We start from the raw sequence: 72,089 nt of genomic DNA on the forward strand, positions 1-72,089 counted from the left end.
TGGAAATGACCAATAGTTCAACATTTGCTTAAGATTATTTCCATCAAATGAATAGTGGAAATGCCCTTATGTAGCCATGCCAGGTTCTAGTTTTCTAGGACCTGTAGTTGCTTATGAACCAGGAGTACTTTTAATATCTACTTTTCCCTTTCTTGGTTTATTTGCTTTTTGTCTAGGATTTTTCATGGTTTTCTTGTTATGATTATATGCTCACCATTCATCTTTTGTATACTCTTGTTATGAGATCAGACAGGAGCACACAACTATGGATTTGAATTTGATGCCGGAAGAGGAGGACGAAGCTCAAGAAGAAGAACAAGCTCAGCAGGGTGACGCTATTGATTTGAACTTGATGCCGGAAGAGGAGAACGAAGCTCAGGAAGAAGAACAAGCTCAACAAGGTGACGCTATTGATTTGAACTTGATGCCGGAAGATGAGGATGGAGACATTGAATTGAATTGGTTTCCTGAAGAGGAAGAAGCTCAAGAGGCACAAGAAGATGCAGAATTGGAAGAAGCTCAAGAGGCACAAGAAGATGCAGAATTGGAAGAAGCTCAAGATGCACAAGAAGATGCAGAAGTGAAAGAAGCTGATTCACATGGCAATCAAAGAGGGAAGGACTTGACAGACAAGGAGAGACATGGTGTTTACTTTGCTCTGCGAGTAATCGAGCTTAGAGATGGACAGGTTCACGTGTATGACAAGGTGCTCATTTCGACTATGCTGAATGTTCACCTGCGAACAGTTACAAGAATATGGAATCTAGCCAAACGACAACTTGCAGCAAGCCAAGAAGTTGATGTTTCAAGCAAGAAGAACAAAAGTGGTAGGAAGAGAAAAGAACTAGATCTGTCGAGAACAGCCACAATCCCCTTGAACAAAAGAAGAACAATCCGGTCTCTAGCAAGGTGTTTAGGTGTGCCCCGATCAACCTACATGACAGATTTCAATTGCAAGAGCTGAAACGCATCACAAGCACCATCAAACCCACCCTCAAGCCAAAGAACAGGATAGCGAGACTAAAGTTTTGCCTATCCATGATGGATGAAAGATGGATATCAAGTCCTTGGCCCAGTTTCAAGCCAATGACAAATATGGTCCACATCGACGAGAAATGGTATGACATGACCCGAGTGAAGAGTAGCTACTACGTGCTGCCTGGAGAAGAAGAACCAAACCGAACTGTGCACAATACTCATAGCATTGGGAAGGTAATGTTTCTAATAGCTGTAGCCAAACCTCGCTACAATGAAGATGGGGAGATGATATTTGATGGGAAACTTGGCATTTGGCCGTTCGTGGTACAGACCGAGGCACAACGAACAAGCCAGAACAGAGATAGGGGGACAATAGAGTTGAAGCCGGTCAAAGTTACTAGACCTGTGTGCAGAGATTACTTGATCAATAAAGTAATCCCTGCCATTCAAGACAAATGGCCGGACGGTGACGAGGACACAACGATCTTTATTCAACAAGATAATGCAACACCGCATGTCCTCCCTAATGATGCTGGTTTTCTAGAAGCCGTGGCACAGACAGATCTGGATATTCGATTATTGCAACAACCACCAAACAGCCCTGAGCTCAATGTTCTGGATCTTTGTTTCCACTGCTCCCTCCAATCCCTAACCGACTACAGAGCGCCTATGAATATACAGGAACTGGTACAGGGTGTAGAGGAGGAGTTTGAGAACTATGATCCCCATAAGCTGTTCAAAAGCTTTATGACATTGCAAGCAGTCATGGTGGAAGTGATGAAAGATCAAGGAGGAAACAACTATAAGCTGCCGCATCTACACAAGGACCGTCTACAAAATGGGGGAGAAGAAATAATCAGTGTATACTGCAGTCCTGAGCTAATTACTGATACGATGGCCATTATAGAACAAGGAAATGAGTAGATAGAGAAAGCTCAAAAAGAAAGGGAAAGGGAAAAAGAAAAGAAAGGATAGGAGTATTTGATGTGTCATGTGTATGGCTTGTATCATGTGTATGTATTGTGTCATGTGTTCAATGAGAAAGGATAGGGAAAGAAAGGATAGACGTATTTGGATTTATTTGGATTTATTTGAATTATTTGAATTTATTTGGATTTACCAAAAAATTGAGCATGACATCTACAGGTTACAAACAAATGAGCAAGATTCAGTTAGATAACAACTGATAGAAGCATGTGAGTGCAAAAAAATTGACAACTGAAATTCAGTTAGATAACAACAATCTGAATGGAGTACAACATTGATGTTATTTCAGGATTAATAAAGATGGAGCAGCAGCAATGTGAATGGAGTACTTGATGGACAACTGAAATTGACACAAAGCAAGACTCTCATATTTCATCTCACACAATCTATCCATCCATCCATCTCAGCCTTGTTTTGTTCAGTACAGGTTCAACCTCGAACGCCACCATGCAACTCTGTTATGTTTTCAGTAAAGATTGCTTTGTTTACCTCTGTTCTGTTTCCAGTAGACCAATCGAAGAAGATGAAGAAGCACTAGCTAAGATCTAATCCTTATGTCCAGTTAACCACTAATTTAGGAGCACATCAGAGACAAATGTTCAGAGACAAACTTGATGTTAATTTAGCCAATGTTCATAGACAAATTAGACTTGACAGTAAAGATCAAAATTTCAGACTTGACACATAAATCAGACTTAGCCAATGTTCAGTCTTAAGCAAATCTCAGAAGCAGCAAATTTCAGTAAAAAAAATCAGGTTTTACACATAAATAATGGACGGGAATTGAAGGAGGGAGGCTTAACCTGCCAACAAGACGCCACCGCCGTCGTCGAGCTCGCAGTACAGTATGTGCAGGGATGGTGGAGCTCGCAGTACAGAAGACGTCTCTGCCGCCGTCGAGCTCGCCATCGAGCTTGCTGTCGTCGGGCTCGTCGGCTACGTCTCCCGCCGTCTGGCCTCGCAGCCACCATATCAGCCTCGCCGACGCCGGATCTGAAGCAGCCGGAGCAGAGTGCGGAGGTCACTAGGAAGGGGGGAAGCTAGGGGAGGAAGGCAAGCTGGAGCTGCGCGAGCAGGAGAGAGCGGTGGAGGAGGCGGCGAGCTTTGGCGGTGGTGGAGCTGCATCGTAGCGCCGAGGAGGACCTGGAAATGGCCGCCGCCGAGCAGATCGAAAGAAAAAATCAGTCTTCTCCTCGTCGGGGATCACCATGGGGAACGAGGAGGGGAACAAGGAGAGGGAAGCTGGGTCGGAGGCGTGGGGTGGGGGAGGCGTGGTGCGGGAGAGCTCCGGCGATGCGGGGAGCCGCTGCGGGCAAGCTGCGGAGGAGCTGAGCTGCGGGGGAGCGGACCTCCGGCGCGACAGAGGAGGGGGGGAGACGGCGGGAGCTGTGGGTTTGTCGGGAATCTGCTGGGGGGGTTTTCAGAAAAACACCTTGGGGACAACTATTCCCGGACGGAGGGAGTACAAGCTATCCTGACAAAAGGTGGTCTTCGCCTGCCAAAGGTTCTGGTTGTGACGCCGTCCTGGGCTCCATGGTGACCTCCGTCTCGCCGTCCTTCTGGTCTTGGTCTCGTTGCACCAATATGGAAACCTTTGCTTGATGCCTCGGTACTCCGCGCATGCGCTTGCCCGCTTAGCACTAAAGAGGAAACAAGGACATTGCACGCGCTGGCGCCCGCCTGGTCTCGATCATCATGGGTCACGTCACGAGGACCTCGCGAGGTTTTCCTTGCCTTGATCTCTCCGCCCCTCGCGAGCCTGCCTGGAGACCAAGAAAGAAAGTGAAGCTGAACCCGGAAGACCCCAGCTACAGCAAGTATGTTATAGTAGGCACCCACCTCGACATCAACTTCCTCCGTGAGAATCGGGATATTTTCGCATGGACCCCAATGGACATGCCGGTTATCCCGAGGAAGTACGCCGAGCACAAACTCCACATGCGCAAGGATGCCAAACCTGTCTGCCAACCCCTGCGACGTTTCTCTAAGGAGAAGAGAAGAACCATCGGTGAAGAGGTTGCCAAGATTTTGGCGGCCGGCTTCATCATGGAAGTGTTTCACCCCGAGTGGCTGGCCAACCCGGTCCTCGTCCTGAAGAAGAAGAACACCTGGCGCATGTGTATTGACTACACCAGCCTAAACAAGGCCTGCCCCAAGGATCCATTCACCCTCCCGCGGATCGACCAAGTCATCGACTCGACTGCCGGCTATGAGCTCTTGTCCTTGCTGGATGCTTACTCGGGCTATCATTAGATAAAGCTGGACCCGGCCGACGTCTTGAAGACGTCCTTCATCACACCCTTTGGGGCGTATTGCTACATCACCATTTTCATTTGGCCTGAAGAACCCCGGCGCCACTTTCCAGCGCTACATGCAGAAATGCTTGCTACCACAACTCGACCACAACATCCACGTCTAAGTGGATGACATCGTGGTGAAGACCAAGCAGCTGTCGGCGTTCTGGGAACGGGGGTCCCAGACTTGCATGCATGCGGCCCATGGCGTGGCTGGGCTGGCAGGTCTGTATGGCCCATCTTCATCGACAAGGCATTCAAGACCCTCGTGAGGGGCCAAGCCTCGCAAGGCGGACGATGCAAGACCTCCTCAGGAGCGGCCTCGCCAGGCAGGCTCGCGAGGGGCGGAGAGATCAAGGCAAGGCAAACCTTGCGAGGTCCTCGTGACGTGAGCCATGACAATCGAGACCAGGCGAGCGCCAGCGTGCGCAGTGTCCTTGCTTCCCCTTTGGTGCCAAGGGGGCAAGCGCAGGCGCAGAGTACCGAGGCATCAAGAAAAGGTTTCCATATTGGTGCAATGAGACCAAGACCAAAAGGACAGCAAGACGGAGGTCACCATGGAGCCCAGGACAGCGTCACCACCAGAGCCTTTGGCAGGCGAACACCGCTTTTGTCAGGATAAGATGTACTAGCTGTTCCCTTTGAAATTGGCCGTTGTTGGATCCCTTCACGCTCAATATTTGGGGAGAGGACCAGGGCCTATATAAGTAGAACTAGCCACCACAGTAGAGGGGACGGTCCTCATCTCACCCACACAAGTTCACCAAGCACAAGAACATCTCAACCTCAGGAGGCTATTCTTCCCCATGTACTGTTCATCATCAGCCCAAGAGGCAATGCACCACCACCACACTGGAGTAGGGTATTACACCACAACGGTGGCCCGAACCAGTATAAATTTTGTGTCTTAGAGAGCTAGGGCGTGGAATGATAGGGAGAAAACCTTTGCACGCACCAAGTGTTCGAACCTTGAGGGTTTTGCCGGGTAGGGGTGAGCCGTAGCTTCTCTTTCGTCGATCGGCGCTCCGTCGCCGCCACGCTTAGCCCACATGGCAGGTGCCCTACCACCGACTCCGAGGCCAGCGTTGACAACGGGGCCAGGGGCTCCGAGACCTGGCCCCTGCCCTGCGGCGGGTGCAGTGGTCGCCCAAGTTCAAGCTGGAGATGCCACCGCGCAACGACGGTGCGGCGGACCCGTCAGCTTTCCTGCTGGCATACGAGGAGGCCGTCCTTGAAGCCGGGGGTGATGACAAGGTCATGGCCAACTGGCTTCCCATGGCCCTCGCCGGTGAGTCGTGCGCCTGGCTGCTCAACCTTCCCGGATCCATGGTGGCGTCTTGGGAGAAGCACCGCGACCTCTTCACTGCGTGCTACGCGGCACTGGCGCACCACGCGGTCGCGGCCCTGCTAGGCGGCTCACAGGCGACGCCTTCAGAGCGCCACATCAAGCCGTTCCTCTGCCAGATTGGTGCCGGTTCCACGCGCTCGGGGGCTCCGTCGGGCTGGGCCGCGCCTGAGGCTGACCTCACCTTTAGCTCAGAAGACCACCCCGTCACCACCACCAGCTCGGGCATGCTTCCGATGCTCTGCACGCCCACCATCTGCAACGTGGCCGTCACCAAGACTCTCATCGACGGAGTCGCTGGCCTCAACTAGCTCTCCATGGAGGCCTTCAGCCTTCTTCACGTGTCGCTTAAGTGACTCAGCCTTAGCAAGCCTTTCTCAGGAGTTGGTGGCGGCGCTGCCCGCTCCCTGGGACAGATCCGCCTTCCCGTCACCTTCGGCACACGCGACAACACTACAAAAAAAACACATCCGTGACATTTTGGGCCGAACAATTTTTTTTCTGTCATACATATGACACTTCTATGACGATAATTGTCACAAAACCCGGTATCATCATAGATGTGGTGGGATCCTACATCTATGACAAAAAATCATGACATAAAATGGGCTTTTCGTCCTGGGCGGGCCCGAGATGCAGCTGCATGACATTCTTTGGGCCGTCCATCACGGAAAAAAACCGTGGTAGAAGCGAGGGCGAGGAAAATTTCGGGGAGTTCCCTGTTACGGTTGGAGGTCGGGGGCCGAGCGATGCGTGTTTCTCTCGTACACGTACGCGCGTGTGTGCGAGGCGTTGGCTCTAACTGAACCTGAGTGAGGCGTTGGGCTCTAACTGAACCCGAGTGATTGCACTGCAGGCTACGTGTTACTGAACCCGAGCGATTGATCGATGGTTGTTAACTGAACCCGATCGAGCGATTCCTTCGCTACTGCTGCTAACTGAAGCCGATCGATTGGATGAACAGTGAGCATTGCGGGGGGGGGGGGGGGGGGGGGGGTTGGATGAACAGTGAGCGGTGGCGTTGCCTCTGGATGAACAGGACCTAGTGGTGTGGAGGGCTGAATGAACAGTAGACGGTGGAGGGGTGGTTGAACAGTAGCCGGTGGAGTAGCACGCGGTGGAGGCGGGATGAACAGGAGCCCGTGGAGGCTGGAGGAGGTCGACGGTGGATATGAAAAGTATCCCGTGGAGTCCCGTTTTGCGGTACGCCATACCCCCTCCCAATGAACAGGATCCCGTGGACCCCCGTTGCCTTGCCATGAACACGACGCATTCCGTTGCCTTCCCATGAACACGACGATGGCGCTGTTTCTCCATTCCGACCCAGCCATGTACACGAGCCCTCGCCGTACAGATGCGCGAGTAGGCGTTCGAGACCCTGCATGTATGTACGTACGTGTCCGTATTTTCTTTCTTGCACCCTGGCCGCGGTACGTATGTGTACATGTTATGTGCGCGCCTCTACTACGACACATACGCGCCTCTACTACGACACATGCGCGCCTCTACATCGACCACTATATATGTACGTACACGTTCGCGACCAAAATGACAACGCTACGTACGCTTCGACCAGGTGGGTCCCGACTGTCAGGCACTTCCTTGCCTGCAAAGATGTAGCTGGTGGGTGCCAGCAGTCAGGGGGCGAATCGGTTTTTTTTTGCCCGGATGCACTTCCTTGCGTGCGAAGATGTAGCTGGTGGGTCCCAGCAGTCAGGGGCAAATCGTTTTTTTCCTGGACGCACTTCCTTGCGTGCGAAGTTGTAGCTAGTGGGTCCCAGCTGTCAGGGGGGAAACATTTTTTCACGAAATACGGTGGCCCGTCCGGTGGGTCCCTGCTGTCAGGTGGAGGAATAATTATTTTCTGCGTAATAAGGAGGCACTTCCTTGCTGCCGCCGTGGACCCAGCTGTCAGCCTCTCCACGTATAGTCCACGTCCGATGGAAGTCGTTCCTTGACCACGTTGACCACGCCGCGCCTAGAGCACCAGGGCGGTGGACGACGGTGAGGCCTAGGAAGGGGACGACGCGGAGCTGGTGAATACGCGACAATGGATGCCCATGCATGAGGGTTCACTCGTTCAGCTGCGGTGTGAGGCTGCCATCGCCGCAGGGCATGGCCGGCGGTGGGAATAGTAGGGGGCTGTGAGGCCTCCACGGCAGCACAGCCGGCCACGAGAGGCAAGAGCAGGCGGCACGACTGGCGCTACTTTGGGTGGCTGGAGCAAGAAGACCAGAGGTTGAAGAAGCACTATGGCCGTTGGATGGACATCGTACGGTCACTGGAGCTAGAATCGTTCATATTGACTAAGTTGACAAAGCCCTCCGTCCCCGTCAACTTAGTAGGTCCACAAGTCAGCCTCCCACCAAGGTGGGTCCCAGCTAGCTGGGGGAGTATTCATTTTTTGTGCGTAATAAGGAGGCACTTCTGGTGGGTCCGAGATGACAGCAGGGGGAACGTTTTTTCACAAAATACGGTGGCCCGTCCGATGGGTCCCAACAGTCAGGGGGGAAACATTTTTTTTCGCGAAATAAGGTGGCCCGTCTGGTGGGTCCCCGCTGCCAGGTGGAGGAATAAATATTTTGCGTGAATTAAGGAGGCACTTCCTTGTGGCCGCCGTGGACCCAGCTGTCAGCCTCTCCACGTACAGTACTCTTACGATGGAAGTCGGTCGTTGACCACGTTGACCATGCCGCGCCGAGAGCACCAGGGTGGTGGACGACAGCGAGGCCTAGGAAGGGGACGACGCGGAGCTGGGGAAGACGCAGCAGTGGAAGCCCGCGCGGAGAGGAGAACGAGGGTTCACTGGTTCGGCTACGGTGTGAGGCTGCCGTCGCCACAGAATAACAGGGGGTGTGGGTGAGTGGAGCGATGGACTGGCCAGCGGTGGGAGTAGTATGGGGGCCGTGAGGCCTCCGCGGCAGCAGAGCCGGCCACGGGAGGCAAGAGGAGGTGGCATGACCGGCGCTGCTTTGGGCGGCTGGACCAAGAATACCAGAGGTTGAAGAAGCACTACGGCCGTTGGATGGACATCGTACGGTCACTGAAGCTAGAATTGTTTATATTGACTAAGTTGACAAAGCCCTTGGTACGCTCCAACTTAGTAGGCCCACAGGTCAGTCTCCGAAACGGTGCACCCCAGATGTCAGGGGGAGGAATCATTTTTTGGGCGGCCGAAGCTAAGAATATCCAAGATTGAAGAAGAAGCACGACATCCGTTGGATAGACATCCAACGGCAACTGCTGCTAGAACAGTGTGTTGACTATAATAAGTTGACAAAGCCTTGCATATGCGTCAACTTAGTTTTTTAGGGGATGCGTCACTTAGTAGGCCCACAAGTGTGTGGCAGAGAACTTATAGCCCATTTGCGTTTTGTAAGAATGTACAGCCCATTTTTGAATTCTAATGGAATTTACAACAGCCCATTTACAGTTTTTTAAAAGTACTACCCATTTTCTAGCTAGGACAACGATTAATAATTTGAACCAACCGTTGAAGACAGAATTCAATAAAATTTCCACATTTTGATGGGATCCGAAATATTTTTATCCCGAAATTTCTAGTCAGATTAAATATAAATTTGTATTACGTAAAAATCCAACGAAACATTGCGCGTGCAACAATGAAAATTTAAGATTTTCAAAATCCATAAATAATATTTTATAAACTAATTTCGTGTTTGGTGCATTTTTTATAGTTACTGTCCATTTTTTAGAATTACATCACATTTATTATTTTTAAAGCCCATTTTCCTGTTAAGCCTAATGCATCCCTCCTAGGAAAGATTTGTAGCCTAGCGGGGCGGAGAATAACAAGTTGACCTTGCCTGGGTATTCCTCAAAAACACGTATAGCTGGGCTAGCCATTTTCATCTTGAAAAAATTAGAATCTGGGCTGGATATCTAGCCTGGGCTAGACGGGCCACAGCCCGTCCAGTTAATACCCTACTCTCCTGTGAACAACAATGAAATCATAGCCAAGAAAAACTCTACAGTGCTCACGCCTCAAAAACACAAATACTGCTCGAGCTGCTTGGTCCCAGCTGTAGGCCGCACCTTGTGCAATTCTCTCACTTATATTGACTACATATGTTGACAATAGTGTGGGACCGTGATGTCAGGAAACCAGGAGAAAGCAAAAAAAATATAGTTGTACATAATAAGGAGGCACTTGCGTACGTACGGCTATGGCCCTAGTGGGTCCCTAGTGTCATCCAGTCAAAATAAAGTCATCTCCTAAATCCTCATGTTCGCTGACAATGTTAACCATGCTCGGCGCCATAGCGAGCGCAACAACTCGAAGGACAATGGAGAGGGCCTCGCGGGCCCTACGGATGGTCTGATACAGCGCCTGCTGCTCATTCAGGAAGCCAGGATCATCGGACACCTCTGAGCACCTTCGAGAAACTGAGATGGCATGAAACGGTAAGGCTGCGCTTGGGAGCTCTGGTTTATTTCGAACTTGTATTAACATACAAGTGTAATTTACTCGTCATCGGAAACAACGCGTAAAATAGAGGCGTAATGAAACCGAGGGCCCGAGGTCTGTAAGTAAAACTGGCGGGTTACGCGTGTAATTTGAAAGACCAGTGTATATTTTACGAGCACTGCTATATGGACGACATTACGAGACGATACATGCACGACGTGCGTATCATGCCATCCATGGGCAAGGCTGAAAAAACAGCTAACGGCTGGATTAGCAATCGTCCGAGTGTCGTTCAACGTTTTTATCGTGTGTGTGAAGTACTTCCGATATTTTACTAGTCGAAATCGACCAACCAAGCGCCTTCGCCCGAGACCATCTACTTTAATTTACAAGCGTCAGTTTTACAAGTGGTTTTGGTTGGAAAACGACGATCCAATCATGGCCTAATATCATGAGTTGGTCGGAAGATCATATGGTTTCACGTCTTACCTACCTGACTTGTCGTATAGGCTATGAATGAAACATCAAACGATGAACTTCTTACGCACGGAAACAACAAAAGAGGATGATCTTCTTAACAAGCAAATCACTGGCATTATATCGACATGCATGCAAAACAATACGAAGCATTATTCTCAGGAGGCTCGGTGAACAGCTCGTGATGCCGCATGCCACAACATTCCAAGCTCAACTTTTCAATCAAACACAAGGCCTGGCATTACATAGACAATATTCAGAACAAACTCTTAATACATGAATATCTCAACAGAGTAACTATTTACTTCTAAACTGAACACAGGAATAGGAAAAAACACTCGACGCTGCTCACAGCAAGGGCGTCCCACTCAAAAATATCAAATTCATGTCTTCCGGCTAACATCAATGAGCAAATTTTGACAAGGTTTTCCAATTCCAATATATTAAACTAACGTCTTCTTGCTAACATCAATGATTAAACTTTGACAAGCTTTTCCCATTCAAAATATGTAATGCCTATGATCGTGGAGTCCTGTCGTAGCTTCTTGTACTTGTTTGGGCACTTTTTGCCCAGGGCACTCCACGTGTTATTAAATTGCCAATGGTCTCTGCAGACTAGTCATGTCACCGGTGTCTAATAATACTCTGTAAAGCTTCTCGGTCTTTCCTTTTGTAATGTAGCGCAAACAGTGACTGCTTCTTTCTGCAAAGTGGAACGACCAACTGGACCCAGTAATGCGGCAGTTTGCCTTGGACACATTGGCTCCTTTTTTGCAGTTCAACTAAAAGCGGAAGTCGGAATAAAACCGAGCTTTAATTTTGATATCCCTGTAAGCAACAATAGGTATAAGGGAAACAATTAATGAGAAATAATGGTTGATGACTTGTACTCCCAGAAGAAAAGCATCTACTGATCTACTTTATCTTAATGGAAAACAAAGCAGGAGAGTAGCAATTCTCCATCAGTGTGATTCATTCATATTGACTGAGACATTATCTTAACAATGCCTTGTTTCAACATGTATAAAGAACAACAAAGCAGAAAAGTACCATTCCTAAAACAATGCAACAGATTCATTTTAACAGAGACATTATCTTAACAATACCTTGGTTAAACTTGTAGAAAGAACTACAAAGCAGTATAGTACCATTCCTAACAAGTGTTGCAATTTTGAACTAAGATTCAGTAGTTAATTAATTCTGAGAGTGGCATTGCTTAATTTTACCAGCGGCATTAGATTAACTTAAAGCATAAACAGTTCCAGGGGAGAGTGGGCGCAACAACAGTATGTGCTTCCATCTACTTATAAAGGTGGTGATGCAGAGTTTGTTGTACCAAAGCAACAAGCATCATGTCTGGGTTGGACCCATTTTTGTTCACTACTTAATGGGAAAAGATAGCAATACAATAGCTTAAATTCAACATTTATGTAAAATAGTACCAATACAAGTAGCACAACATCACAAAGCACACTGCACAATCATGTGGATGAAGGCATGTACTGACCTTTCATGAGACGGACAAGATAAAATACGAATCTGCCAATACGAATAGGAAATCCAATCTCGTTTTGTGCAGTTGCACTGAAATCAAGCAAAGTGTTTCGCGTAGCGAAGCAAAATGTCGCAACAGCAACAAGTTGAATAGATATCCCTGTTTAAATAGAGGCAAAAAAGGAATCAATTACTGGCTAATAAAGGAGGATGAAACATGCGGCCACAAAAATGGTAATCCCGCCAATCCCTAACAAGTGTTGCAATTTTGAAATAAGATTCAGTCGTTAATTCTGAGAGTGGCATCAATTACTGGCTTATAAAGGGGGTGATGCTGAATTTGTTGTAACAAAGCAACAAGCATCATGTCTGGGTTGGTCCCATTTTTGTTCACTACTTATTGGGAAAAGACAGCAATACAATAGCTTCAATTCAACATTTATTTAAAACAGTACCAAAACAAGTAGCACAACATCTCAAAGCACACTGCACATCATGTGGTTGAGATCAAGATTTGAAACAACTCGCCACGAAGATTGGAAACAAATCTCGATCTCCTTTTGTGCAGTTCCACCAAAATTAAGCAAAGTCACCGGTGTGACATTCAAGTTGAACTGCACAAAACACTCTTAAAACATAAGTGTTTCGAGTAGTGAAGCAAAATGTCGCAATAGCAACAAGTTGAATCGATACCCCTGTTTTATCAGAGGCAAAAAAGGAAACAATTACTTGCCGATAAAGGATGATGAAATAAACGGTGCCAGAAAGAAGCCTCTAACTTATCTTGGATGGAAAACAAAGTAGGATAGTAGCATTTCGAAAAGGGTTGCATTGATTCATATTAACAGAGACATTCTCTTGACACAACATTTGTTAAAAAATGTAATTTACTTTTAACAGTGGCATTGCTTCAATTTTCCGGCGGCATTCTTAGATTAACAACAACAAAATAGCTGTATGGGACATGCCAGCACCTTGTGCGTCCACACGTATAAATGGGTGATGCAGAGTATGTAGCCAAGCAGCATATATGCGCTGGTCCCATATTTGTTCTCTTTGAACCTTCTTCCTATGTGAGGGTAGCAAATCTAGTCCTGCACAAACTACCCAACCCCCCAGTTTCTTTCCCTTTTCAACAAAGAGATCGGTTCCTTACAGATGTGTGTACTGGGTTACCCCCTTTTTCCCTTTTCGACCTACAAAGCGGTTGGATAGCCAGTCTATACTACTTTCCGCCCCTCCTTTCCTCATTGAACCACGTCCTAGATTCTTGCTCCAGCCCACCGCACCCTTCTTTCCTCTTTGAACCAAGACCTAGATTCGACTACAGATCGAAAAAGATCCACAAGCAGCTAGAGCAATGACGGTTTCAAAGAAACTTATACCTTAGTGTCGTCGGGATGTGGCAAGGCGTGCGGCGGGAGGCCGGATTTGCCCAGACTACGTACGACAGCGTGGAAGAAGGGGTCGGTGGCCCTCCCGCACAGGCGCTGGGTGAAAGAGAACAGTACAGCCGGCAGTGGATTGCCTCCCTCGCCGAAGGCGACAGAGTGAACGTTGCACCTCCTCCCCTTCCTGGTGTGACGGGATAAGGACGCCTCCTTCACCAGCTGTGAGGGGGGAGAGAGACACGAGAGGCCAGCACAGTCTTGTTTAGATCTGGTGAAGAGAGGGTGAGAGACTGTGAATATAGCAAACCCTAGCAAATGAACGCTGAGCCTCCAGCGTGTAATATATATGTAGTGTGGCGAGCGTGTGGAGAGTCCAAACCCTATCGAACAAGCGCTGAGGCTCCCGCTTATATATATATATATATATATATACGGACTGAGCTCCGGTGCCTTCACTGCACCTGCTTTTGCCAGTATGACAGGTGAGCCAACCACATTTTGGGCCCACCTATCATGAATCCAAAGGCAGGTGCACTAAGTCAATGAAGCTGCGTCCATATAGTACTCTTGTGTATACGACTAATATATAGTGGAGTGGTTTTCTTATTCTCTCCATAACAGTCGTTTTAAATTGTGTAAGTACAAAATGAAACTCTTTATTTAATGTACAAACTGATTTTCTAACGTACCAAGAAAGAAAACTCGATCAAAAACACGCCCCCGCTTCCAGGTCATGAGAGTCGTCGTGCACACACACATAAACATAGAGATGCATATCTGTGTTAACGTAAAATTCCATTTCCGTCTCCATCTCCAATCATATTTGTCCAACTGGCACATTATTTATGTTGTTAATTATATATGCAGCAATATTAACGTACAACATCTCTTGTTTGCGCACGTCCGGACCGCTGCCACGGCTGGTCCTCACCAACCCGAACCATCTTCATCACCCGCGCATGCTTCCCGCCCGAAATGGTCAGTGCCGCATTCATGCCCGGCCAAAGCGGACGCGACCTCTCACTGGCGCCGGCATTGAAGCGGCGCACCGGCCGAGAGAGCATCGCCCGCGCCGCTTCCAAGTGCACGCGGCTGCTCTACATTCAAAGGTCGCAATAGCCGGCTACAACATGCATGTAAAAAGTTCTTGGGAGTCCATGCTACAGCTAGCTGTCCTTCCCCAACTCGTCAATCTCTTCCAGTAGTGCTAGTACTCCATGGCGTGATCCATCGACAAGCAGGCAGGAAAGTTACTGTATACTCGGTTTGCGGCGATTGGCATGCCGAGCGACCATGTGGGGTCGAGCCATGGAGGAGGGTGAGACACGAACACGACAGACGTGATTTAAACATTGGTTTTGCTCGATGGCGCGATCCAACGAAACAAAACGTTGGTTTCTCTCCGTTTCCATTTTTTCTTCGGAAAAACGGAAACTTTCCACTCCATTTTCATTCCTATTCCATGGTTGCCCCATTAAAAAATTCCATCAAATACAAAGGAAAACAAACACGCATGCTGATGCATCTCAATGATTCACAGATCATAGCCAATATTTACTTCACAACTAAAGAAAAAAGTTGTGAGAGCGTGTACGAAAGAAAAACTACTGATGGGGTCACTACGACTTAAACCCTAAACCCTAAACATGATTTAATTTCCTGGCCAGGTAGAACCTGTCAAAGGAAAGACGGCTGGCACCCTGATGGCAATGATATTGAAGAAGTGTGATTAGAATAATAGTACTAGCACTAGTTCATGAGACATAAACTCATCACAAGTAGAAGCCGGTAGCAGTAGAGAAAGATCGACTTGGAGATGGAGCTACGGCAGTGGAGCAAGCCGGCTCCAAAAGGAAGATGGACTACCTGGGACGTCGGGCTGTAGCTAGAAGGGCGGTTGGGACGCGGCATCGGCCCATACCGCGGTGACCCCCGATTGGGACGCACAGACTGTGGGTTTTCTCCCTCGCCGATGTCGACCGCGTCTACGCAGAACATTGTTCCCTTTCCCCCAGCTGCGGGATCAGGCCCGTCGTTCTATGCTTGTGAAGTGAGCAACCTAAGCAAGCAGGCTTGTATCTTAGGCTCCTCCTAGTGTATATATAGTGGTTTTGTTTTTCTCTCCATATCAACCATTTTATATTGCATACGTGCCATTCAAGAGTGAAATGGTGGTTGCTTCTTCCGACCAACTTACTGTGAGATTTGACTGCTCCTTAGTGGCCCCTACACGTACTCCCCCTACGTGTATGCAATAGTCACATGTACACATGGACGCAAAAACGCGCGTGACTCCCTAATGCATGCATGTACGAGCACACGACGGAACACACACGGGCACGCTCAAGTGCTTAACCTACACGTGCATGCACACACATACACAGTCAGGGTGAGCTAGTGACCGTATAAACACCGGAAAATAACTATATTGAGCGCAATGAGCGTATTATGAAGTCCACTGACCGTATTTTTACAAATATACAGTGACAGACAGTGTATTTATCTCGTTTGAAATTAAGCTATATTAACCCAAGAGGAGGCAGTATGGACTAGCATTACTTTGTTGTGTCCCGTCAACTTGCCGAATGAGGAGAAGGTTGTAGGACGGGAGAAGCTTGCGCGCAGTAGCCCGCAGGACAAGGAGAAACTTTTGACTAATGCAAGCTCTCCCTCGCTCAGGCGGTGCACGTGCAACAGTTAATTCGGTGTCAGATTGCTAGAAGCATACACTATACTACTAGTGCTATTATTGTTCGACTTCCCGAATAGGCGAACAGCCAAGCGCAAAATTTACTAGTACTACTACTATAGTCTATAAAGGTACGTACTATACTAGTACTAGGAATAGGATGGAGGAGCGTCTGCACTCTTATTATAATTTTAAAATGTGATAAAGCAATCTTCAACACATTTGGTTCTCTTCGAGGGTTCTCGCATGTGATAATGGAAGTTGATTGCATGGAACACTCGCCACAATTCTCGCTTAATTCTGGCTCATATCCTGTTACAAATAGTTGCGCTCGGTAATATTTCCTCTTTTTTGTTATTCAGCATGTAAACAGGTCAGCAAACATTGCGGCGCATCTTCGTGCGAACCGTGCTTGCTTCACTTTAAATGTGGCCGAGAGCTGGCTTGATGAAACACCTCGCTTCCTACTTCTTTTTTTGCGGGGTACCTCGCTTCCTAGTGACCAGTGTCTTTGTTGATCGTCCTAAGAATGCTTATATATCAATAAAGCTCTCTCATTTACCCGCAAAAAAGATTAAGCCATATTAATCAGAAAGGAGGGAGTATGGACTAGCACTACTTTTTGGTGTGTCCCGTCAACTCGCAGAACGAGGAGATGCTTGCAGGACAAGGTGAAGCTCGCTTACGCCTTTTGACTAATGCAACTGAGGGAGTCCTGGATTAGGGGGTGTCCGGATAGCCGGACAATACCTTCGGCCGGACTCTTGGACTATGAAGATACAAGATTGAAGACTTCGTCCCGTGTCCGAAAGGGACTTTCCTTGGCGTGGAAGGCAAGCTTAGCGATACGGATATGTAGATCTCCTCCCATTGTAACCAACTCTGTGTAACCCTAGCCCTCTCCGGTGTCTATATAAACCGGAGGGTTTTAGTCCATAAGACGAACAACCATCATACCATAGGCTAGCTTCTAGGGTTTAGCCTCTCTGATCTCGTGGTAGATCTACTCTTGTACTACCCATATCATAAATATCAATCAAGCAGGACATAGGGTTTTACCTCCATCAAGAGGGCCCGAACCTGGGTAAAACATCGTGTCCCCTGCCTCCTGTTACCATCTGGCCTAGACGCACAGTTCGGGACCCCCTACCCGAGATCCGTCGGTTTTGACACCGACATTGGTGCTTTCATTGAGAGTTCCTCCGTGCCGTCACCATCAGGAAGGATGCCTCATCCCGTCTTTAAAGACGACACCGTTGCTAAGGGAGCTTTGGCTGTCGGCCAAACTCTCTGGCTAGGCAATTTCCTTATGACGGCCTGTTCGGCTGCTACACCGACGATGACCTCTCCGGTCATCGAAAGCAATCTTCAGGTCAGCTCGGAATTCGCCGACCAGCTACATCCAATGGAGCTCTCTTCCCTAAACGAGCTCTTGGACCGCATCGCCACCCTGGGAGTCGCTACGGATTACGACCAGATTGGGCCTAAACCCGATCTAAGAGAGATTAACTCTCCCCAGGTCACCCATCATGTTGCCGTGGTAGAGGGACAGTGCGGCGATCCTTCATCTATCTTAACGACTAGCTATGTCTGGATTCCCGATCCCTCCAAGCAGGATACCTGCGGAGGGGAGGAAATCACTCAAGACCTGAACTTAAAGTCAGGCGACGGGCTAGATTCATTGGGCAGCATCCAAGAATCCAAACATCCGAGTTCGGAAACTCCTTGGCCCCTGGGTCTCAGATTGGGTGAGGTTTCGGATTTGATTCCACCCACCCACCCGTACATAAGCGATCTATCCGAAATTTGGCAAGAGCCCGAAGAAACAGTACATCATTACTGGGCCAGATTCCTCCTGGTTATGAACAGGATAAAGGACTATCGCGAGGAAGACGCAATTTCATTCTTCTGCAATAACTGCATGGACAAGGGAATCCTCAACGGCATAAGTCGCCGTGATATTACATGCTTCACTGACTTGGCATCCATAGTACGAAAGTACTGTGCGATGGAAAGTGCCTGGAAAATCGAAACAAAATTTTGGGACAATCCTGCCTTGAATACAAACCCGTCCGAAATAAAAGGGTGCATCATCGTCAAACACCCGGGTTCAATACCATACTGGAAGGATGGCTTGATGGACCCTGTAAAATTCAGTGCAGAGGGCGCCACACCAACTCATAGCCTTAGAGCATGTTGGATACTGCGGTAGGTGGCAAAAATTGGCGAAGATCTTCTAATTCCAGAAGCCACAGAAAGCCACCCCAGAGAAACCAGTACAGTATTAACAGTCTTCGAGACTTTCGCATCAAATAATATGCGAAAAAGAACACTCCGCGGCCTTGCCAAAGTCTACCAAGTAGCAACAATAAACCCATGGAGTGACACGGCTATTACTTTTAACGCCAGTGATGAACCTAAATTCCGAACAGCCCGAGCACCAGCCGGATTGGTCCTCAGTCCAATAGTGGACGCCTTTCGTCTTACCAAGGTACTCATGGATGGCGGCGGCGGATTGAACCTCATTTATGTGGAATCCTTCAAAAAATGGAAATAGACTGGAACCGCATTGAGCGAAGCAGCACAACCTTTAGAGGAATAATCCCCAGTCGGGAAGCGCGCTGTACAGGAAAAATCACACTAGATGTGGTGTTCGGCACGCGGGATAATTACAGGTCCGAAGAGGTCACGTTCCAGGTGGCCCCGTTCAGTAGCGGATATCATGCTCTGCTAGGGCGGGAAGCATTTACAGTCTTCCAAGCAATACCCCATTACGAGTACATGAAGCTCAAGATGCTCGGGCCTAACGGAATCATCACTATCGTTAGTGATCCGGACATAGCACTCCGCGCCGAAAACAAGACAGCCGCACTAGCCCTCGAGGCGCTATCCAAAGCCCTAGCGGCTGAGGAACTGACTGCGCTACGCTCCACGGTGAATAGGGACGATGTGATACTTGATAAAAGATCCAAGTCCACCTCCTTTAAACCGGTGGATGAAATAGTCAAATTCCAGGTCCATCCAACGGACCCCACTAAAATAGCTTCCATCGGGGCACAGTTAAACCCTGATGTAGACGCCGCACTGCGAGAGTTCCTACGAGAGAACTGGGACATTTTCGCCTGGCACCGTTCAGACATGCCAGGAATCGCACGCAGGCTGGCCGAACACAGCTTAAATATCCTAAAAGGATTCAAGCCAGTCAAATAGGCTCTTCGGCGTTTTTCCGAACCTTAGAGACAGGCCATGGGAGAGGAACTAGCCAAGCTATTGGAGGCTGGATTCATCAAAGATATAAAACATCCGGACTGGCTAGCAAACCTGGTGATGGTACCAAAGAAGGACAAATCCTGGCGCCTGTGCGTTGATTTCAAAGACCTTAACAAGGCTTGCCCAAAGGATCCCTTCCCTCTCCCCCGCATCGATCAAATTATCGACGCTACCGCAGGACACGGTTCGTTGTGTTTCCTCGATGCATACTCTGGCTACCATCAAATAAAGATGGCAGAGTCAGACCAAGCCGCAACGGCATTCAACACAATGCCCTTCGGGCTCAAAAATGCCGGCGCAACATATCAGCGCATGATTCAGACATGTCTGGCAAACCAGATCGGTAAAACAGTGGAGGCATACGTAGTTGATGTGGTCGTTAAAACAAGACATGTCGAATCTCTAGTAGACGACTTGAGGCTAACATTCGATAACCTCCGAACATACGACATCAAGCTCAACCTAGAAAAATGCGTTTTCGGCGTTCCAGCCGGAAAGCTCTTGGGCTTCATTGTATCCGGTAGAGGAATTGAAGCAAATCCATCCAAGATCTGAGCTCTGTCACAATTGGATATCTCGAAGGACCTCAAACAAATACAAAAATTAACCGGATGCGTGGCGGCTCTTGTTGGATTTCGGGTTCCGGGAGACCCTTAAGGTTCGAACACTGGGGTGCGCACGGAGATTTCGCCTCCTACCTTCCTGCGCCCCTTCGCCGTGCTAGGATCTAAACTAAGGAAAGAACAACACAAGAGACAAAGGGTTTATACTGGTTCGGGCCACCGTTGTGGTGTAATACCCTACTCCAGGGTGTGGCGTGTGGATTGCCTCTTGGGCTGATGATGATGAACAATACAAGGAAGAACAACCTCGCGAGGGTCTGTTCTTGGCTGAGGCGATGAACTGCTGGGAGGAGTTCAACCACCTTTCTCTCTCTCTCTCTCTGCTCTCCTTTTTCCCCCGACCCCCTTCCTGTGTGGGTGGCTGGTCCTATTTATAGAGGCCCTGGTCCTCTCCCCAAATATTGAGCGGGAAGGGAGCCAACAATGGCGGGCTAATTTGAAGGGCGGCAGCAAGTATCAGCTATCCTAACAAAAGTAGTCTTCGCCTGCGCAAATCTCTGGTGATGACGCCGTCTTGGGCTCCACGGTGACCTCCGTCTCGTAGTCCTCCTAGTCTTGGTCTCGTTGCACCGAAATGGCAACCTTTGCCTGATGCCTCGGTACTCCGTGGCTGCGCTTGCCCCCTTTGCACCAAAGAGGAAAGGAGGACACTGTGTGGGCTGGCACCCGCCTGGCGCCCTGAGTTGTCATGGCTTGCGTCATGGGCACCTCGTGAGGTACCCTGCCTTGATCTCTCCGCCTCCTCGTGAGCCAGCCTGACGAGGCCGTGCCTGAGGAAGCCTCACGTCGTCCGCCCCGCGAGGCTTCGCCCCTCGCGAGGGTCTTGGGTTTGTGTTGGTGAAGATGGGCCGTGCTGGGCCCCCCTTAGAGCCACGCCGCAGGCCGCAGGCAGACAAGTCTGGGGACCCCCGTTCCCGACAGTAGCCCCCGGGCCCAAGGCGCGCCCGAACTTGGCCGTGCAGGGAGGCGGAAGGGAGAGAGCGAAGCGCCGCGGGCCCTAACAGCCTGCGGCCTTGGGCACCGCGTGGCGGTTGATTGGACGTGGGTGGCACTGTTCCCCCACGCCCTCCTTATCTTGCACCGTGCTAGGCATACCCGTAGTCGCACACAGCCGTTCCCCTTTTATCGCTCGAGCGCCCTCTGTCCTTCCTCCGCTCGAACTCCGGCTTCTGTTTTCAACTCAATCTCGAGCCTCCCCCCCTTCCCATCACCATGGCTCCGATGAAGAAGGGGAGAGGGAAGAAACCCGTGTCTCCGCCTTGCCCGCCGCCGCCGGCGGCCCCCGTCGAGGGCTTGGGCAAGGTCAGCTTGGCTCTGGCCACCATCTTCAATGAATGCGGGAGGACGACGGCATGGCCCACGTCCCACTTCTCCATCGACAGGACAGCCACCGAGGTCCCGTATCTTGCCGACGCCCTGTGGGCAGGGCTGGTTCCCCCCTTTTCTGATTTCTTGTACGTCGTGCTTTCCCACTATCAGATCCATATGATGCATCTGGGTCCTGAATCCATCACCCTCCTTTCGGTCTTCGCCTTTGTTTGCGAAGCTATGGTGGGCATCCCTCCTTCGGTTGCCCTGTTGCGCCACTTCTTTCTCGTTGCATCTTGTCGACCCTACACAATGCTGAGCTTGTGTGAGCTTCGTTGCCGCGCCTGAGACGGCGGCCTCTGGGATTGACTTCAAGCTCCCCCTGCCCGCGGTCGGGTTCCGCGAGCGGTGGCTGTATGTGGACGCAGGAGTGCCTAGCCCCCTGCTATTTTAGCCAACCTCGCCTGCCGTCCCCAATTCTGGCTGGGGCCAGGAGACGCTTGAGAGCCCCCGGCTCGTCTTTGTCTGGCGCAGCTTCGCGCTCCTGAGGTCGCTTGGCATGAAAGCGCCCAAGGTGGTGAAGGAGTTCCTGCTATGCCGCGTTGCTCCTCTTCAACGCCACTCTCGCCGGATGTGGGCCTTCCGTGGGCGCGAGGATCGTATGAGGCTCCAGGAAGAGGACCTGACTCCTGAGGTGCTGAGGACGGTGCTCTTGACCCTAGCTGGGGACCTCAACCCCGGCAGCGTCCGGCAGGGAGGGGCCTTGTTGTACCTCTGCCAGAGCAGGGGCGACTTTGTGAAGCAGATGCCTGTCTTAGATGAGTGGGGGCCGCGCCCCGCCGGCCTTCAGGGGCCTCACGAGAACCCAGTGGTGGCGACTGCCCTACCAATCGGCCAAGGCGACTCATCCTCGAGTGTCGGAGCAGGGAGGCACGAGGCGCCAGAGGCCGAGGGGGCTCCCGGCGCGGTGACAGCGCCGGGCGAGGCTCATGAGGAAGCAGCTCTTGGGGCCCGTGCCCCTAAGGCTGAGGGTGGTGAGCAGCTGCTCTCAATGCCTGCGACTGGGGCCCCTGAGGCTCCAGCTGCGTCTCTTGGGGAGGCGATTGGCAGCGAACATTGGGCAGGCGCCTCTGCCGCGGATCGCCTTGCCGCTCCGTCTTCGTCAGAGGTTGATCCATGTGCCCAACTCTTGGGCCGCTTCCGCGTGAACTTCGAGGCTCTCCGGAAGAGAAGGGAGGCCCTGGGCGACGATTACCCTTGTCGCCTGCTGAAGCGTAGGAAGTACTTCGCCACTGATGAGTAAGCCTTTTCCTTTCCCGGCTTCCGATCATTCGTTACTTGTACTGACCCTTGCTCCGCAGGCCCCTTCTAGCCGAGCTTGCGGAGACGGCTGAGGAGCCGTCCCCCTTGGCTTCGCACCCTCCACCGTCCTCGAGCGCCCTAAGCAGTGGAGCCCTTATGGTGGGGGCGATCGAAGAGGCGAACCATCCTGAGGCGCACCGCGGCCACACGCACCTCGCGATCCTCCTTCGCGGGCCTTCTCGTGGCATAGCCAGCCTGCCATGGGCCTCTCGCCTGGTCATGAACTGCGATTGGCTGAGGCGCTTCCTGCGCTCTTCTCCTGAGGACGGGCTGGCCCCAGGCCGGGCTTCTGACGCGGCGTGCCCGGCCGTCGCGAGGGTGCCAGCCCCCAGCCCGGAGGGGGAGTGCTGACTCGTGGCCCCCGGCGCTTGCTTGGGGCGGATGATGGTGTGGAAGACATGCTCGAGCGCGCTCGGGAGCGTTGCACTCTCCGCCAAGGATTCCTTCGAAGGGCGACTGACGCAGTGAGCCTGCTTGGTGAGGAGCTTGCTGATGAAGACGCGCGCATTGAGGCCGAGAGCCTACGCCTGGCTGCAGAGAGGCGCGAGCTGGAGGGCGCCATCACCCTTGCGCGCCGCGAGCGTGGTCTTGATGTAGCAGAGGCCAAGGCGTCATTGGTGGCCTCTCGGGAGGCCCGGTCTCGGGCCGCTGAGGAGGCTCGGGAGGCTGACTGGCGGCAAACAGCTGCAGAGGAGCGGGCTCGGGAGCTTCTGGCCTAGTGCCACTCGCTGGAGGAGCAGGTGGAACTGCGCGAGGCAGCCCTCGCGCCGATGAAGGTGGCCTCTGGCAACTCAGCAGAGCTCCAGAGGCGTGAGGAGGCGCTGACACTGGAAGCCGCCGAACGTACCCACGAGTACGAGCGTCTGGAGACGAGGGAGCGCTTGGTGACGCAGGCGGAGGATGATGTTGCTGCACAGGAAGCCCGCGTCCTGGAGGAGGTCAGACGTCGAGTGGCGATGGCACATTTGAACCTCGAGCACGAGTTCGAAGAGAAGCTGGGATTAATCCGGGCCGAAGCTGAAGGCAGGACTGCCGCTTTGAGGGCCAAGTTGGAGGAGGCGGTGCGGCGGGCTGATGCTTCCCGGGCCGCCCTTGAGGTGGCGTGAGGTGAGTTAACCACCTCCCAGGCTGACGTGCTCCTTCTTCACTAGCGGGTGGAGGAGGCTGAGGCCGCCACGCGTCTGAATGCGGACGAGATACGTCAGCGGCGGATCTTGGAGCATGAGCACGGCCCCATGCTCACCACTCTCCGGGAGAGAGCCAACGCGGCCTTGGGCAACATCTGCGAGGAGGCCGTCGGTGAGCCGCACGCAATCAACTACGCGGGCAATCTCCAGTTCTTCACTAATGTGGTGACGCAGCTGGAGGCGCGGTCGACCAGGGCTGACAGGTTGATGGAGGAGAGGAGCCGCGCCCTGCTCAGGCTTGCCTTTTCCCGCGTCTACAGTCACCTCCGGAACATGGATCCCCATTTTGATTTTGATGCCGCCATCGCCCTAGTCGCCCAGGCTGTCCGAGGCGACCTGGCGCACTGGGTGGAGGACCATGTGGACGCTCTTATCAGGGCCTTTGCCTTAGACAACGATGATGCAATCGTGGCGGCAGACGAGGGTGGTGCGATGGGCGGCCCTGACGCCGCCGGCAGCGATGCGGACAGCGATGGCGAGTTCAGCGGCGCCAGCAACGGCCCAGGTGGTGCTCCTGAGGACGCATTGGGGGATTCGTCCGACTGACTGTACATCGTTCCTACTTCCTTACCCTGCATGAATAGAACTCAGGTTTTGGCCTGATGACTGTGAGAGCATTTTGGAGGGGGGGGCCCTTATGTAAAACTTGTGTTTATCGTATCAGTAGAAGCCACATCGCCCATGCGCCCACGCCAAGTGGCTGGCTCAAGCGACACGCCGGTCGGCTAGTATACCTTTGTTCCGCGCTGGCCCTGAGGCAGCACGCGGGGGTTGTGGTGTCCTGAGTGTCCCTTGATTGAATCCGTAGGATCTGCAATAAAACACCCTCCCGAGAGGACGCGGCGGCGGCAGTCTGGGTGCGCGCAAGCTAGGCCTGACCCGGCTCGCGAGGGGCTCGCGAGGGGAGGCGGCTGAGGCGAAGGGGTAACCAAACGTGAGAAATTGCTCGAACGAGACTAAGCACCCCTCCCCGAACACACGCAAATCTCAAATTCGAATCCAACTTGAATCCAGCGGGGAAAAGCGACAACCAGGGGGAAGAGCAACGAAAGCAAACAAAAGGCCGCGTCCGGCACCTAGTCTAGTCTTGGACGTCTTCTCACCAGCGCGGAGCTAAGTGCTGCCACTGGGCGTGGGAGGGAGCCCCAGGGCCTGAGGCCGGCACCCCTGAGACTCTGGAGCGTGTACAGCCCCACTCATTATTATGTGAGAGTGTCATGGGGCGGCGAGCTTCACAGGCACTGGGCCTTCTTCACAGGTACTGGCCTTGTTTCATATCGCCAGATGAGGGCCCCGCCTTGCGCCACACTCTAGTGCCATCAAGGACGACCGGAAACCAGGACGCCGCCGATGGGGTGGAGCGGTCGCCAGCGGTTCCCCCGACGACCACGGGTCCTCCGCCGGGGGCAGGCCCTGGGGCACCTCCCCAGCGGAGGGCCTACCTCCTGAGAACACCTTGCTCCGAACGCCGCGGTGGTGATGTCGAATCCCTGCCCCTCTCCTGCAGCCCCCTCCATCCTCCTCCCGAGGGGTAGGAGGCTGTGGGAGCGGGGCAGCTGCCCGCTGCGGCAACCTGCACCTCCTGCGATCCATGGTTAGCGTATGCCTGCTGAAGAATTAGCGGTACCCGATAATCGCTGCTTCCAGCGTGCCCCGTGGGACCGTCCCAAGACTCCTGGAAGGGCTAAGCCTCGGGCGCCTCGTCCCCCCGGCTCGGGCTGAGGAGCGAGCCTGTCTCGCCCTCGTGAGAGTGTCCTTGATCCATCATGAGGGGCATGTATTCCTCTGGCGCCGCCACCCCAAAGGCCGCGCCGTAGTGCTCTGCGCACCACGCGGTCCTGCCTGATGCGCCTATCGTGGGGTGGCAGCGCGGTTGTCCACTGGGGCCGCGGGTAGCGTCGATCCCTTCTTCTTCGCGGACCAGGAGCGGGGGCTGCGCCGCCGCCGGTCCGGTGCTGACAGCCTCGCTGGTGTTGGTGTAGCCTTGGAGCCCGCGAGCGCGCGTGGGGCCCCCGCGCGGGCCGCCCTGGGTTGGAGATGGGAGCTGGGTGCAGAAGGGGTGAGCCCCCGAGGCGGCGAAGCCCAGGAGCTCTGCCACCTGCTCCAGCAGCACGTCGCGGTCGCCCTCCAGCAGTCTGCACTGCAGCAGCTCTCGAGCCACCGTGAGCGCGGCCCTCGAGTTCACATGCTCCCGGCGGGTGTACGGTGTCGTGTTCGTGGCGTGATTGGAGGCCCTTGCTGCCGACCGCGCCTGCCGCGGTGTGAGAGCTGTCGAAGCCTGTCCGCGTTGCCCGCAGCCCGCAGCGCCCTGCGGATCGCGAGCTGCCTGGGACACGGGGTCACCTGAGGCGAGCGGCTCTGCGCGGGCAGGCCATGCCGCCCATGGGTCTGGGTTGCCCTCCTGGTCGCCGGGCATGGTGATGACGACGCGACGGGGCACGGAGCGGTGGAAGACGAATTCCTGCGCACCCCTACCTGGCGCGCCAAATGTCAGATTTCTGGTTCCGGCAGACCCTTAAGGTTCGAACACTGGGGTGCGCATGGAGATTTCGCCTCCTACCTTCCTGCGCCCCTCCGCCGCGCTACGATCTAAACTAAGGAAAGAACAACACAAGAGACACAGGGTTTATACTGGTTCGGGCCACCGTTGTGGTGTAATACCCTACTCCAGTGTGTGGCGTGTGGATTGCCTCTTGGGCTGATGATGATGAACAATACAAGGAAGAACAACCTCGCGAGGGTCTGTTCTTGGCTGAGGAGATGAACTGCTGGGAGGAGTTCAGCCACCTTTCTCTCTCTCTCTCTCTCTCTGTACTCTCCTTTTCCCCCCGACCCCCTTGCTGTGTGGGTGGCTGGTCCTATTTATAGAGGCCCTGGTCCTATTTACGAGGTCGTGCCTGAGGAAGCCTCACGTCGTCCGCCCCGCGAGGCTTGGCCCCCCGCGAGGGTCTTGGGTTTGTGTAGGTGAAGATGGGCCGTGCTGGGCCCCCCTTAGAGCCACGCCGCAGGCTGCAGGCAGGCAAGTCTGGGGACCCCCGTTCCCAGAACACCGACAGCTCTAAGCCGCTTTATCTCCCGCTTAGGAGAAAAGGCCCTACCCCTTTACCGCCTCCTTCAGCGCACCGAACACTTCGAGTGGACGGATGCAGCCACGGCCGGACTCGACGTAATAAAAGCCATATTGGCAACAAACCCAGTCCTGGCCGCGCCAAACATTGGTGAACCAATGCTATTATACATTGCAGCAACCCATCTGGTCGTAAGCGCAGTGCTCGTCGTCGAACGAGAATCAGACGGATACAAATTCTCCCTTCAAAAGCCGGTCTATTATGTGTCCACTGTCCTTACTCCGTGCAAGTCACGGTACCCGCATTATCAAAAGATTGCGTACGCGGTATTTATAGCATCCCGGAAGCTGCGACACTACTTTCAAGAGTGTTCAATAACAGTAGCCTCGGAAGTGCCACTTAACGATATTATAAACAAAACCTAGACGGGCCAGATTGCAAAATGGGCCATTGAGCTCCTCCCGTTCGACATAACTTACAAGCCACGGCGAGCTATCAAGTCGCAAGTTTTGGCCGACTTCGTCGCAGAATGGACGGAGGCCGAACTCCCTAAAGAGTACAACACATATTCAAACTGGGTCATGCACTTCGACGGCTCCAAAATGTTGGCCGGTCTAGGGGCTGGCGTCGTTTTGACGTCCCCCACAGGAGACACAGTTCAATACGTACTCCAGATAATGTACACAGACTCCAACAACGCAGCCGAATATGAGGCAATTTTACATGGTCTCCAGATGGCAGTATCCATGGGCATTCAATGCCTAGAGGTGCGCCGGGACTCGAACCTCGCAATATCCCAAATAAATGGAGACTTTGATGCCAAGGATCCAAAAATGGCAGCTTATCGCAACGCCGTCCTAAAAATGTCAGCTCGGTTCAAAGGGCTCGAATTTCACCATATAGCCCGGGAAAATAATCAGGCGGCAGATGTCCTGGCACGCATCGGCGCAAAACACGATCTAGTCCCCCAAACATCTTCTTGGAAAGGCTGTTCAAGCCGTCCATAGTATGGGAAGGGGAACCTGGTAATAACAGCCCGAACCCAACCGCACTGCCCGACACCGAACACTCTGACATAATTGGAGGCTCTGCCAATGAAATAACACCTTCAGCCCACATAATAATGGTCGTTATCACCCCGTGGACAGAACCATTCCTCGCCTACCTTACCAGGTAGGAACTCCCTAAGGACCAAAATGATGCATGCTGCATAGTGCGGCGATCTAAAGCCTATAAAGTCCATCAGGGAGAGCTTTATAAGAAAAGAACTACCGGAGTCCTTCAAAGGTGCATATCCGAAGAGGAAGGGCGGAACCTCCTAGCTGAAATTCATGCCGGACTCGGCGGTCATCACGCTGCAGCTCGGTCCCTTGTAAGAAAGGCCTTCCGTACAGGCTTTTATTGGCCGACGGCCTGGGTAGACGCCCAAGACTTAGTCCAACGATGCGTCGGTTGCGAGCTTTTTGGAAACCAAAGCCATATGCCACCCACCGCCCTCCAAACTATCCCCATCACTTGGCCCTTCGCAGTCTGGGGGCTTGACATGGTTGGACCCCTTAAAGGCGGAACCCACATGAAAAAATACTTACTGGTCATGGTGGATAAGTCCACCAGATGGATAGAAGCCAAGCCTGTTAAGACGACTGAATCCGGACCGGTGATAGACTTTATATTCGGGGTTGTACACCGTTACGTCGTCCCCGACAGCATCATCACTGATAACGGCACAAACTTTATAGCCGATGAGGTAAAAGTCTGGTGCAAAAACATGGGCATCATGCCCGATTATGCTTCCGTCTATCACCCACAAACTAACGGCCAGGTCGAACGTGCAAATGGTCTTATCATGAGCGGCATCAAACCCAGATTAGTGCGGTCCCTTAAGGAATCTAATACGCACTGGGTAGAGGAGCTCAAATCCGTACTCAGGGGCTACTGAGGGAGTCCTGGATTAGGGGGTGTCCGGATAGCCGGACTATACCTTCGGCCGGACTCCTGGACTATGAAGATACAAGATTGAAGACTTCGTCCCGTGTCCGGAAGGGACTTTCCTTGGCGTGGAAGGCAAGCCTAGCGATACGGATATGTAGATCTCCTACCATTGTAACCGACTCTGTGTAACCCTAGCCCTCTCCGTTGTCTATATAAACTGGCAGGTTTTAGTCCATAGGACGAACAACAATCATACCATAGGCTAGCTTCTAGGGTTTAGCCTCTCTGATCTCGTGGTAGATCTACTCTTGTACTAGCCATATCATCAATATCAATCAAGAAGGACGTAGGGTTTTACCTCCATCAAGAGGGCCCGAACCTGGGTAAAACATCGTGTCCCCTGCCTCCTGTTACCATCCGGCCTAGACGCACATTCGGGACCCCCTACCTGAGATCCGCCGGTTTTGACACCGACAGCAACCTACCCTCGGTGGACATGCATCAGTCCATTCGGTGTCAGATTGTCAGAGGCATACACTGTAGTACCCGACATGCGGAGTACCATCATTGTTCGACTTCACGAAGAGGCGAAGAGCCAAGCGCAGTAGTACGAGTTCTACTACTACTAGAACCGCAGGGTGGAGCGTTTGTACTCTTATTTTTTTATCTCTGATAAAGTACACGTTTATTCTGAAGAAGGGCGGAAAACGGCAGCCCAACATGTAATGAATGATATCGATCAACCAACCATGTTCGAATATATCTTGGCCTCCATGCGAGCCTGTCTGTGTGTTCTCGCTCCTCGTCTCTCTCAAGGAACGGCGGGTTGGCACTTTGCCGTCAATTGAGATCGGTTTGCTCACACTCCTGTCCCACATGTCAGTGATATTCCAAGAGGAGGTGCGTTGACTGACTGGCCATACGCGTACTTGGTTTTGCACCTTCATACTACTCCTCCCTCCGTCACAGTTTACAGGGCGCGCTTCATTATGATGCATTTCTCTCAATGCATTTCCACCACTAGAGAGACTTTACACACGTTTGGTTTAATGCTCAATTAATTAGGGCGTGGTAACCGCAATCAAGTCCACAATTTTCTCTCCATGTACTGTACTACTACAGAGTGGAGTAAGTGCATGCATGTGTGTACCCGGGGTGGAAGCACTGCATGCATGTGTGTACGCATTATTCCCTCTAGTAATAGACGCCGTGCTATAACTACCAATGCTATTTTTCAGGCTGATCGCTAGTCACCTTGGTCCCACAATTTTTTTTCTTTTTTCTGAAGCGCGCTGTATAAACAGTGACGGATGGAGTAGTATGAGCGGATTCAAAGAAGAGCGTATTGATGGTTGCTTCTTCAGAGCAACTTACAGTGGGAAAGGTGGGGCTTATGATTTGACTGCTTATTACTCACTCTTAGTGCGGCGCAACGACCGAGCTGAGTCTCCCATGCGGTTGTGCACTACCCCTCGGTTCTTAAATATACTCCGGAGTATTCATCTTTCTAGAGATTTCAACGAGTGACTACTCAAATATTTGTCTTTTTACAGATTTCAAATGGACTGGCACATACGGATGTATATAGACATATTTTAGAGTTTAGATTCACTCATTTTGCTCCATATGTAGTCACTTGTTGAGATCTCTAGAAAGACGAATAGAATATTTAGGAACGGAGCGAGTACACATATGAAGCAAAATGAGTGAATCTACACTCTAAAGTATGCCCATTTGAAATTTGTAAAAAGACAAATATTTAGGAACGAAGGAGTATAATTTTGTGCATGGCACATGGACCCGGATGATGAAGAGGCTTCTGGCAATGCTATCAAGCTTCCATCATTTGTTTACATAATTGACGTACTATACAAATAATTTTCCAGCGACATGAACTTGTACAATGGTGTGAGCTTTCAGCTTTTGTTTTGCGTGTCTTGCCATCGATGCTCTTTCGAAAACAATAAAAAACTAACTTCATTGCTAATGCATGTCAATTATTAGCATATCAGAGCTAATAATTACATCACAACTGAAGACAGAGTTGTGAGAAGGTGTTAAATTAAAATTGATCCATGCTTTCATTGGCAGCAACGTCCCCCCAGCTCTGTCTAAATCAACAAGGCATGTTGGGAAAAGAAGTAGCTGTCTGGAGCATGCAACATTCTGATCATTTTGTGTAGTTCCACTAAAATAGAGCTGAGCGTCCCTATTCCAAAGATATTAAGTGTGATTACGATAATAGTGGACTCCTGATGAAACAATAAACACACAAATAGAAGCCGGTCACCTTTGTAGTCTCTCTTAAGACTAACTAGTTGGAGAAGATTAGGCTCGGAGTTGGATGAGGAGGATAGGGCAAAACCAATATCCCTTTGTGCACTCGCACCGAAATGTAGAGACGTTGCCCGTGTGACATTTTAGTACAACTGCACAAAACACTCTTAAGAAAAAAGTGATTTGTGCAGTTCACCAAAAGGTCGCAATAGCAACAAGGTGAAATGGATAGCCCTGTTTGCAAAAAAGAGGTAGAAAGGAAACAATTACTGGCCAATAACAGTTGATGACACATGTGACGACAAAAAAGAAGCATATTCCTTGTCCTAAGGGAATATAACAACATGGTTGTGTTTGTCTAAAATGGTGTGAGGACGAGAATGCAATATTGAAAGTACGCCAGACGAGCTACGTTTTGGGCAAAGAACTATGGAAGAATCACATGCAGCGACGTGGGAAGACGGGCAGTGGAGCAAGGCCGGAGGGGATACCTGGAGGTCGTCAGGATGTAACTAGGTCAGCGGCAGCGGGCGGAATCTGCGAGTAGGTGGCATAGGCCCTGCCGCGTCGGAGCTTGGTCAGAGAGAATGGCATGTACCACAGATTGGGACGTGCTGCCTCGGCGCCGTCGAACGGAGAAACAATGCACTTCCTCCCTTTCCCCCGGCAGATGGGATGTGGCCGGATCAGTGACCAACGGTGAGAGAGAGAGAGAGGCCACCAACTCCCTTTCCCCCGGCGGACGGGATGCAGCCGGATCATTGACCAGCGGTGAGAGAGAGGCCACCTGTCGGTGCCAAAACCGGCGGATCTCGGGTAGGGGGTCCCGAACTGTGCGTCTAACACGGATGGTAACAGGAGGCAGGGAACACGATGTTTTACCCAGGTTCAGGCCCTCTTGATGGAGGTAAAACCCTACGTCTTGCTTGATTTATTCTTGATGATATGAGTATTACAAGAGTTGATCTACCACAAGATCGGAGAGGCTAAACCCTAGAAGCTAGCCTATGGTATGATTGTATGTTGTCCTACGGACTAAAACCCTCCAGTTTATATAGACACCAGAGGGGGCTAGGGTTACACAAGGTCGGTTACAAAGGAGGAGATATACATATCCGTATTTCCTAGCTTGCCTTCCACACCAAGTAGAGTCCCATTCGGACACGATACGAAGTCTTCAATCTTGTATCTTCATAGTCCAACAGTCCGGCCAAAGGATATAGTCTGGCTGTCCGGAGACCCCCTAATCCAGGACTCCCTCACCACCGCAGCCTTGTGGGAGATACTCTGAAGAGCGACAAACCAGGCAGGCAGGCTCCATTGTACATAGTGAAAGGACTACCTTTTTCTCCATAAGAATCGTTTTATATTCTGTGTACATGCCATTGAGCGCTATAACTTTATTTAAAAATAACGCCGCAACGCGTCAAGTTGAACTTTGTTTCGTGCACGCGTGGTACACGACCTCCCTAGGTAAAAAACCGCTACAGGCGTTCAAATTAGCGCGTGGGCTGGCATTTCGTAAAGAAATGAGCTCCACCATGTACCCGCGCGGGTGTGGCTGGGCACAAATCATGAGTACGTGCATGGTGCAGCTATTCTCTTCTTGTATACGTACACCACCTATGTGGGGTTGTGTGAGAGAGATACAAACCTAGAGAGATATAGTGTGTGGGTTCTAGAGAGTTTGGGGGGGTCAATCAAAAAATGTAACATATGCAATGTGTGTGAAATAGAGTCGTGGATATAACATATATATAGAGGGGGCCATCCACGATAAGAGAGTTGAGGTATCATCGGCTTGAGGTGTCCATAGAATCGAAGAGAGGGATGATGTGTGTGTGTGTGCACGATCAATAAAGAGCGCCATCGAATTTGTGTGTGCCCACGTCAAAGATATAGACTGGCTGGCCTACTGGAACATGAGATGGGACATGTGCAGTTTGTCTCTGTGGCATGGATACCTACCTACAGCGCTCGACTATCGGTGTGTGGTGGGGGAAGAGGGAGGCCCAATTAACTATAGATGTACAATGGCTGGTATATGTGTGGAGGAGGAGAGAGGCCTACCTCATGTATTAAGGAGATCGATCTGACTCATGTATTAAGGGAGATCGATCGGCATGCATATGTGCAGGAGAGGAATAAGATTGGGAGAGAGACAGCGCTAGAGTGTTGGAGGGGGTGGTAGTGGAGTTGCTTCTAACAAATGGTAGGATAGGCTTGCTACACAAACGGAGGGCACGCCCGCAATATCAATAAGAGAGGAGATGGCTGCTTGTTGTCTGTGCACGTGCGTGTGAGAGACGGGTCAAGAGGCATGCACGAATGATGAGGGGGGACGATGTGGCTGTGGTAAGCAGACGTAACTACATAGGAAGATCAATCGCCCTGTGTTAGAGAAAGGAGAGACATAACTTGTGAGGTACGTCGATCGATGGGGGGTAGTTAAAGTCGATCTAGGTATTTGTTGGGAGATCGATCGGTATACATGCATGTGTGTGTTAGAAGCAAATGAGGCACGAGGAGAAGGATAGAGAGAGAGGGATGCATGTAGGAGGTGGTACGAGAGGCATACTATATCGAGGGGGGACGAGTGTGTGAGTACGAGAATGATGAAAAGAGTGGTGGGAGTGAGGCATGGATGGTGACAAGAGAAGAGGGGAGGCTTGTGTTTGTGCTAGGCACACCTGGCTAGAGAGGCATATCGATCGATGTGTGCCGTAAAGAAGGAGATGGCGGGCCTATACACACCGTGGGTGAACTACCTAAAGTGAAAAGACGAATTGGTGCGATGGAGCTAGAGAATGCCGAGGGAGGGTGAGAGGGATGCGGGTGTGTGCATGCACAAGAGAAAGTTAGCGCTAGCTACAAACATAAGAGGGTTATGTGGGTGTAAAAGACGAATAGAAATCATATATACTTCATTATAAAAAGCGAATTCGGATATTTGAAGAATTTATCATAGTGTTTCAAACCGACGCATGTGTGAATATATATAACAGTGATACACATGATGTGGTTATGAACATGTTATACTACATTTAATATATTTTATCTCTACTCTTATAAAAAATGGAGATGTTGATGATGGTGTGCCTGCCATCCTGCATTATAGGACGTTCGATTTATATCTGGCGGATAGCAAGGAAACTATGATGGTTGAAGTTGGCAACAATCATGATTGTAGATTCTTATTGAAATAGAGAAACAAATTCAAATTTAGTTCAAATTGCAGCGGTAGTATAGACATTTGGAATGCACTAAAATGTTGGTAAGAGTAGGTTACATGCATTATACAGCAAGCGAAAAAATTTAATCGGACATAACATGGATTCATACTACCTCCTTCCATCTATATAGGGCATAATGAGATTTTTAAGACCGCCTTTGACTATTGACAAGATTAATAGTACATGACATGCACAATGTGAAAATTATATCATTGAAAGAACCTTTCACAGACGAATTTAACGGTGTCCTTTGTGTAAGTTGCATGTCATATATCATTGCTCTAATATTTGGTCAAAGTTAGCATCAAAAAACGCATTAGGCCCTATATAGATGGAAGGAGGGAGTAGCTTTGAATAGCATTTGTATAGTAAAACGGGGCAAGACTCTCTCTTTGTGTGGTGTGAATAGTTTTATTTTTTTCGTTTTCTTTTTGGTTGAGGGAAGTGCGAATTGATTTGGTATGTACAAGTACAATATTACTACATGTTAGGCTTGTCCCTAAAATGCATCCCGCGTCTTGTTATATCCCGAAAATTCAGATATCGTGCTCCCAAAACTGGCACCTTCACAACCCGCACCTTGCTATCCCAAAATTACAACGCGCGCGAAAACTCCCTCCAGCTGCCAAATCCCGACACACGAAATCCCCCTTCTAACCCTGAGCCGAAAGGGCCTCTAGTTCAAATCGGTGGGGGGTACTTTCATAACACACCCTACATTTTGGACAAGCGCGTCCCTAAGTCATGCTTCACTCCCTCCCATTGCCCCCTTTTCGCCATTCGAAATCCCAGGCCGCCATAACCTCTCCGCTCCAGCCGCGAAACCCCACCCTCCTCTGTCTGCCACGTCACCGATGCCCAGCCGGAGCGTCTTCCCCGACGACGTCGTCCACCGCAACAGCTCGACGTCCCTTGTACACCTCCCCAGATGAGGATAGGTCATCCATCTCGCCGTCCCGCCGGTTCAGTCGTCCACCTCCAAGGAGCTGCTTCGACGATTGCCTCGTCTATCGCGGCTGCTCCATCCCCATAGCGCCGCCTTAACCTGCTCCACAGGAACCGCGACATCCTCACCGACTCCTCGGACAAAGCCGAGGCCTACTCGGCGCCACCAAAGAGGTTGTACACTCATCGCATCGCACCTTCTCCTCAACTCGACCTCCCGGTGCCGACGGTGCTCCCCCATGGAGCGTCTACCTTGAAGCCGGCGCCATGGGCGACATCTCCATGGCGGATCTCCCCTAGTGCGAGGCCCGTTTGGCGGCGGCGTCCATACCAGCCGGATCTATTGCTGCTCCGCCGGCTCTCGCTCGCTCGCTCGCGCTGCTGCTGCTGCTCCGGCTCTCGCTCGATTGCTCGCTCGCCTAGCTACTTCTGCTGCTCTCCCCCTCGCTCGTGCTGCTGCTCTGCTCTGATTAAGCCACACTTCAGTCGACTGAATTGACTTTTGGGTCAGTCGATTTTCAGGGGTTGGGGGGCTCGCCGGAGTTAAGGAAGAACCACCCGCAGCGGGGACGGGGGCTCGCCGGAGATGTACCCCACTATCTATCTTAGGGTTCAGGGTGGGGGCGGGGGCCTAGAGGGCAGGCCGGGGCCGCGGTAGCGAGTTGTTTCGGGGTGGATAGGCGGCTCTGGGGCCGGCGGTTCGGCCGGTGGTGGCTGGCGGCTCAGAGGGGGTGCAGGTTGAAGATGAAATGCAGGCCCTCCCTAAACTACAAGTCAAGTGAATCTTTGCTACCATTACGTTTAGTTTCGACAGTAGCATTCAGATTCCACAGTAAATTTCAGTTTCAACAGTTAAGTTCAAAGTCAACAGTTTTTACCTCATCTGTTGTAGTCAGCTGGTTTTTGGTGATGTTAATTTTACATCCATTTTACATCATCTATTGGAGATGCTATTAGAATCCCACTTGAGATTGATGATGTCTGTCTTGTGCTGCTTCAACCTTGACGTCTTACGGCTCAGCAGAGCTGCTCCAACGATAGAACGATCCATCACAATAGAGCAGTGCCCTAGATGCCGTCTACTGATTCCTCAAATCTTCATCCACACCTCCGACAACCACCTCTGCCTCAACTGCTTCAACGACCAACCCAATGATGCTGAGGTCGACACGGCTACGGAAAAGAGGTTGTACACTTGTTGCATCACTTATTACTATACATTCACATTGATCCATTAGGGCTATTTTGGGTCAACGGAAAAACATCGATCCACTAGTTGTTACCATCACTCTAAATTTCTGCATGCTCTCCTTACATAATGTCACCATATTTTTTTCGTATCCATGTCAGATATTGTACACAGTCATGCCGAACATGTAGAGAAAAAGAGATGAGTTTTGCGCGGCAATACAATGTCATGCAGACATCGCTCCATCATGGGTTCAATGGAAAACCCTCCCCAGCCCTCTCCAGATTGTAATCCAGAGGAAGATATCTGTTCTGAGGCGGATTCAGACGCCACTGACCACTCCTATTTACCCCCAAGGTGTTTGCTCTACCTTGGCATGATGATGTTAGTCATATCATGCATATGTTGCCTTGCAGTGCCTACTTTTGACATCATATATGTCATCTGCTTAGTTTAGACATGTTCTGTAATGCCACATGTTTAGTTTCTATATCATATATGGGAATTATGCAGTCTCATGTCTTTTAGCCAGCCATAATATATGTGAATGCAATGCCATCATGTTTAACCAGGCATCATATATTTGAATGATATCTTGCCCATCCTTTTCTTCATTACATTTCCATTTGTCGACAATGTATGTACATTAAACTACTCTTCCCGTGAATCATCCATTTGGGTGGGAGATGGAAAAATCTGGAGTGAAAACAAGGCCTTCAGAGCGGAGAGTGCTACCTGTCGAAGCAGATCTCTTGTTGGGTCCCGATAGCTCCTTAGAGATGGATTCAGAGACAGATGACCAGTCCTATTCCCCCACTGAGGTGTATGCTCTAACTTGGCACGGTTATACTGCTCATATCATGCATACGGTGTCTTGCATTGCATAGTTTAGACATCATATACACAATATTCAACACCATGTTCTTAGTTGAGACATCATATCGAATGCCCTCTGTTTAGCTTATAAATCACATATGTGAATTAAATGATGCGATCCTGATTACTTAGAAAACATGTAGGTGAATTATGTCATGCGATCCAGTTTAGTTATTCATCATATCTTTGAATTATTTTATGCTATGCTATCCAGTTTAGATAGACATCATATATGTGAAATTATGTCATGCTATCCGTTTTAGTTAAACAATATACATGTCAACTATTTCATGCCCTCTTTTTTCCACACTATCTATTGCATCTGTCTCTCATACAATGTCTGTACATTCAACTATGTTTCCTGTTTATCAGCCATTTGAATTGGAGCGGGTGATGCCAGTATCTAGCAGACTAAAAATACGGTCTTCAAATAAAACAGTGCTACCTCTTGGTGGAGATAGCACCCCGGTTGTACATGCACAAGAACCAGCCCTACCACACAAAACCCAAACTCTCGCAGATTGTACCACTACTGTGATGGACAGAGAACCAGCTTCACCCAATCTAACCCCAACCCCAGCCGATAGTAACCCTGTTCCTGTTGACACAGCACCATCTCCACCATAGAGCTCCCAAACAAGAGCAGTTAGTATGGCAGCTCCAGTGCCCAAACGGCCAGTACTATCACGGCGAAAGCAAACTCCACCAGTTAGTACACCTATTCCTGTGGAGGAAGCACAACCAGCTAGTCGTAGTTTAGCAACTATCGCATTTGATGTTGTTAAATCGTATGTGCGTATCTTCCCATCTTGGAAATATTAAACTGAAGATGAAGGAAAATGCCAGTTGCAGGTGTTTGTCCAGGAGTTATGTGTAAGTAATGTTATTCATGGCAATAACTTTGCTTTGTCCCACACATCCTACCTCCATGATGGTTATAATACAGCAAATTTTCCCTTTTTTCTCTATAGAGAAGGACCGATTTGGAAACTCAGGATGAGGTAACCTGTGCTAATACCTCTGCTATCTACAAGAATGCTTGGTGGTAGTATCAGAATTACCTGACGAAAATGTACTTCACTGGCAAAGAAACTCATCAAATTACCTTGCGTTCTCCTGAGACACATTTACTGGACGATGACTGGGAACGCCTTGTTCTGTACTGGTCCTGAACCAAGAATGTGGTAAGGTCTATGAGCTCATTTTCTATTTTTAAGTATTATATTCTTGTGTCTTATTGTACTCTGTTCATGTAGAACAAGTGCCTAAACCTGAAGAACAACTGTTCAATTTAAGATTCCATTGCTATCATAGTTCAAAAAAGCACTAGGCGTTAATTGTGCGTTTTGCCACCGCCTTGCGCTTTACTGACCAAAGCGCATGCTTATGCACAGATTATGCGTAGTTATGCACAATGCGTTTTGCCAACGCCTAGAGCCTAGGCGCGCTTAAACGCTCGCTTAGGCGCGTCTTTTTTAACTATGATTGCTTTGCTCTTGTATCACTGTATTTACTCAAACAAACTTATTTTTAAATTGAAGGTTCCAATCGAAACTCCAATGGCACAGTAGGTATGTTCACGCATGTTTCTTTAACAGGTTTGCTCTTATCAATAGCTCTGTTGATTTCAATTTCAATTGTGTATACAGTTGACTTTCATATCATGCACATTACTAGCATCACAACAGAGCCAATAGTGTTGTTGTACATGTAGACCCGTGGTACCCATCTGAAATCTTATTGTGTCGTGTAGTTTCCCAAGCTTTGTATTCTTTCACTTCTGCTTTGTCTTGAACTGATATGATTTGAACCGTGTCTCTATTTTGATTTGGCAAGACAATGCAGTGACCATAGGACATAGATATATGTTAGTTTGATGCTTTTATTATGTACTAGTACTTGGCAATAGAAGACTTGGTAGTTTAATCCTGTCCACCTTACTAATGAACTGGTTCATCGAAATGAGTTTCATATACTAGTACATGCTAAACTTGTTATGTGTCTGCTTGTTTCTTCTTTTAGAATGCTGACAGAATATTGGGGAAGAGTGCCTTATTAAGCAATGGTAAAGGAAGTAATGCAGATAAGGTTCATGATAGTGACACATCCTTGTTGGTCTCCAACAAAGCTGATAAAACAGCTAAGGAAGAATATCTTGAAGACAGCGAGTTAACCCCAAAGTCCTGTCTTGGTTTAGTCTTCAAGTTACTGGCCACTACCGCTTGCAAAGGCTATTCAAACTCACCGTCTGAATCAGTTCAATTTCTTGAGACTCAACTACAAGCTGAAAGACATCGATCAGCTGTGCTGCAACAAGAAGCGAAAGGACTGCAGAAGTCCCTGGAGCATTCAGATGCATACTTTCTGGTGCAATAGCATGCATTGGAGGATTTTAGCGCCAAACAGGACAAAGCTAATCAGCTTGCTAAGCTTATTGCCAGCATGGTGGATACCGAGGATAACGTTTCTTGAGCTCTTCTGAAGTTGTTTCAGCTATGCTCTTGTTTTGATGCCGCGTTTATATGCACTGGTGGCCAATTTTGACGGCCAGTGTATGTAATGTGCTGCTTTGTTCCCTATATTTGCACTGGTGGCGAACTTTGATGCCCAGTGGATGTAATATGTGTAATAGCGGTAATAGGCTAGCATTAATTGCTTGCTTATTTATTTCCTTATTGTCTTGTTTAGTTGTTTGCTTGTAGTCACTGCAGTTCTTTTTCTGTTTTTTTCTAGTGGCCACATTAGCCTATTTTTGGTAGGCCAAAATAATCATGGCAACACACGGACTGTTGTAACCATGGGCCTCCTGCAGGCCGTATGATCCATGGGCCTTTGTCTGGCCGTATGATCCATTGGCCTTCTATACGGGCCTTAGGGTCCATGGGCATTCTATGGGCCGTAGGGTCCATGGGCCTTCTATGGGCCGTACTATCCATGGGCCTCATACAGGCCGTAGGATCCATGGGCCTTCTACGGGGCGTATCATCATTTCGCCAATCATGGGCCGTACTATTCGTGGACCATAATGGGCTGTTAATAGGCCATATTTGATAACTCTATGAAAATAGCCCAATGGGTTTTTTTGACATGAAAACGGCCAATGTATTAACGGTCCGCAAATGGGCTGATTGTAATGACGGGCTGAATTTGGCCCACAAGCAGAAAATGACAGTAACGGGCCATATGTAACCAAATTCTGCAAATGAGCCCAAGAATCAATGGGCCCTGAGAAGGCCGAAAGATAACTTAGGCTGGAAACGACCCAATTGAATAACGGGTCGTTAATGGGTATAAAGTGATACACTGTTTATTACGGGCCAGCTTCACCACGGGTCATTAATCAGTTACAAAGGTCCTCATATGGGCCGAAAGAAGTCATGGGCCACACATGGGTTGGAAGTTAAAACGGGCTGAATCATATTGGACGGCCCAGATGACGCTACTGGGCCTAATTCAGATAGGGCGTAACGGGCCCTGGGTTAGCGGGCTGTAAATGGGCTATATGCGAACATGCCATTAACAGGCTTTCCGTGGGCCGGCCCGCCACGTTTTGACCAAGTCAAACGGACCGGCCTTTTCACAGGAATGGGCCTCTGTTGGGCCGTGCCACGTTTTGCCGTATCATAGGCGCCTTCGGTCCAATGAGCGGATGACATCTGTCCCAACGGTGAGCCGACACGTGTTTCCTCTAGCCAATGATGATTTTACATGTGGAAAATCCCCATTGGTCGGGGCTGTTAACGGGTTATCGGATCCAAAACCCGACCCGATAGCTTAACGGCGTTCCGTTACGGTGGATGCCACGTGTCGGTCACCCTTGACGAAAGCACTTTTGTGACGCGCGATTTATCGTCATGGACGTGGACACTTCCGTGATGATAATTTTGGTAATGTCATGGAACACTTCTACGACAGCACATGTATGACTTTCTTGATTCTCTCATAAAATCGTCATGGATGTACATGCATGACAAAAAAGTGACCTACTGTGACAAACACGTATCATCATGGAAGTGTATTTCTCTTAGTGCAACTACCGCACCGAGCTAGCCGACTTCGACATCGCCCGCATTGGCCTCCCGTACAACGCCATCTTCGGGTACCCAGCTCTGGCCCAGTTCGTGGCGGCGACTCATCCAGCCTACAACCTCGTAAAAATGCCTGGAAGAAAAGGTGTCCTCACCATCAAGGGGGACACCAAGGAGGCCGTGATGGCGCTCAAACTTGCCTTCTGGACCGCTGCGGCGGCACAGCCCATCGGCACCGGTGCTCCCGAGGCCAAGGAGGCCACGCCAACCAAGAAGAAGCAGTTGTTCACCCAAGACAAGGCAGAGACCAAGCAGGTGCCGGTCGACGAGGACGGCTCCTCAGGAGCCACCTTCACCATAGGTGCCGGCCTCAACCCCAACCAAGAGGAAGCATTGGTGAAATTCTTGTGCGCGAACAAGGACATATCCGCATGGGAGCCCAATCAGCTGGTGGGGGTCCCGAGAGAGGTGATTCAGCACCACTTAAGGGTGTGCCCCAATGTGTGTCCTATGAAGCAGCGAGCAAGGCGGCAGTCCATGGAAAAGCGGGCCTTCATCATCTAAGAGACTCGCAAGTTGGAGGCGGCAGGTGCCGTTCGTGAGGTTAGGTACCCCGAATGGCTGGCGAACCTAGTCGTGGTGCCAAAGAAAGGCGGGAAGGAGCGAATGTGTGTCGACTTCACCAACCTCAACAAGGCGTGCCGTCAAGATCCGTTCCCTCTCCTGCGCATCGACCAGATCGTCGACTCCACAGCCAAGTGCGACCTACTGTGCTTCCTGGATGCGTTCTCGGGGTGTCACCAAATCAATATGGCGGTGGAAGATGTAGAGAAGACGGCCTTCCTGACCCCATGTGGTGTGTACTGCTACACATGTATGCCCTTCGGACTGCGCAACATGGGTGTGACCTTTCAGCAGCTCATACACATCGCTTTAGGGCGACAGCTTGGGAGGAACACGGAGACCTATGTCAACGACATTGTGGTGAAGTCTCGGGAGGCGACAACCTTGATCCAAGACCTGGAGGAGACCTTCGAAAGCATGCGCCATGTGAACTTGCGACTTAACCCGAAAAGTGTGTGTTCGGTGTCCCTTCCGGCAAGCTACTGGGATTCCTCGTGTCACACAGAGGGATAGAGGCGAACCTGGACAAGATCAAGGACACTGAGGACATGAGCCCACCGCAGACCCTCAAGGAAATGCAGAAGCTGGCTGGTCAGGTGACTGCGTTGGGGCACTTCATCTCCAAGATGGGAGAGCACGCCTTACCCTTCTTCAAGCTGATGAAGAAGAAGGGCTCATTCGAGTGGACTCCGGAGGCCGACCGAGCCTTCCAAGACCTCAAGAGATACCTGACCACCCCTATGGTGATGGTTGCGCCACCGCCTCTCAAGCCTCTACTACTTTATCTTGCCGCCACTCTATACTCCGCCAGTGCTGCGCTAGTGCTGGTTCGGGAGGATCACCAAGCCAAGAGCGCACCGCACCAAGCTACACCGCCAGCCGAGATGACGCAAGAAGGCGCAGCAAGACCCATAGCGGCAGCAACAGAAGACCAAGCTCGGCAGGACGCCACCGTAGAGGTTCCCACAAGCGATTAGGCGCCAGGGGTCCCGCCAGCTCATGAGGCACCCCAGCTTTCACAAGAAGCGGGCCACACCAACACGCTGGTCCTCTTCAAGCACCCGGTGTATTTCGTATGCACAGTGTTGAGGTACGTGAGGGCACGATATCTCATGCCTCAGAAGCTCCTGCTCGCGCTCCTGGTGGCCTCGCACAAGTTGCGGCACTACTTCCATAGCCACCCCATCAAGGTTGTCTCAGCCTACCCGTTGGAGAGGGTGCTCAGGAGCCCCAACTTGGTCGGAAGAGTCAGCGAGTGGAACATCAAGCTGCGGGCATTCTAGTTGGAGTTCAGCACCACCAGGGTCATCAAGGGAGCTGCACTCATTGACTTTGTGTTGGAATGGACGGATGCGCCAGTGCTGGAAGTAGGCGAGGACCGGTCCACCTCGCCAGGAAGTGAGGCGCCCGATGGATGGGTCATGTATTTCGATGGTGCCTTCACACACCAGGGCGCGGGGGCTGGAGCAGTACTCATCTCGCCCACGCAGGACAAGCTCTACTACGCTGTGCAGCTCTACTTTCAGCAGGGCGAGAAGGTCTCTAACAACATCGCAGAATACGAAAGCCTCATAGCTGGCCTAAAGGCCGCGACTGCTCTAGGGGTGAAGCACCTCACCGTTAGGGGCGATTCACAGCTCCTCATCAACTTCTCCAACAAAGTGTACGAGCCAAAGGACGAGCACATGGAGGCGTACCTCGCAGAAGTACGTAAGATAGAAAAGTAGTTCCTAGGCCTGGAGGTGCAGCATGTGCCCCGTGGCACCAACAAGGAAGCCGACGACGTCGCCAGGAGGGCATCCAAGCGGCAGCCCCAAGAGCCTGGCGTCTTCGAGGAGCGGCTCTTCAACCCGTCAGCGACGCCACCACTTTCAAGCACGGCATGGCCTCGGGAGGAGCTCCCACAACCGCCTGCCACAGGAGCCCCAGCTTGTGGCCCAACCTCAGGAGCTCGCTTGCTCTTGGTGCTCGAGCCTCAAGAGGGATGTTGGACCAAGGAATTAAAGGAATATTTGATGCAAGCGGCGCTACCGGAGTAGGAAAAGGACGCAGAGCGCGTGGTCCGGCAAGCCACGGCATACTGCATCGAGGACGGTGAGTTGTACAGGAAGTGACCAAATGATGTTTCGTTGCGTTGCATTTCCAGGGACCAGAGGAAGGAGTTGCTGATTGACATACACGGCGGGGACTGCGGACACCGCTGCTTGTCACGGACTCTCGTCGGCAAGGTGTTCCGCAGTGGATTCTACTGGCCCACGGCGATCAACGATGCAGCTGAGCTGGTGAAGTCCTGCGAAGTTTGCTAGTTCCACGCCAAGCAGATCCATCAGCTAGCTCAGGGCCTCCAGATTATACCGCTCACATGGCCATTCATGATCTGGGAGCTGGATATCTTGGGCCATTCCTCGAGCGCCAGGGGGTAACCGCTACCTCTATGTCGCCATCGACAAGTTCACCAAGTGCACGGATGTGGAAGCCGCCAATACCATCCCAGCTGGTTCTGTGCTTAAGTTCATCAAGGGCCTCATGATCCATTTTGGGGTCCCCAACCGCATCATCACCGACAACGGCTCACAGTTCACCAGTAACCTCTTCAAAACATACCGTGCTAACCTTGGAACGCAGATCTGCTATGCTTCAGCGGCGCACCCCAGGAGCAATGGCCAGGCTGAACGCGCCAACACGGAGGTCCCGAGAGGCCTCAAGACCAGGACCTTCAAGAAGAAGCTCGAGGCCTGCGGCAGGGGCTGGCACGATGAGCTCTAGTCTGTGTTGTGGTCCATGCGCACCACTGCCACTAAGCCGACAGGCGAGACCCCATTCTTCCTTGTCTACGAAGCCAAAGCGGTCCTCCCTCACGAGGTCAAGCATCGCTCCGCACTGGTCCTGGCATTTGATGAAACGCAGCAGGACGCCATGTGGGGGATGGACCTCGTACTAGGGGAGGAACGACGCCGCGAAGCTGCACTGAGGGCGGCAAGGTACCAGCAGGCGCTGCGGCGGTACCACTGCCACAACATTCGCTCCAGGACGCTCGAGGCAGGCGACCTCGTCCTGAGGCGGGTCCTCTCCTGGGAAGGGTTGCACAAGCTCTCACCCATGTGGGAGGGCCCATTCAGGGTTGTCCATATCTCCAGGCCTGGCGCCGCGCGCCTGGAAACGCAGGACGGGGTGCCCATCCAGAACGCCTGGAACATCCAGCACCTCCGGAAGTTCTACCCATGAAGCAAGGGCCAGTGCCTGTGAAGCAAGGCCCCGTGCCTGTGAAGAAGGCCCGGCGCCTATGAAGAATTGCCGCCCGTGACACTCTCACGTAATAATGAGTGGGGCTGTACACGCCCCGGAGTCTCAGGAGTGCTGCCCTCGGGCCTCGGGGGCTCCCTCCCACGCCTAGTGGCAGCACTTAGCTCCGCGCTGGTGAGAAGACATGAAACCTAGACTAGGTGCCGGACGCGGCTTTTCATTTGCTTTCCGTAGTTGGCTTGCCTTCTCTTAATCCAAGCTTGCTTCTGGTGTCCCTTGATGATTTGGTTCGGTCGCCTTTTGCCTCCTTTTCCAAATCCAGTCCGCTTGTGTTCTCTCTCTCGTATACCTCGTGAGGGGGCTAGGTAGGCGCCTTCGCGAGGGTTTCTTCCTCCTATGTTGGTCTTTCTCTCTGCCTTCGGTCTGCTTTCTTGTGGAGCACCCTCATTCGAGCCCACAAACCAACACATCTCTCCTAATCAGTGCCCATCGGGTACCACGATATGAAGCGCTGGGTCAAGGCTCGGGTGAACGATAAGTCTCCTAGCGAGCTTCCTAACAAATTATTTTGTAGTTCCTGAACAACCACTAAGCCAAGACGGTCACGAGGAAACAAGTGCCTCGTGAAGAAGAGGCTTCCCCGAATGTGCCACGCTAAGTTATCTCCGCACAAAATAATGACACGACACAGAAATAACAAGCATATCATAATGATTGAGGGATCACAGTTCAATACATGCCCCTCCGGGCCCATACTGGTTTCATTTTGATGCAGGAATGAAAAAAGGAACAAAACAAAAGCGGTGTTGCAGCGAACCACGGGGGCAGGCCTCCAGCGATGTCCCGAGCTTAGACGGATCCCTCCTCGCACTTCACGGAGGCGCGGCGATGAGACGACCCGCTACCACCTTCGAAGCAAGCGCGGCGGCTGGTCGTAGCCGCCGCTGCTGGAGCTTTTGCCAAGAGAAGAGTCACCGTAGCTGGATGAGGCGTGGCCGGCAGGCTCGCCCTCATTGCAGCCATCGCCGAGACCGAACGCCTCCTCGCCGTTGTTCATCTCGGGGCAGCACCCGGCACGGTGACCATCTTCCCCAAACACCCTCACGTAGAGGGTCGCATCACCATCATACTTGAAATGGCGGGTGCATCGCCTGCACAGGCCGCGCGCGCGGGCGAACGTCTGCCAACCGCGGGCCAGAGCCATGTTGCCCACGGCGGAGACTTCAACCGCGACCCAGGAAGCCCTGCTGCTGCAGCCGTCCTCCTGGACCAGAGGCCGGCAGGTCGTCGACAAAGAAGCGCGGAAGCTGAAGCCAGTTACCGACCGGATCCACCGACCAGAAAACGAACTCCGGCAGCACCTGTACCGAGTGGAAGCGTGGCCGGGGAGGCCGCGCAACCACGGCACATCTCACCTCAACGATGGGGCTGCCGTGACTCGAGCGACCCCCACCACGCGCAGCGGTGCCACACCGGGAGCGGGAGGCCACGGCGGGAGTGGTGGTGTGCTTGCGGGGACGGTCGCGTCCCCGCTTGGGCACCGGGGAGCCGGCCCCTCGCGAGGGGCCTTTCCTTTCTCTGCCGCGGAGAACCTCTTCGACAGCGCCATTGGAGTCGGTGGTGGACTAGAGGAGGGAGAAGCAGATAGAATGGGAAGAAGTGGGGGATGGGTGCTCCGCCCCCTTCCTCATTTATAGCAAGAGAAGGCCAACCAGCGCCCCCCATGATCAGAGGTAATGATGGTTTTCCTTGCATGTCGCAGGGACTTGTCAATTCGGGCAGTTGCCGAGGTAGCATGGGGAATCGGAGACGCCACGTCCAATCAACCGCCACGAGTCAACCAAGTCCGCAGGCTTTTGGGGCCCGCGGCGCTCCGTGCTTGGCCCTTGGCTTCGCCTTGACGCCAAGCCCGAGCGCGCCTTGGGCCCGGGTGCTACTATCGTCGTTCTAGGAACGGGGGTCCCCAGACATGCCTGCCTGCGGCCCACGGCGTGGCCGGGCTGGCAGGTCTGTACGTCCCATCTTCATCGACAAGACATTCAAGACCCTCGCGAGGCCGACGATGCAAGACCTCCTCAGGAGCGGCCTCGCCAGGCAAGCTCGTGAGGGGCAGAGAGATCAAGGCAAGGCAAACCTCGCGAGGTCCTCGTGACATGAGGCATGACGATCGAGCCCGGGCGGGCGCCAGGAGAGCACCAGCGCGCACAATGTCCTTTCTTCCTCTTTGGTGCCAAGGGGGCAAGCGCAGGCGCAGAGTACCGAGGCATGAAGCAAAGGTTTCCATATTGGTGCAATGAGACCAAGACCAGAAGGACGGCAAGACAGAGGTCACCATGGAGCCCAGGATGGTGTCACCATCAGAGCCTTTGGCAGGCGAAGACCACTTTTGTCAGGATAAGCTGTACTAGTTGTCCCCTTTCAAATTGGCCATTGTTGGCTCCCTTCTCGCTCAATATTCGGGGAGAGGAGCAGGGCCTATATAAGTAGAACTAGCCACCACAATAGAGGGGATGGTCCTCATCACGAACAAACTGATTAGAGACGGATCCAAGATCATCTCACCACACAAGTTCACCAAGCACAAGAACACCTCAACCTCGGGAGGCTGTTCTTCCCCTTGTACTGTTCATCATCAGCCCAAGAGGAAGCCACCACCACCACACTGCAGTAGGGTATTACACCACAACGGTGGCCCGAACTAGTATAAATCTTGTGTCTTTCTGTGTTGTGAGTTCGTCGAGTTCGTCCGCGAGATCTTAGAGAGCTAGGGCGTGGATCGATAGGGAGAAAACCTTCGCGCACACCCTAGTGTTCGAACCTTGAGGGTTTTGCCGGAACCCGTGATCCAACAAAAGCACCTCACACTCCTCGACAACCTAAAGGAAACATTCACTAACCTGCGCGAATACCAAGTCAAGGTCAACCCGGAGAAGTGTGTTTTCGGCGTCCCGGCTGGAAAGCAACTCGGCTTCCTCGTCTCGGAGCGCGGCATTGAGGCAAACCCGGAGAAGATCAAGGCCATTGAGAGCATGCGCAAGCCGGCTCGGCTGCGCGATGTCCAGAAGTTCACTGGCTGCTTGGCCTCAGTCAGGCGGTTTCTTAGCTGGCTGGGCGAGCGGGCCTTGCCCCTGTATCAGCTGATGAAGAAGACGACACCGCTCGAATGGAACGACCAGGCGCACGAAGCTTTCAGGGACCTTATGCGCATGCTCTCCACCGCACCCGTCCTAGCTGTGCCGTCCGAGAAGAAGCCACTGCTGCTCTAGGTTGCTGCAGCCTCATGGTCGGTCAGCACGGTAATGGTGGTTGAGCGACCAGAGAAGGGCAAGATCCAAGCCATCCAGCGCCCGGTCTACTACCTGAGCGAGGTTCTCTCTGCCTCCAAGCGGAACTATCCGCACTACAAGAAGATGTGTTAAGCATGTACTTCACCGACTTCCAAGAGCACGTTGTTACCGTGGTCAACACGACCCCCCATGGCGAAATCATCGGGTGCCGGGACACCTCTGGCCGGGTCGCCAAGTGGGCCCTCGAGCTAGCCGGCCACACATCCTCTACGAGCCCCACACGACGATCAAGTCCCAAGCCTTGGCCGACTTCCTTGTCGACTGGACCGAGACCCAGTATCAGCCACCGTCGCTGGACTCAACGCACTGGCGCATGCACTTCGACGGCTCCAAGATGCATCTCGGCCTAGGGGCCAGCATCGTGTTGTCCTCTCCAAAGGGCGACCGGCTTCAGTACGCGCTCCAGATCCACTTCGCCGGCTGCAAAAACCTCGCCGAGTACGAAGCCCTTGTGCATGGCCTCCGGCTTGCCAAGGAATTCGGCATCCGGCGCATCCTATCCTATGGCGACTCAAATCTGGTGGTGCAGCAGTGCTCCATCGAGTGGGACGCCTGCGACCCCAACATGGAAAGCTACCACTTCCTCGTTCAAAAGCTGTCCGGTTTCTTCGTGGGCTGTGAGTTCCTCCATGTCCCGCGCGTAGAAAACGAGGTCGCCGACATGCTCGCCAAGATCGCCTCGTCCCGACAGTCCATCATGTCCGGCGTCTCCCTCGAGCACCTGCACAAGCCGTCCATCAAGCCATCTCCGGACTCCGAGTCTATCTATGTTCTGGATGACCCGACCGCGCCTCAACCCAGCCGGGGACTGCCGGACCCGGCCCGGGGACTGCTAAACCTGGCCCGGGGACTGCCGAACCTGGCCCAGGGGTTGCCGAACCCGGCTTGGGGACTGCCGTACCCGACCCGGCCGCTGTCATCCTCCACCCATCCACCGCCGTTCCTAACTCGGGGGCTGCTGACCCCGGCCCGGGGACTACCACCCCGGAACCCGCCTTGGTGGCTGTCTTCACTGAGGTAACTGCTCCATCATGGGCTCTGCCCATTTCAGAGTTTCTGGAGGACGAGGTTCTCCCCATGGACGAAACCGAGGCCCGGCAAGTACAACACCGGGCGTCCACCTACAGCATCATTAACAACGAGCTCATCAAGTGTAGCTCCACCGGCGTGTTTCAGTGTTCCGTCGAGCAAGACCGCGGCATTGAGATCCTCCTCAACATACACCAGGGCGAGTGCGGGCACCATGCTGCCTCGCGGTCCCTAGTGGCCAAGGCTTTCTGCCATGGTTTTTACTGGCCCACGGCCCTCCAAGATGCCAAGTCGCTCGTCCTCAAGTGCGAGGGATGCCAGCGCTTCAGCAAGCGCAGCCACCAGTCGGCCTCGGCACTCCGGATCATCCCGATCGCCTGGCCTTTCCCGGTCTAGGGACTCAAAATTGTGAGACCCTTCAAGACCGCTCGGTGCGGCATGACGCATTTGATGGTGGCGGTGGAAAAGTTCACCAAATGGATCGAAGTAAGGCCAATCAAGAAGCTGGATGGCCAACAGTCGTCCGATTCATCAAAGATATCGCGGTGTGCTACGGCATGCCGAACAACATCATCGCGGACAACGGCACCAACTTCGCCAAGGGCACGCTTGCGCAATACTGCTCCATCTCCGGCATCCGCCTCGACCTGGCATCCGTGGCACACCACAGTGCAACAGCCAGGTCGAGCGGGCCAATGGCCTCATCCTATCTGGCATCAAGCCATGACTAGTCGAGCCTCTCATCCTCTCACCCGGCAGCTGGCTCGATGAGTTGCCGGCCGTCCTGTGGAGCCTCCACACCATGCCAAACTGGTCGACCGGGTTCACCCCGTTCTTCCTCATCTACGGAGCTGAAGCCGTCATCTCGATCGACGTCGAGTTCGACTCGCCCCGCGTCCTGATGTACACTGAAGCCGAAGTACGGGGTGTACTCGAAGAAGCACGCCTCCTGGCGCTCAGCCGATCAGCCATCTACCAGCAAGGCCTAAGTCACTACCACAGCAAGAAGATCAAGCCCCTCGCATTCCGGGAGGGAGACCTCGTCCCCCGACTCGTCCAGCAGCAAGCCGGCCAACACAAGCTATCCTCCCCATGGGAGGGTCCCTTCATCATCAGCAAGGCCTTTTGTGACCCCAATGCCTACTACCTCATCGATGCCCGCAAGTCAAACAACTACAAGAGAGACACCGCCAGCGAAGAGACAACCCGGTCGTGGAACGCATAACTCCTCTGCCCGTTTTATAGTTAGTTGTGTACACGTATGTATCGCTGCCTTTTGTAATCATATGAAAACTATGGGGTCCCCGAACGACCCTGGGGGGCTGCCCCTTTTGACCAAGCTTTTGTGTCTCCTGCATTATGCATCATTTTCTTCTCAAGCCAACCCCATCGCCGGTTCCACTCGCTCGACCGGGGGGCTCGGGGGCTGGCCGGCTTGGTCACCACCCGCCGCCTTCTTTGGTAATTCCTAACGTGTTGAGGTCACTTCGGTCCTCCACTTTTCCCTAGGCCACAGAACCGGCTGCGGCTGTTGGCTGGCAAGCACAACGGGCCATAACACCAGTGCGCCAAAAATACTAATTCAACGATCGCCGGATTGCCCAACCCGGCCCCGACAGTTCAAGTTGCCGCACGAGCGGCTGCTCGCAAACCGGCTCCGCCGGATTGCCGCCAGCCGGCCCAGTGGGTGTTCCGCTCGCGCTCAACGTTTCAAAAAGACGAAGTACCGCACGCTCCTCTCCAAGGCCGAACTCCTTGTCACGGACCGGAGCCTCGGCCGTCAGACTCGCGGGGGGAGGCCCAAGAGGGGAAGGTCGCAAGAACACGGCTCAAGAAACGAAAGGCAAAAGTGCAAGCATCTAAAGAATATATACATCAAAAATTTAAAAGACAGGCCCAAGGCCAGAGTTCATTACACCCGAACACCCCTAGTGGGTGGGTGGACCCACTACCTAACAGAAAATTTTACTAAGATTAACAGGGCAGCCTCGGACATCTCCAGCGCCGGGTCGCGCAGCTGCCGACTCCTCCTCAGCGGCCTCCGGGTTCGCCGAGGTGCCGGCGTCCTCCTCTCCGTCATCATCGTCGCCATAGATGCCCGTCTCCTCGTGTTAGATTACAAGTTTCGGCAAACCCTTGAGGTTCGAACACTGGGGTGCGCACGAAGATCTCTCTCCCCCTAGCTCACACTCTCGCAATGATCTCAAAGCCTAGCTCGTCGAACCCGAGGAACAAGGGACACAAGAGTTTATACTGGTTCAGGCCACCGTTGTCGTGTAATACCCTACTCCAATGTGGTATGGTGGATTGCCTTGTAGGCTGAGGATGAACAAGTACAAGGGAAGAACACCCTCCTGAGGAGAGGTGTGGTTGCCTTGGTGGAATGGATCCGGTATAAGATCAGATGATCTCCCCCTCCTATGGTGGTGGCCAGTCCTGTTTATAGAGGCCCGGGTTCTCTTCCCAAATATTAGGCTGGAAGGGATCCCACGATGGCCAATTTGAAGGGGGACAACTACTACAAGTTATCCTGACAAAAGATGGTCTTCACTTGCCAAAGGCTCTGGTGGTCACGCCGTCATGGGCTCCGTGATGACGTCCGTCCTGCCGTCCTGCTGGCCTTGGTCTCGTTGCAGCGATATTGAAACCTTTGCCTGATGCCTCGGGACTCCTCGCCTACACCTGCGTCTATAGCACCAAAGAGGCAGCTGGTACTCTGCACCCGCTGGCGCCCGCTTGGCGCCCGTGTAACTCCCACGATGCGGCTATAGCTCCCATGTGTCGAGGCACGAATGAGAGGCATAACCGCATAGTGGTATTGTCGCAAGAAGGGTCATCTTCACAACACCCATCTAATGAACAAGAAAGGGATAAAGAGATTTGGCTTACACATGCCACGTCACACAATACTTAAATAAATCATACATGATTCAAAATACACACATAGACCGACTACGGTCAATTCCCAATGAAAAGAAGATAACCCCAAATGCTAGATCCCCAATCGTCCCAACTAGGCTCCACTATTGATCACCAAGAAACGAAACATAGTAACGACCAAGGTCCTCGTCGAACTCCCACTTGAGTTCGGTAGCATCACCTGCACTGGTATCATCGGCACCTGCAACTGTTTTGGTAGTATCTATGAGTCACGAGGACTCAGCAATCTCAAAACCCGCGAGATCAAGACTATTTAAGCTTATGGGTAGGATGTGGTAAAGAGGTGGACTTGCAGGAAGCGCTAAGCAAATATGGTGGCTAACATACACAAATAAGAGTAAGATGAGAAGCTACGCAATGGTCGTGAAGCAAGAAGTGATCAAGAAGTGATTCTGCACCTACTTACGTTCAAACATAACACAAACCGTGTTCACTTACCAGACACCGTCGAAAAGAGATCATCACGTCTACATACACGATTGATGCATTTTAATTAAGTCAAGTGTCAAGTTCTCTACAACTGGATATTAACAAATTCCCATCTGCCACGTAACCGTGGGCACGGCTTTCGAAAGTTTATACCCTGCAGGTGCGTCCCAACTTAGCCCATCACAAGCTCTCATGATCAATGAAGGATATCCCTTCTCCCAGGAAGACCGATGAATCTCGGAATCCCTATTACAATACATTTCGACAATGGTAAAACAAGACCAGCAAGACCGCCTGAATGTGTCAACAAATCCCGATAGGAGCTGCACATATCTTGTTCTCAGGGCACACCGGATGAGCAATCCATACAACTAAAACCGGCCCTCAACTTTCCCTGAGGTGGCACTACAAAGGGCTCTAGTTAGGACCAACACTCAGAGGAGCACTGGCCCCGGGGGGGGGGGGTTAAAATCAAGATGACCCTTGGGTTTGCAACCCCAAGGTAAAGTTATTGGTTGTTAGGCAAATGTAAAACCAATGTTGGGCCTTGATGGAGGAGTTTTATTCAAAGCGAACTGCCAAGGGGGTCCCATAACCCCAACCGTGTAAGGAACGCAAAATCAAGGAACATAACACTTGTGTGACGGAAACTAAGGCGACAAGAGTGGAACAAAACACCATGCATAAGGCCGAGCCTTCCACCCTTTACCAAGTATATAGATGCATTAATTAAAATAAGAGATATTGTGATATCCCAACATAAACATGTTCCAACATGGAGCAATCTTCAACTTCACCTGCAACTAAGAACGCTATAAGAGGGGCTGAACAAAGCGGTAACTTAGCCAAACAACGATTTCCTAGGAAGGTGGGTTAGAGGCTTGACATGGCAACATGGGAGGCATGATAAACAAGTGGTAGGTAGCGTGATATAGCGATAGAACGAACAACTAGCAAGAAAAGATAGAAGTGATATTGAGGGTAATGGTCATCTTGCCTGAGATCCCACAAGGAAGAAGAACGAGTCCATGAAGAAGACAAACAGACGTAGTCGAGCAAATCCTCACAACTCCGGAACGAAACCGAAGCTATCGAGAGAAGCAAACCGGAAAGAAGCAAGCAATATGGTAAACACACAAGCATAAACATGGCATGATGCACAACCAAGGATGATGCATGTCCGGTTTAAAGAGGCATGGCCTGCCAAAGTGCAGCAAACAATACTACAAGTTAAGTGGAGCTCAATATGCAACGAGTTGCATATTGACGAGACACGACAACAATTATTTGGTTCTCTCTCGTTTAATCTACTCAGCAATATTAAATGTTATTAAACATGGCAAGAGGTGAAACATGATAAAACTACCTATCTAGAGAAGTTTAAATGAGGCCGAAACATCAAAGAACAATTCCGGTAAATGCCCATATGCATATTTCAAAGTTGGTACTGTTCTGCCCTAAAACATATTGTAGAGTTGTTAAGCATGCAAAGTAATACCACCATGTTAATCTATGCATTTTTCTACCCCATTTGCATATGAAGTTTATTTAAATCCGAGCTACGGTTAATTAGTTATGAAATACAGCATTTTAACATGGCAATATGCAAATTAAATGCAAACAACATTTTAAACATTTTAAACATGGATGAGATTTGGATATTATGAAACTAGATGGAATTCTAGGCATTTTACATATATGAAGTTTTTACATGTGATGCATGGTTGGTGAGTGCTACCTCTTGAGCACTGCGTTGGTTTTCCCTTGAAGAGGAAAGGCTGATGCAGTAAAGCAGCGTAAGTATTTCCCTTAGTTTTTGAGAACCAAGGTATCAATCCAGTAGGAGACCACGAGCGAGTCACCTCGTACCTACACAAACAAATAAAAACCTCGCAACCAATGCAATAAAGGGGTTGTCAATCCCTTCACGGCCACTTGCAAGAGTGAGATCTGATAGAGATGATAATAATAAGATAAATATTTTTCGTATTTCTATGATATAGATTGAAAGTAAAGATTGCAAAATAAAATAGATTGGAAACTTGTATGATGGAGAATATACCCGGGGGCCATAGGTTTCACTAGTGGCTTCTCTCAAGATAGCATAAGTATTACGGTGGGTGAACAAATTACTGTCGAGCAATTGATAGAAAAGAGAATAATTATGAGAATATCTAGGCATGATCATGTATATAGGCATCATGTCTGAGACAAGTAGACCGAAACGATTCTGCATCTACTACTATTACTCCACACATCGACCGCTATCCAGCATGCATCTAGAGTATTAAGTTCATAAGAACAGAGTAAAGCCTTAAGAAACATGACATGATGTAGAGGGATAAACTCATGCAATATTATGTAGACCCCATCTTTTTATCCTTGATGGCAATAATACAATACGTGTTATTTCCCTTTCTATCACTGGGATCAAGCACCGCAAGATTGAACCCAAAGCTAAGCACTTCTCCCATTGCAAGAAAGATCAATCTAGGAGGCCAAACCTAACTGATAATTCGAAGAGACTTGCAAAGATAAACCAATCATACATAAAATAATTCAGAGGAGATTCAAATATTGTTCATAGATAAACTTGATCATAAACCCACAATTCATCGGATCTCGACAAACCCAAGAGAATCGAGGAGAAATTTGTATTGAGATCCAAAGAGAGAGAAGAAGCCATCTAGCTACTACTTATGGACTAGAAGGTTTGAAGTACACTACTCACACATCATCGGAGGGGCCATGGAGTTGATGTAGAGGCCCTCCGTGATCAATGCCCCCTCCGGCGGAGCTCCGAAAAAGGCCCCAAGATGGGATCTCTTGGGTACAGAATGTTCCGGCAGTGGAAATAGGGTTTTGTGGTGCTCCTGGATGTTTGCGGGGTATATGGATATATATAGGAGGAAGAAGTACGTCAGTGGAGCAACGAGGGCCCACGAGGGTGGATGGCGCGCCCAGGGGGCGCGCCCCCTGCCTCGTGGCCACCTCGTTGATTTCTTGACGTCCACTCCAAGTCTCTTGTGTCACGTTTGTTCCAAAAATAACGCTCCCGAAAGTTTCATTCCGTTTGGAATCCGTTTGATATTCCTTTTTGGCGAAACTCTAAAATAAGCCAAAAAACAGCAATTTGGGATGGGCCTCCCGTGAATAGGTTAGTCCTAAAAATAGTACAAAAGTGTAAAAATAAGACCATTAACATCCAAAATAGATAATATAATAGCATGGAGCAATCAAAAATTATAGATACGTTGGAGACGTATCAGTGAGTTATTAAATGCATGATGACTAGGGTCTTCTCTGTACAACAACACTCTTTGGAATAATAGTTAAATCAAAGAGGCAGGAAAAAAATACATGTGGGCCGAATCTGGGATGAACTGGGCTGCGCAGGAGAATGCGTAAGATAGAATATATTGCCCAAGGCGATGGATAGCATGAGGACGCTCACCCTGGGCCTAACGGGCCTGCTGAAGCCAGGCAGGGGTTAGGGCCGGACCGGTTCGTGCAAGCCGGCAGGACGGAGCGGGTTCGGTTGGCCCGACCGATTGGCGGGGTTCAGGGCAGAGGAGGCCTAGGAGGTGGCGCCTGGTCATGCTCGATGCGGTCAACGCATCGATGCGTTGGGCATCCTCTGAAGGAAATATGCCCTAGAGGAAATAATGAAGTTATTATTTATTTCCTTATATCATGATAAATGTTTATTATTCATGCTAGAATTGTATTAACCGGAAACATAATACATGTGTGAATACATAGACAAACAGCATGTCACTAGTATGCCTCTACTTGACTAGCTCGTTGAATCAAAGATGGTTAAGTTTCCTAGCCATATGCATGAGTTGTCATTTGATTAATGGGGTCACATCACTAGAGAATGATGTGATTGACTTGACCCATTCCGTTAGCTTAGCACACGATCGTTTAGTATGTTGCTATTGCTGTCTATGAGATTATGCAACTCCCATTTACCGGAGGAACACTTTATGTGCTACGAAACGTCACAATGTAACTGGGTGATTATAAAGGTGATCTACAGGTGTCTTCGAAGGTACTTGTTGGGTTGGCGTATTTCGAGATTAGGATTTGTCACTTCGATTGTCGGAGAAGTATCTCTGGGCCCTCTCGGTAATGCACATCACTTAAGCCTTGCCAGCATTGCAACTAATGATTTAGTTGCGGGATGATGTATTATAGAATGAGTAAAGAGACTTGCTGGTAACGAGATTGCACTAGGTATTGAGATACAGACGATCGAATCTCGGGCAAGTAACATACCGATGACAAAGGGAACAACGTATGTTGTTATGCAGTCTGACCGATAAAGATCTTCGTAGAATATGTAGGAGCCAATATGAGCATCCAGGTTCCGCTATTGGTTATTGACCAAAGACGCGTCTCGGTCATGTCTACATAGTTCTCGAACCCGTAGGGTCCGCACGCTTATCGCTACGATGACAATTATATTATGAGTTTATATGTTTTGATGTACCGAAGGTTGTTCAGAGTCTCGGATGTGATCACAGACATGATGAGGAGTCTTGAAATGGTCGAGACATGAAGATTGATATATTGGAAGCCTATGTTTGGATATCAGAAGTGTTCCGGGTGAAATCGGGATTTTACCGGAGTACCGGGAGGTTACCGGAACCCCCCTGGTAACTTAATGGGCCTTAGTGGGCCTAGGTGGAAGAGAGGAGAGGAGGCAAGGGCCGGCCGCACGCCCCTCCCCCTAGTCCTAATAGGACAAGGACAGGGGGGGCGGTGCCCCCCCCTTCCTTCCCCTCCGCTCCTTCCCCCTCCCCAGTCCAATTCCAACTACGAAAGGGGGGAGTCCTACTCCCGGTGGGAGTAGGACTCCTCCTGGCGCGCCCCAAGGCTGGCTGCACCTCTCCCCCTTGCTCATTTATATACAGGGGCAGGGGGCACCTCTAGACACAAGTTGATCAAGTTGATCGTCTCTTAGCCATGTGCGGTGCCCCCCTCCACCATAGTCCACCTCGATAATACTGTAGCGGTGCTTAGGTGAAGCCCTGTGTCGGTAGAACATCAACATCGTCACAACGCCGTCGTGCTGACGAAACTCTCCCTCAACACTCGGCTGGATTGGGGTTAGAGGGACGTCATCGGGCTGAACGTGTGCTGAACTCGAAGGTGTCATGCGTTCGGTACTTGATCGGTCGGATCGTGAAGACGTACGACTACATCAACCGCGTTGTGCTAATGCTTCCGCTTTCGGTCTACGAGGGTACGTGGACAACACTCTCCCCTCTCGTTGCTATGCATCACCATGATCTTGCGTGTGCGTAGGAAATTTTTTGAAATTACTACATTTCCCAACAGTGGCATCCGAGCCAGGTTTTATGCGTTGATGTTATATGCACGAGTAGAACACAAGTGAGTTGTGGGCGATATAAGTCATACTGCATACCAGCATGTCATACTTTGGTTCGGTGGTATTGTTGGATGAAGCGGCCCAGACCAACACTACGAGTACGCTTACGCGAGACTGGTTCTACCGACGTGCTTTGCACATAGGTGGCTGGCGGGTGTCAGTTTCTCCAACTTTAGTTGAACCGAGTGTGGCTACGCCCAGTCCTTGCGAAGGTTAAAACATCACCAACTTGACAAACTATCTTTGTGGTTTTGATGCGTAGGTAAGAACGGTTCTTGCTAAGCCCGTAGCAGCCACGTAAAACTTGCAACAACAAAGTAGAGGACGTCTAACTTGTTTTTGCATGGCATGTTGTGATGTGATATGGTCAAGATGTGATACTATATTGTATGAGATTATCATGTTTTGTAACAGACTTATCGGCAACTGGCAGGAGCCATATGGTTGTCGCTTTTATTGTATGCAATACAGTCGCCCTGAAATGCTTTACTTTATCACTAAGCGGTAGCGATAGTCGTGAAAGCATAAGATTGGCAAGACGACAACGATGCTACGATGGAGATCAAGGTGTCGCACCGGTGACGATGGTGATCATGACTGTGCTTCAGAGATGGAGATCACAAGCACAAGATGATGATGGCCATATCATATCACTTATATTGATTGCATGTGATGTTTATCTTTTATGCATCTTATCTTGCTTTAATTGACGATACCATTATAAGATGATCCCTCACTAAATTATCAAAGTATAAGTGTTCTCCCTGAGTATGCACCGTTGCGAAAGTTCTTCGTGCTGAGACACCACGTGATGATCGGGTGTGATAGGCTCTACGTTCATATACAACGGGTGCAAAACAGCTGCACACGCAGAATACTCAGGTTAAACTTGACGAGCCTAGCATATAACAGATATGGCCTCGGAACACAGAGACCGAAAGGTTGAGCATGAATCATATAGTAGATATGATCAACATAGTGATGTTCACCATTGAAACTACTCCATCTCACGTGATGATCGGACATGGTTTAGTTGATTTGGATCACGTGATCACTTAGAGGATTAGAGGGATGTCTATCTAAGTGGGAGTTCTGAAGTAATATGATTAATTGAACTTAAATTTATCATGAACTTAGTACCTGATAGTATCTTGCTTGTCTATGTTGATTGTAGATAGATGGCCCGTGCTATTGTTCCGTTGAATTTTAATGCATTCCTAGAGAAAAATTATGTTGAAAATGTTAGTAGCAATGATGCAGATTGGATCCGTGATCTGAGGTTTATCCTCATTGCTATACAGAAGAATTATGTCCTTGATGCACTACTAGGTGACAAACCTATTGCAGGAGCAGATGCAGACGTTATGAACGTTTGGCTAGCTCAATATGATGACTACTTGATAGTTTAGTGCACCATGCTTAACAGCTTAGAATCGGGACTTCAAAGACGTTTTGAATGTCATGGACCATATGATGAGTACTTGAAGTATCTCTGGGCCCTCTCGGTAATGCACATCACTTAAGCCTTCCAAGCATTGCAACTAATGAGTTAGTTGCGGGATGATGTATTACGGAACAAGTAAAGAGACTTGCCGGTAACGAGATTGAACTAGGTATTGAGATACCGACGATCGAATCTCGGGGAAGTAACATACCGATGACAAAGGGAACAACGTACGTTGTTATGCGGTCTGACCGATAAAGATCTTCATAGAATATGTAGGAGCCAATATGAGCATCCAGGTTCCGATATTGGTTATTGACCAGAGACGTGTCTCGGTCATTTCTACATAGTTCTCGAACCCGTAGGTTCCGCACGCTTAACGCTATGGTGACAGTTATATTATGAGTTTATATGTTTTGACGTACCGAAGGTTGTACGGAGTCCCGGATGTGATCACGGACATGACGAGGAGTCTCGAAATGGTCGAGACATGAAGATTGATATATTGGAAGCCTATGTTTGGATGTCGAAATTGTTCCGGGTGAAATCGGGATTTTACCGGAGTACCGGGAGGTTACCGAAACCCCCCAGTAACTTAATGGGCCTTAGTGGGCCTAGGTGGAAGAGAGGAGAGGAGGCAAGGGCCGGCCGCGCGCCCCTCCCCCCTTAGTCCGAATAGGACAAGGAGAGGGGGCGGCGCCCCCCCCTTCCTTCTCCTCCACTCCTTCCCCCTCCCCAGTCCTATTCCAACTACGAAAGAGGGGGAGTCCTACTCCTGGTGGCAGTAGGACACCTCCTGGCGCGCCCCAAGGCTGGCCGCACCTCTCCCCCCTTGCTCCTTTATATCCAGGGGCAGGGGCACCTCTAGACACAAGTTGATCAAGTTGATCGTCTCTTAGCCGTGTGCGGTGCCCCTCTCCACCATAGTCCACCTCGATAATACTATAGCGGTGCTTAGGCGAAGCCCTGCGTCGGTAGAACATCAACATCGTCACCATGCTGTCGTGCTGACGAAAATCTCCCTCAACACTCGGCTGGATCGGAGTTACAGGGACGTCATCGGGCTGAACGTGTGCTGAACTCGGAGGTGCCGTGCGTTTGGCACTTGATCGGTCGGATCGTGAAGACGTACGACTACATCAACCGTGTTATGCTAACGCTTCCTCTTTCGGTCTACGAGGGTACGTGGACAACACTCTCCCCTCTCGTTGCTATGCATCACCATGATCTTGCGTGTGCGTAGGAATTTTATTGAAATTACTACGTTTCCCAACATCCTTGTCGGGCGCTCGAACCAGGAAGCGGTGGCGGGGCACGACAGTGGCCATGATGGGTCTTGGGGATCCGGCAGTGCCGGAGATGGCGAAGACGGCCGGATCCAGGGAACGGCAGTGCAGATGGAGCTTAGGGTGGCTCAATGGAAGGGGCTGGCTGGCAAGGGTGTCCATGGCGCTGGTTCTTTTGCGAGGAACACGGGGAAGAGAGGTTAGAGTCAAGAGAAAAGAAGAACAGGAGGAAGGAGGGCGTGAGGAGGCCCGGCCTAGATCTGGAGGTGCAAGGGGAGGTCCTATTGGTGCTGCTGCTCCTCGCCGGCAGGGACGGCTGGCTCCATGGAAGTGCTCGAGAAGAAGCAGAGGAGGCCGTGGACTCTGGCTGCTGGTCGAGATCGAGCTTGCTCGATCTGGAAGCCGTGGGCAGGAGCTGCGGGTTGGTGGGGATCGATAGATGGATGGATCGACGGGACTGGTGGTGGCTGAAAACGAGGAAGGGACGAGAAGGTTGGTTGGGCAGGTGGATCGGGGAAGATCCTGAGGATGATGGTGAGTGGGTGGTGGCAGTGATGGGACGGATGGGACAAGGGAGAGGATTTTTAGGGTTTGCCAAAATGAACTTAGGGGTGGACGAATATATACATCACGGATTAGGTTAGGGGCTAATCCATCCATCCGATCGTAATCGGGCGGTCGAGAAAAAATAGGCTAGGGAGTCGAATAAATAAAACGAAGAAGTTTTATAGATGTTTGGGGATGAGCCGGACCCATCGGTGACGACTGAGTGGGTCGGGTTCGGGGAAGTTTTCGGACATGCGGCGAGAAGACGATGGACTATGCAAAGAGATAAGGCGGACAACCTAGAGGGAAATGAGAACTTGATTGGTCTCTGTCGGGGGTTGGGTGCGACATATGCCAAAGGATGGCTTATCATGGTGGGGCCGAGTAGGACGTCGCCGGTGCCTGGAAACGGGATGAGGTGAAGACATGCACGCCGGTGAATCTTACCCCGCTTTAGGGCTCTCTGGGGAGATAATACCGCTACTGCTGCTCTACGGGGTCTCCGCATGATCACTATGGCAAAGTGTTTACACGATTGCTCCTTGAGCTGTTTCCAAGAGGTAGGAGAAGGCAAGGCTAGCTCTCTCCTTCCTATATGATCTGGTCTAGTGCTCATGGATTCCAACCCTTTGCATGGGTGCCCTGGGGGGTTTATATAGGCCTACCCCTCAGGGGTACAATGGTAATCCGGCTGGATGCGGGCCCCACCGTTAGTCTCTCAGGCTGCCGCCTTATCCGCCGACTCCTGGGGCTAGCCGACTGGCTCGGTACGGAGCCGACAGGCCGCGTCCGCCGCGGGCGGGTCTTGTCGGCTGCTGATCGCTGTAGCCGTGCTTCTAATGACGCGGGCTTGGTCATGGAGTCGTGGCAACAGCCCCGCCGCCTGGCGGGCGATCACTATTGCCACTCTTCGTCACATCTGGTTAATGGCGCGTGGGCCTCGGGGGAGAAGCTGGCCGACTCTCGGGGGCCGACTCCCAACGGGTCCGACTGGTGGCGCACTTGCCGTCTTCAGGGATCCCACTGGCTGGTGGGGCCCGCCGCCCCAGGGTCGTACAGACAAGCCGTCGTGGGCGCAGGATTCGGTCCACCGGTGCAGATGTTTGGGCCGGCGTGGCAACAGTGCCACGCTGCACGGAGATCTCCATGGGTACGGCATACTGTGGCCATGCCTGCCTCTGGAAAGGGATGGGAGCCGGCTTTACTGTAGCCACTCCCCTGTCCTGTCCCTCTTGATGAGGACATGGGGTTTGTTGGAGTCGCGGGCTGACTCCCCAAGGCCGGCTTCTCGTGAAGTCGTCAGTCAGGAGTCGGCTTATCCTGAAGTCGTTCTTGGGACTCGGCCGCGAGTGGCTAGTCGGTTGCCTTGCCGCCGACTTCTCAGAAGGCGGCTCTTCATCCCGGGTCTTGAGGGGCGCAGCCTGCCCTGATGTCTTGAAAGGCTCTGGGACTCGGGTTAGCCTACCCGTGGCCCGTTACTCCGACAGTAGTCCCCGAAGCTGATGAGGCGCCGCGGATGATCGGCCGAGGAGCCTTAGCAGTTTCCCTTTCCGGGTGCCCGAGACATGGATCTTCCTTGACTTCTGCCGGGCCGACTAGAAGGAGTCGGACTCGCCCATTTTCGGACTCGCACAATATTTCGAACGTGGCGGCGGGATCCAAGTAGCGTGCTGGCTAAGCTTCCAGACCGCCGCCCGTTCCAGGCCTGTCACATGGCAACATGCGGCCGGGCTAGTCTGCCGCCACTACCGCACCTCGGCGCTCGAGCGGATCCGCTGTGGCCTGAGTGGACGGTTGGGATTCCCGTGAAGTTACTACGCGCAGTAAATTTGGTCGTGGAAACGTGGGGGTCGTGGGGTCGTGGGCGCAGTAAATCCCACGACCGCCCCCTCGGCTTCGCAGCCCATGAGGCTATAAGTAGGGGGAGGATGGGGGCGCGGCAGAGCAAGCGCGCCCCTCCTCCACGCTACTCCTTGCTCTTCTTCTTCTCGCACCGCCGCGTGCCCAAGCTTTGCCGAACGCCACGGCGATCTGCCCATGATGAGTTCTTCTTCTGCCGCCGCGCCTCCCTTGGTGCATTCCGGCACCTGGGATGGCTCAGAAATTCATGACGACCACATCGAGTTCCTCCGCAAGACTCATCAGCTCCCCGGTGAAGATTACGTGCGGATACGCCTTGCGCCGAGGGGGGATCTCTCCGGCGCTGGAGGAAGGCGAGCGGGTTATCTTCCGCTCGCATTGCCTGCGCGGATTGGGGCTGCCGGCGAGCAGCTTCTTCCGCTCCTTTCTGGAGTTCTACGGCCTCCAGCCGCACCACCTCACGCCCAACACGGTGGTGCTGCTGTCCGCCTTCGTGGCCTTGTGTGAAGGCTTCCTCGGAGTCCTCCCCACCCTCGAGCTCTGGGGGGAGTTCTTCTACTGCAAGCTCGGCACCCAGGCTGCAGGCATGCCGGCTCAGTGTGGCACGTTCATCGCCGTGTGGAGATCGGGGGCCGACAACCCCTTCCCCACCATCAAGCTGATAAAGTCGGTGAAGATGTGGCAGCGATCGTACTTATATGTGAAGAGCATCTTCGCGAGGGGCGATTGGGTCAACCTGCCGGCTTTCGAAGCCGGCCCGCCGGCCGGGAGACTGACCAACTGGTCGTTCCGGGCCAAGTCGCTGACGCTTGGGGGAGGCGGCACCGTCGTGCGACTCCGAGTGCTGACGCAGTCGGAAGGCCTGACTGGTCCGGACCTGCTGGCCGCCTTCGTGGCGCACCGAGTTCTCCCGCTCCAAGGCCGCCCCCACATGATATGCTAAATGAGCGGGCGTCGTGACCCGAGTCGGATGTGCACCAAGGACATGCCTCACGAGGAGGTGGCCTACATGGTGAACTACCTGTCGGACAGCAAGCTCCTAGAGGAGTGGCGGTTCGGCAAGGAGCCGTACTCCCGCGCCAACCCCCCACCCACAGTGAGTTGCCTTTCCTTTCTTTCTTCGAATTGTCTTCTTTCTTGCCGAGTGTGTTTTGTGCGACCTCACCAGTCGGCTTTGGTCAGAATCCCCTCCTTCATCCACCAGCCAGCACCACGGGGCCGGCCCGCGAGTTCCTCGCCTACCGGGCGGAGAGCGACGTCGACGACCCCGATCTTGGGGCGGCGGCTTTGGAAGACGATGCCGACGGAGGAGGCGGCCCGCGGCTCGGGGCCAGTCCAGAGGACTGGCCTGATGATGAAGAGGAGGTCGCCCCCCGCCACCGGCCAGGAGCTAGCCATCCCGGCGCGGGCTCTTCAGCCGTGCCGGGTGCTCCAGGCGGCGGGAAGAAGCGTAGGGCCGTGCCGACCTTGTTCGGCAGCCGGCCGAAGAAGCCCAAGAGTTCGGCTGCGGTGACAAAGCGGGACGAGGCGGCCGCGAAGGCCATCCGCTTCCGCAAGGAAGTAAAGAAGCCGCCACTGGTCTCCGCGTGAGTATTCCGTCTTAACGCTTTATTCTTTCTTTGTAGCTTTGTCTGAGTCTTTTACTTGCTTCTCTCGCTTCAGGCCTCCCCTCACTCTTGAGAGGGTTGTCACCGCCTCCGTCATGGGGTCAGCGGAGACGTCCGCCACCACTCGGCGGATTGACCCCGCCACCGACCTCTGGGAGGCGACGGAGCGGAACGCGCAGGAGAAGCGCAACGAGGAAGAGGCTGCCCGCCTGGAGAAGGTGGAGGCCGATAAGGCGGAGGCCTCCGCCAAGAAGAAACTGGTGGAGGCCGAGGCCGCCATCGCGACGAAGCGGCAGGCTGAGGAGGTCGCGCACCACCAATCGGCGGTGTTCGTCACCCCGCTGAACACTGCGCCGCTGCCTCCGCAGTTCACGGGGCAGACTGGGGAAGCCGGCGGCGAGAACCCCATCATGGAGAGGGAAGGCGGCGACTCCTCCACGCCAGACATGATCGTTCCACTGCCACCTCCACCGCCGTCTGGGGGCGCGTAAGGCAAACAGCCGGCGGACCCGCCGGTGCCGCCGACTGAAGACGAGGCCGTGGCGAGGCTACTCCTTCATGTCGGCTCGCCAACGCGCCCCGTCTTGAGAAGGCGACTTCGGCGCCATGCACCCTAGAGATCGGCACCGCCAGCTCGGCGATCCCAGATGCCGAAGCGACGAGCGCCGCGCCCATTGGGTGGGTGCGAGGAGGCAACACAGGGCCGCTGAACCAGGCGCTTCTGGACGTCCAAATGAAGTTTCGAGCTGAGGGTGATGCCATCCAGAACTGCACCAAGGCGTACCTGGCATCGCGTGGCAGCCGTCCGGGTATGCTTTCTCTTTGGTCCTTGTTTTCTTGTTCCTCTCTGGGAGGGCGCGTCAGCGCACCCGCTAGGTGTAGTCCCCGAGTTTCGGGCCGGCTGTTTTGCAGGCGGACCGAAACTCCAATTGGTGAGTTCCGGGTTCTTACTTTTGTCTGAAATATTTGTCGTAGGACTACCACAACCTCCGTGTCACTACCTTCAACCGCAACGTTGAAGAGTTGGGCAAGCGGACTGCCGACTTGTCGGAGAGCCGGAGTGAGTCCTTTTTCTTCTTTGCGGGGCGCACTGGCGCACCCGCGGGCTGTAGTCCCCGAGATTCAGGCTAACTGCCAGCAGTCGGGCCGGATCTCCCCGGCGACCTTCTTTATTGATGACTTAACGCCTTCTTTCTTCCTTCTCTTCAGGAGCCAATGCTGCTCTTCAACAGCAGCTGAGCGAAGCCAACTCCGCGTTGCGCGCCAAGGGGGAGGAGTGCAGCATGCTTGCCACAGAGCGCGATCTGCTGGCCACACAATTGGCAGAGCAGAGGGCGCTGCTTACGAAGACGCAAAAGGAGGCGGAAGCCGCCCTCCTGGCCGAGTTCGCGAGCGAGCGCTCCTCCTGGACTGACAAAGAGGCAATGCTGGCCTCCGGCTTCCATGAGATTGAAGACATTGTTGATGGTGGGTTTCTTTACTTACTTTCTTCGAGCTGCCGATTATAAGTCGTGCTGACTCCTGATTTTTGACTTGCTTCTTCATTCTTTCCGTCTTGGCAGACTTCTTCCCTGGGCACTCACAGGCCGCCATCCAAGCCATCGAGGCTGACTGTGAAGGTCGGAGGGCGGAAGGCGCAGAGATCGCCGTCGACGTGCCCCGAACCCTTGATGAGCATATCCTAGGCATCGAGGCTCGCCTTCGGCCGGCTTACCGGATGCTGCGCCGGCTTCAGCGTGTCGGCGCCCAAGCGATTGCTGCCCTGTGGCCGGACATGCAGGCTCCGCGCACCCCCAATCGGACTGCCGACTGGCTGGAAGTCGTGGCTGGTCGTCTTGAGGCCTGGAAAGGTTCCTCGGCCTGAGCTGGAGCGCACCGGGCCTTGGAGTTTGTCAAGGCGTGGTATCCGGGGCTGGACCTAGACCGGCTGGCCACACTCCGGTCAGAGGCCCAGCCGGAGTTGGCAGCCATGGAAGACGCCCTCGTTAAGCGTGCCGTGGCGATCGCCGAGTACATCGACACCAGCATCTTCGTCCCCGAGCAGGCTGAAGACGGCGAGGAGTTACCGCCGGAGTGGTTTGGGATGAACCCAGACTACGGCGAGGACTCGGCGAAGGTGACCAGCTCCAGCGTCGAGGAGGAAGGCAAGGCGGAGGACGGAGGCGAGACAAAAGAACCAGAAGACGGAGCAGACGGCCAGCCTCAGCTCGACCGCGCCTCCAGCAATGAGCCGTGTGCGACCGAGCCGACTGCCGCCAGACTGCCCAGCCGGCCGCCCCAACGCCTGACGCTGCCGCCTCCTCCGACCCTCTGAATCCGTCTGCCGCTTCCTAAGATGCCGCCTTATCTTTATTTTATCTGCTTTAGTAGTCTTTGAAGAACTCGCTAATTCACACAATTCCACCCGCGGGGTGTATTTTGAACTTCTGCTTGAAGATTCGGCCAAGGGCCTATGTTATGTAAATATTTATCCGAATTCTATCTTTTCTTGCTCCTTGCTCTTTTGGCTTTTTCCTTTGCCGCTTTCCCTTAGTTGCCTGTCTTGCCAGTTGGACAGCCGCTCTGCGGACTGCCGTTGGATCAAATGCTTGGCTGCTTTGGGAAGGCAAGTACTTAGCCATTTTAGAGTTTTTGAGCAACATGAATAGAAGGTGGCAAGCCGACTATTCAAGAGTTGGTTTGCGAAAAAAGGCTGGAAGCCAGCTTGAGCTATGTTTTATGCTTTGAGTCCTTAGCCATTTTTCATGCGAGCGCCCATTCTACCTTACTCCTTCCCACCGTACAGTCGCTCTGCGAGCTGCGGCTTCTCACAGGAGATGGCTTAGGCACCACACACCACTTGTCCGGCTGCAGGAGGCATTTCATAGTGCAGGGCGTCAAGTCCCCGGGCCGACCTGTCGAGCCCGGTGCCAAGCGGCATAACAAAGAGTAACATACTCGTAGGCATAATTTTTATTATATAGACAAAAGAGGGCAGTCCCCGAGCTCGTCTCGGGAGGCCCGAAGTCTTGGTACTTCAATACAAAAGGTAATGTGGTACATACTTCACCAGCTGTAAAATCTTCGAAGGAGATTTGCATTCCATGGCCGCTCTGTCTCTTTGCTGGAGTCGTCCCTCTTGCGTGCTCGGGGCTTCTGAGCGTCAATCAGGTAGTAGGAGTCATTGCCCAGCACTTTGCTGATGATGAAAGGGCCTTCCCAAACCGCCGACAGCTTGTGCTGGCCGGCTGTTCGCTGGATCAGTTGGAGCACAAGGTCGCCCTCTTGGAAAGATCTCGTGTAGCGACCCGACCCGAATGGATCAAGTCTCTGTGCTTAAGTGCCATCCCTGGATCGGTATGCTGAGACACACAGTACTCGAGGATTTATAACAGAGGTAAATCATATGTAAAAGTAACGTAAATACTATTACCTCAATCCAAATAGCGGAAGTAACAAGGTTGTGGATTCCCATCAACACCAACGGCAAAGTTGAGTGTAGAAATCGTAACCCTAACGTATCACTTACTCGTCGTAAGATATCCTTCAACATGAGACGTTGCAGCCACAAAGGGTCAGTACATTGAATGTACTGGCAAATTCACACCATAGAGAATGATGAACAATGGTTATCACTACATGCATATTTGGCTGGTGGAAAAGCTCTATGGTTATATGGTTTTTGCGAAAAGCCAATTTTTCCCTACTGCAAAGGAATAATTTTTTTTACTATCATGGTGGTTGTTAAGCATTGAGAATGGTTGCCAGCATTCTCAATCCCAATTAAGCATCATCATTAAAACCCAACAAAATTAATTTAAAGTAACATGATGAGATTCACATGATAATCCAGGTACTAGATACTCAAGACATCCATAACCGGGGACACGGCTAATCATGATTAGTTTATACACTCTACAGAGGTTTGCGCACTTTTCCCCACAAGACTCGATCACCTCCGTTGGCTTTCTCGCACTACATGGTGTTTGAGAAACGGATGACCGAGACATAGTCTTTCAGAAGCGCTAGCACCTTACGATGGATAGACCGTTACACCTACTTTCCCCTACATCTGCTAGTCTACCCTGTAAGAGTTCGCACGACTTAATCAACTATGCTAGAGCCCATAATAGCTTGTGGCTGCACACGGAAGTTTCTAGTATGAAAAATCTCATGATCCCTTTGAGCCTGGGTGGCGGTCCATAAAAAAGGCAATCCTGGTCTACCCAGGTGCCTAGACAGGCAATCCTGGAATACCCAGGTGCCTCAATCCACCCAGATGTGTGTTTAAGTTGCCACCTTAAGTAAACCATTAATTAACAATCTCACATCTATCATGAATACTCTCAAAACCCAATCCACGTCTACGAGCATAGCATGGCACTATAAGCATAATGTAATAGTAACTCCCAAGGTTTGAATGCAGGGCAATAGGTTCCTACCTTATCAACAACTTCCCAATACCCACATGTTATCAATCCTACTCATGCAATGTTTGAGGTTTGATCTAATGCAATAAAAACTGGGTATGAAAGAGGTATGATCAAAGTGTGAACTTGCCTGCAATGTTGATGAAGATGATTCGCACTCAAAACTCTGGATCGTTCTACTCGTCACACTCCGGTCAATCTATCATGAGCAAGCAATAGTAACAACACATAAGCAATCACTTAGAAGATCGGGAAGAACGAAGAAGACAGTTCGGAAAACATCAAAACCAAGCAAATAACTCTTGCAGCATAAAACAATTTCTAACTGTACCAAAATTATGTGAATTTGGCCTTATCAGAAAGTTTAGGTCAAGAGCTTCGATTGGCAAAAAGAATCAACTAAATCGGAGTTATAAAACTCAAGTTATGATCAAACGAAGTTTGAATCTAAAACTGATCTAATTCAAAATTTAAAATTTCAAAAACATGTGTGGGTTGGATTACTGGATAGAGGGGATCATAACGAAGAAGTGGGCGTTGGTTTCGTTGGATTTGGATAAACGGGTAGAAAGATGTGGTCGTTTGAAAATCGGGGACTAATCTGTAAATAAAATCATCACAGATAGGTCCCTGGCCGAAATTAAAAGGAAAAAGAAAAATTCTACTGAACGAACATTCACTGCCGAACGCTAACTAACGAAAACCGTTTGCTCCGGAGCCTAAGCTAACGAACGCTCTCTAAATAAAAAAACGCTTAGAGGAAAAAAACAAATGGATCTGGATCCTTAGATCCATATCGGACGGACGAGGAGGGGCTGTGGTCACCGCGGCGGTTGGGGTCACCGGTGACGGAGAAGACGACGGCGGCGGCGGCGGCTACGGACGGGGCGGCGGCTCCGGTGGCTCTTCGGCTCAGGCGAACCCACGGGGAGGTGCGACGCGACGAGGGGACTCCGGTGGTGGTGGCGGCGTCGGGCGTAGGCGGCAGTGGAGTGCGGGGCAATGGTGGCAGATCTCGGCGGAGCTCGCGAACTCTGGCGAGTTTGCGTGGGGCGGGGAGGCGAGGGCGGCTGCGGTTCGAGCCGAAAACGGGGCCGGGGTCGAGGTTTATATAGGCGGGTCGCCTTGGGCGAGGGGCAATGCGAGGGAGGTGTCCAGGTTGAGCACGGTGTCGGCCGGCAGAGTGTGCGCATGCGGGACTCCGGCGAGAGGTCGGGGACGAACCCGACAGGTGGGTCCCACCTGTCAGTGGCTGAGCGAGGCGGCGGCCGATCGCATGCGCGAGCGGGCGAGCGGAGCGGAGCGGCTTCACGCGCGGCTGGGCTCTGGGCCGTGGACTGGCCTGGGAGCTGGGCCGGCCCAGTCGGTGGGAGAAAAGGAGTTTTTTTTACATAATTTTTTGACAAACAAAAGTAGTAAAACAAACATAAAAAATATATATTATATAGGCGTATAATATATCAAAATTTTCAGAAAAAGATTTTCTACAACATGAACATTTTCCTAGCATTAAATAAAATTCACACAAATTCAGATAATTCAAAGAGTGATACTGGTCTAATAAACATCATTTTTAAAAATACCAAAATGATTTCAAATTTATTTCTCTCCAATTTTCTATTGTAGGGAATCATGTTACCCTATTTTCGATATACTTTTATTTTGGAGAAAAATAATTTGAATAAAACCCAAATAACTCCAAATTGAAAATAATTTCAATGGACATTAAATTTGAGTTTCTTTGAAATTCCCAACTCATATTTCATATAATTTGAAGAAGTCATTTTATCTTCTCTTGTGAAAATCATTGAGTTGCATAAAGTTTCAGAATTTGGAATTATTTTCAATGAAATTCAAATATTTTCAACACCCCTTGTCATTTAGATAAATGGAAGAAGTCATGTTATCTTCTCTCCAGGGTTTTGTGATGAAAAGAATTTGAATTCACGGGGAGAAAATGCAAAAGGTGAAAGTTTGGGAAAGTCCTTTTATTCCCTCTCATTTAACTTTCAAAGAGTTTCGAATTTCACTCAATCAATAACAGTCAAACAATCAATCTATCTATCTATTTCTTATAACATTCAAAAAATTTAGAATTTTGGGATGTTACATCTCGGCCTGACCTTCCTGTTGTAGTATCTGTGCAGGCTCTGCTGGTAGATGCTGGACCGCCTGAGTGCCAACAGCCAGCCCTCTTCCAGCAGGTCGACGCCGTCTTGTCGTGCTTCTTCTGCTTCTTCCTCGGTGTACATGGTGACTCGCGGGGAATCGAACTCTATGTCCGTTGGGATGACGGCTTCAGCACCGTAGACGAGGAAGAAAGGCGTGAAGCCGGTTGACTTGTTTGGAGTCGTGAGCAGACTCCAGAGGACGGCTGGCAACTCATCGAGCCAGTAGCCAGCCGAGCGCTCCAGAGGCTCGATCAGTCGGGGCTTGATGCCGAACAGGATGAGGCCGTTTGCCCGCTCCACCTGGCCGTTTGAGTGTGGATGGGCGACGGATGCTAGGTCTAGTCGGATGCCCAGTGTCGCACAGAAACGAGCCA

At 51.5% G+C, this 72,089-nt stretch overlaps 1 long non-coding RNA gene across 1 annotated transcript; it reads left to right on the forward strand.

Annotated features, from left to right (window-relative positions):
* The first annotated feature begins 38,171 nt into the window (after nucleotides 1-38,171).
* LOC125547997 lies at nucleotides 38,172-38,419 on the forward strand. Its single transcript, XR_007300862.1, has 2 exons — nucleotides 38,172-38,227; nucleotides 38,326-38,419. It is a non-coding gene; the product is annotated as an uncharacterized LOC125547997 (long non-coding RNA).
* The last annotated feature ends 33,670 nt before the right edge of the window (nucleotides 38,420-72,089 follow it).

Source organism: Triticum urartu, chromosome 3, assembly GCF_003073215.2.
Source record: "Triticum urartu cultivar G1812 chromosome 3, Tu2.1, whole genome shotgun sequence".
In the NCBI taxonomy this organism is placed as follows: domain Eukaryota; kingdom Viridiplantae; phylum Streptophyta; class Magnoliopsida; order Poales; family Poaceae; genus Triticum; species Triticum urartu.